This window comes from Diadema setosum, chromosome 1 (genome assembly GCF_964275005.1).
Source record: "Diadema setosum chromosome 1, eeDiaSeto1, whole genome shotgun sequence".
In the NCBI taxonomy this organism is placed as follows: Eukaryota; Metazoa; Echinodermata; class Echinoidea; order Diadematoida; family Diadematidae; genus Diadema; species Diadema setosum.
In genome coordinates this window covers 22727381-22788328 of record NC_092685.1, presented here as the reverse complement: position 1 = coordinate 22788328, position 60948 = coordinate 22727381, and the positions used below count along the sequence as shown (strand labels likewise).

The window sequence follows — 60948 nt, the reverse complement described above, 5'->3', positions numbered from 1 at the left end:
CTGAATCTAATTTTGAATCTAAAATCGTTACCTGTAAAACACTAATCAGTATGATTTGATCAATACTGCAAACTATTTACACTCTTAAAAAGGAAGGATGCAATATTGTCATAAGAGACAACTAATCACGACTATGAGTCCTACGAAAGTCCAATCAAGCGCACAATACACACACATGGTGGTGAACACGCATAACCTGCTCTAAGAACTTAACCAGGCAACTGAATAACGCTTTCTTAAAATAAAGTGGAGAAAAAGACCAAGTTAGTATAGCATGCTGTCAAGTAACAAGACATATTTATAACTACTTTACGGTCTCTCTCTCTGTTAGAGCAAATCTGATCGTGCGACATGTTTGCTTTAAAGGAAACGATTTGGTAACGTTACACGCCACGATCGCCGTTCGGTGATCAGGGGGGGGGGGGGGCATTTCATGAAGGAACTTGTCGGATAAAATATCTGACAAGTCAATTATATCCGACAAGTTCAGAGAGACCAGCCAATCAGACTCAAGAATTTCTCAAAACTTGTCGGATATAATTGACTTGTCGGACATTTTATCCGACAAGTTCCTTCATGAAATGCCCCCCTGATGTCGTGCTACAGCCAGCTGATGCCTGCCGTCTGTCAGCCCCTTGCAATTTATATCATATCCGCACGAACTTGGATACAAAAATGATAAAATCTGAGTAATCTAAAAGCTACTGTCGAGTGTTTGATAAGCACCATCGTTTACTCTGTCGGTTGTCGCGGCAAGGGCAGAAGAAACTTGACGACTTCGACCTCAGACGCTTGCCCGCCGCTGTGGCGGCTCGCGGCGTCCGTGGACCTGGCCAACCACGCCCCTTCCTGGTTCTTTAGAGTGTCGCCGGACGGGTCGGCCCAGGATTCCCAACTCTGCTGCGCCCATCTCTTCTCCATCAGGTTGCCGGTTCTGTCGCAGACCTTCATGCATTTGGTCAGCAGCTTTCTGGCCTGCCGGCTGTTCCCCTGCAGGATGTGGTAGTAGGCTCTCAGATGCAACAGCCTCGGCAGGAAGACCGGGAACCACTGGACCTCCACTTTGAGGCGATCCAGGACCTGAACGCAAGACAAGAGTATCGCTGCCAGTGATCACTTGCAGGGGAATGATAGCCACATAAATATGCGAATTAAGTGAATGCATCAATATTAGTAGAATACCTCATAGAAAGTACAGCAGTATGTGACGTCACAGCAGGACAATGGTATGATGTAAATATTAAGAAACTTCCTCAAAATTTTATTTGTTATTAAAAATACACACGCCCTCGACATGTTGCAGACACGTGTTAAGGGTAACATAATCCCCCTGCTTTCTGAAAGAGGTAAGTCAAGAGCTCTTTCGTTATACTAGAAAAATGAAAATATGTTGAATTCACTTCACATTTCTCCATATTACTGTTCTTTATTTTAATAATTCATAACTTTTGAACGGATTGTCCGATTTTCTTCAAAGTTCACTGAAGTGTCTTGATTTTGCTGCGTTCACTCAATCCACAAATATCTATAATTGGGTATCATACCCCTTTGAACCCATGTCCTCATCAAACACAGGTTGACCCCGAATCATATTCGACGATATTTCCCCGGGATACTTCCCCAGAATTATGAACAAATGAATGAATAGAAAAGTGAATTGATAAATAAATAAAATAATAAATACAGTGGTACATCTACTTTAGTTTATCAATGAGCCTGAGGAAATGGCGACATCGGGGTTGAGACATAGCACGCTATGTTGCGATGCCAGTTTTTATGTCAAATGAGTGGAAATAGGGAGAGTTTAGATTGCTAAAAACTAGAAATAATTAAGGCACACTGAAATTGAAGCAAGTTAATTGCCACTGCTATCATTGGATTCCCTTTTTAGCGCACCCAACATAGTAACTTAGGTGCAACACATAATGCCAGTGAAAATTATTGTACAGACTGATAATTACATCATGTGCAAACATAGCCGTACTGAGGAGTACGTAGATTATAGCCTCATGTGACTCCAGTAATTGTCATCAGCACTGACCAACCATGCAAACTGACAATCATTCTCACTTCTTTCGCCTGTGACCGCGACCGCTCCCTCGTGTTCTGGTAGGCGTTCTTGAGACAGTTGAAGTAGTTGACCAGGTGACACTCCGCCAGCTTGGTCAGACCCTGGATGGAGTAGAAGCACGACTTGTTGACCGGCATGACCACTTCCAGCGAAGACAGCCACTCGCAGGACGACTCAAAGCGACCGAGACGCGCGTACCTGGATGATTATAACAGACAGGTGTTTAGGGGTAGAAGACACATGTGCACTTTTTAACTGACATGTGACAAAATATGTAGGCATGTTTTATCTGTGAGACCAAATGTTTGTATTTTCTTTCCTATTCTTTGTATCGCTGAGATTCCCCCTCCCCCCCCCCTCCAAAAAAAAATAAAAAAAATAAAAATCTTACCATGACGGGCAGGCCTTGTGCAAACACCCTGCAGATGTTCTCGACATGTAAGCCTGTATACTGTACGCTATGATTATGGTAAAACAAAACCTTGATCGAACGTCCTGACTTTGTAAATCATTGTATCATGTGCTGTATGTATCATCTACCTTTTCTTTGTGTTCAAGTTCCATCTTTTCAATATTCCAGACAAATTCTCAGCGAATCATGAGAAGAGGCTACACAGAGAAATGGTGGGACTCACCACAAGGCCAGTGCTGCCATGACATGGAATCTCGGCATGTTGTTGATCGAGAAGGCTGGCTCTCCGGCCGCTTGGCGGCAGAACTGGATCAAGGTATCGTGGCGTTCCAACGAGATACCTGCACGCACATGAGTTCAAAGTTGGTTTATACTTTGTGATTGTTAAAAGTGGTCTCAACATAATTTAACAGTCTTTACTTCATGGGTTTGGTTTGATGTATTTTTGTCTATGAACAAATGAGAACTGCAAACCATGTTCAGATAAGATTCGATAGATAAATTTATGCAATGATAGAACAAAGGCAGATAACAAGAAACGTGCGGAAATTCATATTTGACATTGTTCTGTGGGATACGAGTATTGATATTGGTCACAAAATTACTAATGTATGTTAAATGAGTTGATGATGTCAGCATCACTACAAAACTAGTTTATTGGTTCACTGGTTTACATTCAACTCTTTGCAAGATTTCCCTTATTAGAATAAACTTCAAAAGAAGACATGAAATCCTTTCGCATCAAAGTTCCTTTCGCATCAAAGCATTTCACAGCTGGAATGATTAGGCAACATTTTTTGAGGTGTAAGTGTCTTATGTTATCATGACAGATAGTGTCAGCGGTGATCGCGAAAACAGAAAAAAAAAATTGATTGTTTTTTTTTTTAATTCTATTTTGAAAGGACATTTCCTCTTTCCACTGAACTTTTGATTACTATATCTTAATCAGGGAGTGTACTTTCTCTTTATAGCGGTTATGACACACAAAGCATATACCTCTTGTAAAAGTTTACTAGATTACAGTCGTCCCTCATTGCGTGACTGTAGTCTTAAAGGGATCATATAGTTTTGGTTGAGACTTAACATTAGGTTTATATCACTTTTTGGTGAGACAGTGAGAAACCTCTTATGAAATATGAAAGAGCATGTAATTCCAAGAGGGATTCAATGTTTCTTTGATGCAAATTGGTTTTGAAATGGCCGAGATATCCAAAACAGAGCGATCCTAATAAAGTGTGGGACCCACATTTTCTTCCGATCATTTTGTTTTACTTTGTTTTTGGATGTTTCAGCTAATCCAAACCCGATTTTTATAAAACAAGCTTTGAATTCCTCTTGCTCTGTACTATTTCATAAGTGTTTTCTTGGTATCTCGCAAAAAAAGTTAAAGCCCAATTTTCATCTCTACCAATACTGTACCATCCCTTTAACCACTTTTGTAACTTTACTTGTAAGCATTAAGCTAGCCTTAACAACAAACAACTTTACAACGCAAATGCACTCAATGATATCTTCCTTTCCTCATCAAATGCATCTTGATTAAACAAAGTGAGCTAAGTGTTATCGTTGCCTTCCCCTCCATCATCACGATTCGTCGTCGGCATCCATTCGACTTACCGGTTTCCATGACGAGGTCGATGCAGCCGTTGATGTAAAGCCCCTTGCCCATCACGTCTTCCTCCTCCGTGGCTGCGTATTCCAATTTCTGAAGCTTTTCGATGGCTGATGCAAATCTGGAGAAACAAGAATCCAAGGAGGGGGAAGGTAGGCTTATATGTGGATGTGATGGTAGGTTTTTGTCAGCGAAAACTTGAGTTATAGCAGGTTTGAGTTTTATTTTGTGTTTGTTTGTTCTTGTAAGTGGACTGATACTTGTGTTTTCATTGAGTGACATGTTCCATTGTGAATAGAAAAAAAAAAAACAAACAAACAAACCAGGCCCTAAATGCTGGTTTTTGATAGGGGCTAAAGCCTGTTTTGACATGTAATTTGTATGTCATGATATATGTCATGCTCTAGGGCCAGCAGTAAAACGGTAGGTCGAGGCATAGGTAACGTTTAGTGTACTGAGAAGTAAGTTACAACAGTTAGAAGTTACCGAAGCAACGACTGCAACATCAATGAATATCCACAGCCGAGTTGATACTTGCTGCCCAGATGCCGCCGTGGCAGCAGTTTCAGCAGGTTGAGTTTCTTGCATTCCTATTTAATGCGAAGCAACCATGCCGTGCGTTTCTATTAGTGGCCATACTACTGATGAGAATTTCACGGTATGTTGGATGAGCAGTAACGTGCATCTGCTTTACCTGCCAGCAACCATGAGCGCTCTGACGAGCATGGGGAGTACTTGGATTGCCATTTCATTGTCGTGAAGTTTTTCGGCGATCTTCAGCGCGCTGTAACCTATAAAAACAACAAAACAAAACAAAACAAAGAAACAAATAATGTACAAGCAGACACAAACTAAAAATGCGCCATGCACTCGCGCTGCGCAGTGGAAAATGTACCTGTAAAATTAGACTGTACCCGTTAGATTTTATTACAATAAAAATGCTGATTACGATGACGCTGACGCTGCATGGTAATGATTATTATAGTTTTAGCAGTAGGATTTGTGGCAGTACTATAGTCAATTGTCCTTCTACCGCTAATGCTGTTTCTACCATCACTACTATTACCACTCTCACCACCAGGGTCCCGTTGTATAACAAGTTGACATAATAGCAACTCTTGCTGCAATGAGCGTCATGGTAACGACAAGAATCTCACTTTCTAATTGGGTGTTGCTGCGGAAAGTTTCCAATTAAACAATAATCGAAATCCTACATTTTTTTAAATGAAATGGGACCCTGGTCACTGTACTCAAAGTGCTTTTCTGCATAATCAGAATCATATTCACATCTGCAATGTTTTTCACTGGCCTAACACTGGGGCACTGGTATTAACGAAAGTGCAGAGTGCAGGTATTTGGGGAACTGATGATTTTTACTTGACTTTTGACCCTTTTATAAGTTTATGCATTGAGTAATTTTCAAGGTATTGAGAAAAAGTATAATTTCAGTATCAAATGGGAAAATAGCATTATCTAAACCTGGCCTTTGACCTTTGACCTCACAGTTCCAAAGAGAATCACTGTTAGGTTGAACATGCATAAATATGTAATTTTCATGATGATACCTTGAGTTACTTTTGAGATATGGAGGAAAAAGTGCAATTCAGCACTTTCACTTGACTTTTGACCTTTTGACCTTTGACCTTTTGGCAAGAAACTTCCCACAGAATATATATTGGGTAATACATGCATAGGCCTACATCAAGTTAAAAAAAAACCCCAAACCTTCAGGCATTGCATAAATATAAGGAAAGTAGTGAAATTTTGAGGACTTGATCTTGACCTTTGACCCCCTGACCTTTGACCCATGACCCCAACTTCCCTAGATAATCACTGCCCATCGGTACAAGCATATATACCAAGTTCCATGAAGATACCTTGAACCATTTGCGAGATATGGAGAAAAACATGAAATTTCAATTTTTTTTTTCACAAAATAACCTGTGACCTTTGACCTTTGACCCTGTGACCCTAAAATCCACACAAAGTATCATCCCCCAAGGATATACCCTCATACCAAGTTTGATGTAAAACCACCACACGGTTCTTGAGATATCGACAAAAACAAAACGGGACGGACGGACGTACGGACGGACGTACGGACGGACGGACGGACGACCCGAAAACATAATGCCTCCGGCCACTTCGTTGCGGAGGCATAAAAAAAAAGAAGGAGAATAAAGAGCACGAAGAAGTGGGGAAGAAAGGTGATCCTTAAAAAGAAAAAAAAAAGAGCAAGAAGAAGAAAAGTGAGATGTTTCCCCTTTGCGCATTCTGCCCGCTGCAAACTTTCTTAGTCCATTACACACTAGCCTGAGATGTTTTCTCCACTCTCCCTTGTCATTCATGAAAGAGACTGTCTGCTAGAGAGGAGGAACCTCCGAAACAACATGACCGACGCATTACCTGTGTCTATGGCACCTTGGACGTTTCCATTGGCAAGTCTCGTCTTCGTGCTGACGTTGTAGAGATGACTGATGACGCCGAGCTCTCGGGCGCCCACCTCCGTCGGCGTGGAGACACATCTGTATGTAGGTATCGTTCGATTTGATATGATTCCTTTAATTCTCTGTACAACATTGCTTTAAAATATTATTGTTATGTATTTCGTTATTCAGTAATCATGTTCACACTATAAATTCATAGCTTCATCTGATCAATTAAGGTCACCCAAAACTTGAGGTGAACTAAAGACTTATACCGTATTTTTCTGTAAGTCAAGACTTGCTTTACTCAGACATTGTATCTAGCATCCTACTTTAAGAAACGATATGAGAATCGTATTGTTTCCACTGCCTTGGTCGACATAATTTATCCACAAGACGTGTGCTACTATGCGATGCTCTGCTGAAATTGTGAAACCAAGGGTACTTGAACTATAACAAACTGGAAATAAAGCACGAGTTAGAGCTGATTAATTTATAGATATTTCAGTTTTCTGCGATGCCCCTCCCCATTTCCAATCATTTCAAAATATGTCTCAACCACGTGGTCATTAAAAAATTAATCTTTCTTAACAAAGTTTGAAATATTGAATAGGTAAATATCCGTCATAATTAAGAGTTAATACGAAACCAGGATTAACACGATCATGTTGTCCTAAAACTAAAACTACGGAAGAACGCTTACCTCTCCATGGCCATCTTTTCATAGCGACGCCCAAGTTTCCGCCACTTGTACGCCTGGCACGTTTCCATCATGTTGCTGTAGGATCGTATGACCTGTCACGGTACAGTTTTCAAATAATCATATTTGTATGTCATGTACTATGATACATGAAACAACTCTTAGAAATCTCAAATTTAAAACGTCAAGTTTTCATGTGTTTGCTGCTTTTGTGAAAATTGACTGCTCTGTACTACAGAAAAACTTGCAAACTGTCATTTTCCAGAGAGTTCCTCTTTGTGATACTGATGGCGAAGTCCCTTTACAATGCAAAGCGAGCTTGAATCATGGAAAGTGGAATATGGTTTTTATCTATCCGGGGAAGTTCTTTCAGTGTAAACACGACTCTCCCCGATACCCCAGCATTGCCAAGTACCATTTCATACGCGTGGGTCAAAAGGGACAGATATTATAGGCTAGACATTTTATCCAGATATAAAAGAACTGGGCTCGATTTGAACCCCGTTTTCTTTTATAGAGCCTTATCCACTTGCACCACTAAGCAAACTAGCTGTTTCACCGACAAAATCACTCCAAGGATCAAATGTGAACATGCATACCGGGGTGCATGGCAATGCTAGACGTCATCGTAAAGATGATGTAGTCCCAAGGCATTCTTGGGGAGCAGTGAAACCACGACAGTAGAGGCTCTCCCGTATGTTGTTAATGTTCCAGTCGTTAAAATTTTCTAGCAAAATGAAAGAGCTCTTGACTCGCCTCTTTCAGAAAGTAGGGGGGGGGGGGAAATATTACGTCAGTAACAAGTCGAGTAAATGCGTAATTTTCATTAAAAAAAGCACACCGAATTTGTGGAATTCTCTTAATATTTTCTTCATATCGTTGTACATTACGTGACATCACAAATTTGTATTCTTCTCTTGCCGATATGGAAGCACTGGAACTATAAGAATTCATAACTTTTGAACGGATTGTCTCATTTTTCTCAAACTTTCTTAACTGTGTTCCACCAAGAAGATTGAAGCTCATTGGTTCTACTAATATTGCTTCATTTACTCAATTCACACACATATATGGGTGAACTTGTCCTTTGAATTGCGAGGTCTCTGCATGCTCACCTCACAAATGTCGTCGTTGGCTGCCTCGGCTCGGTTCACCTGCTGCACGGCGGCCAGCAGCGCCCTCATGTAGTCGCGGTTGTTTTCGTGGAAGTGCCAGATGTGCGAGAGGCAGCGCGCCTGCTCGTTGTACCGAGTCAAGTCGTCACAACTTCCGGAACGAAAAACAAACCCGAGATAAAAAACTTGAGTATGCGCCCCTTGAAAAAAAAAAAAAAGCAGCTTAAATAGGTAGTCCAAGGAAATGCTGAGAGATATAGATATCGCGCATTTTGATTATACTAGATTTATGGCAGATTGTGGTTTTCTTTTCTTGTTTCCTAAGCTGGACAAAGCTGCTGTAAGACCTCAATTTGCATCATGTCTTTATTCTCTCATTGAGTACATAATTATCGATAGTATGTGTACTGTTAAATGGCCTCCTGCTTTGCAGGTAATTCTTAGATGTGATATTGACAAATAACATGCAAATCATCTGATGACACAAGTGCTTTCGCCAAAGAAATTGAAGAATGATAACCGCTTTTAGTCAGGTTTGGTATCGATTGCCGAGAAAATTCGCAAAACAAACGATCACCGGTGTCATGATTATTTTGGTTTGTTGGTTGGTGAAAAAAAAACAACAACCCAACAAACACATGCTACTTTGCGAAGCCGAACAGGAGGATGATATTTGCTGCCATTTGTAATGATCAAGTACAATAATGAGCTAAAATGGAAAGAACGCGTTGCCACTGTGCTCTCTGGATATGTTGGCTGAAGTTTCTTTAGTGTTGTACAACTCTTGCGTTTTCGTATACATACCTGGCAGTACCGCGGCATCGTCGAGGGAAAGCTACATGGAAGAACTGACAGAAGGCCTCCGCCATGAGTTTGACCACGGTGCTGCTCCGCGAGGCCGGCTGGACCTTGCCGAGGATGACCAGAGCACGGTGGAAGTGTGGCATCGACTCGTCCACACGCCCCATGCGGAACATAGCCTGGATGGCAAAGCGTTGGGTAGGACTGTCATTCTGTTCGTCTGTATCCGTCCCCCTCCCCCTTTCTCTTTCTCCCCGTCTCTCACACTTTACAATCTTTCCTCTCCATCATTACACATGAATACTGGCATTAAGGTATAAAATTTGTCTTTTTCATTTGAAATCGTCCATGCAATGTATCATGATATCTATTGAACATTGAGTAACGAATATTCATTGAAAGTCAATATCATCGAACGGATATCAAACCATGACATCTGCTAAAACCGCGCTTCATTTCTTTTCTTTAACTCGAGGCCTTCTGAGGCTCCTTCAAAGTTTTTCGAGGTCCAGATACATGTGTAGACCAAATGCAAATTTTTCTCATCTTTATTTTGGGAAGACATAGCGGCCCAGTGGTTGAGAAGCACTGTGAGAGAATACGGATAAATAAGTCTATGACTGTGTCTTTGTTTGCTTTTTCTTGGATGAAATTATGAAGAAAATCGACTATAGCGGACCAACCTTTGTTTAACGTTGTGTGTGTTTTATGTGTTTTACAAGATGATTTTCGTTTGTTGTTTTGTTTTGGTTTGGTCGCATACCACTGAACTGAAACGTATTCTGAAATTCGAGGCAGTATCAAATTTAATCATCATCTTAAGAATGAAGCAGAGAATCATGGAGCTATAGGTCCTGTAAGGCAAACAAATAGGCAAGTGAAATGCAAATAAGGCACTTTTGTGATGAATAAAACATCCAAACATCACTAATAATACCACTTCTACCATGGTTGTCACTAACGTTGCCACCACCACCACAACCATCACCACCATTACCACCACCACTACCACGATTGCCACACCACCATTACTACCGTTACCACCACCACCACAACCATCACCACCATTACCACCACCACTACCACGATTGCCACACCACCATTACTACCGTTACAACCACCACTATTATCTACACCTATTACCATCAACAATACCATCACCACCACCATCACCACCATCACCACAATTACCACAATCACCATCACCACCATTACTACCATAACCATCTCCACCACCAACAGAAAAAGGACCACCAGCAACGGCAACGAGAAACTTTGCCTCACCTGCCCTATCATCCTCTCAATGAGGGCTCGCTCGTGGTTCCTGATAGTGATGTCTTTGGGCTCCTTGGGGTCCTCCGAGAGGGGTTTGTTGCCCTCATCCAGCTCCCGAATGAAGCTCAGGGCCTCGTTCAGGTAAGACAACGCCTGCAAGGGTGACCAATGAGGTGAGCGTGTTATCTCTCGATGAAAAATCGGTTATCGTCTGGTTTTACTTGGCCTCGCTTTTTCTTTTCATTTTTAATGTACACGATGTATATCAAATTTGAAATTTCTTCACCCTCTCATATTGATAAGCTCATGATAGTAGGAAAGTCTACTTAAATTTTCAATTCGTGCCTTGTAATTTAGTACATATGTAAGTGTTGCAGACAGTTGGAATGTAAATGTTAACGCACATCGAGAACTTAGCGCGTCTTCAGTTTCATTTGCTGAGTTTAAAATCGTTTTTATATTGAGAGCAATGTTTTAGCTATTGTTGTCTTTGTTGTTGTTGTTGTTGTTGCTGCTGCTGTTGCTGCTGTGAACTAGAACATCGCAGCACAACGTACCTGCATGTTATTGCCCGTAGCCACGGCTGCCGCGCCGGCTTCAAGCATAAAGTAGATCGTCTTCGCCGTGTTTCCCGCCGCTCTCCAGTGGCGCACGATTTGAGACAGGACGGAGTTGAGGATGTCGGCACAGACGCACTCCCTGAGATCCAAGCTCTCGCGTTCGGTGGATGCTTCGTGCTGGCTCGCCTCCACCTCCTTGTCGTTCTGATCAGACTTCCCATCGATGCTATGATAGAAAACATGCAGTTTGAGAAGAGAAAAGAAAGCATACTTTTGGCAGTTGAATAACTGACTTAAAGTATGTCACTCTAGCCATTTTTAAAATGTATGCGTAATGGGCAATATTGACAATTGCCTAATCCTTGTGTTTCGCTTTTATTTTGAGCAAGTTGATTATGAAAGCGATACCATGTACGTTTGCCCGTGTTTAACACTGTGTACATCTCAATTACTATGTTTTCCGATCTCGTAACGTAAGTCTTCATCCTCAGACACAATACACTACAAAAACATCGGTCACGTGAGCTGAAAGAACACGAGAGAGGGTTAGAGAGGGAGATAGGAAGAGAGAAGAGGGAAAGGGGGTTGGGAGGAGGGTGGAAGAAGGGGCCTTGTTCGCTCCAGGAAGAACTCCAGTAATACCTCACGGTCTATTCAGGGATACCAATTAGAATAAAACCGAGGGCATGAAATACATCTACATGAAGCTGCTTTGTACACGAAAAGGCATGGTTAACTTTCACACTACCATTATTGATTACAGGGCCTGACATCCTTGGGTCCATTACAGGACAGGATATTATTCAACCCATCACACATGCCAATATGCATACGCACACTGAACACGCACGTAAACAAGTTTATATACTTGACACCATCAACACCAACTACAAAACCAAAAGAGAGGAATCTGAATTAAAAAAACAAAAACAAAAGTCAGCTAACCTGATGATGCTAAGAGTACTGTCAACCGAGCCCTTGCGAAGACTGATGGTGTTGCGGCGCCCCATCCGGCATTCCACGGGCGCGACATCACTCTTCATATCTTCACCGTCGGACGCGTCTTCCTCGGGAGTCCCCTTTTTCTCCCCTCCCTCCTCCGCCACCTCCTCTTCGTCCACCTCCTTCTCCCCGTTCTCCTCGCTCAAGAGCAGCGGTCGCACGATGGACTGATTGCGTGACCGGAAGCCCTGGAGCACGCCACTTGCTCGATTGCCCGACTTTGAAGGCTCGTTTTCTGCAGGGAGGTATGGGATCACAACCGCAAATAATATTTCTCAGCTATCTCAGCGTTATTTTGGAATTATTTCTCTTACATCTGTAAATAGCTCCTGAGTACTACAAGATAGTCACAACAATTAACTTTACAAGTTATAATTTACAATAACGAAAACCGATAAACAGATATATTATGCTTGGTTTGTGCTTTCTTTTTTTAACTTGAGCTAGCTATAAATTCGACAGATTATGCGATGAAAATGGCAAAAATTGATTTGCACGAGAAAAGTGTTTTTTCCATATTTATGAGGGAAGTCTGACACTCTGAGTACGTTGGTAATGTGTCAACATGAGAAAACTTTCCGCGGTAATCAAGTTACCAGTACTGGTCTTTGTAGTTCCTGCGTTTGTGGTGCCGCCGGTCGATCCCGAATCTCCTGCGACGTTGAGGGCGGTCTGCGACGTCGAATTATCTTCCTCGCCGGTCTTCTTCTCTCCGGTCTCGCTGCCTTCGTCTCCGTCCGTCGCCAGCTCCTGATCGACGTGTCCGGGCAGGAAGTCTCCCCCGCCGCAGGAATCGCACCTGTGCGCGAAGGACTCGAGGTAGAGGGCGGAGAGCCGGTGCAGCTTTTTGCGCTGGTCCATCAGCAGCATCTCGTAGAGGGTTTCCTGCAGCAAGGCGCTGACGAACCGCAGGTTTCTAGACACGAATGGACACATATTTTCCTGTTAGTTTGTTTATTGACAGTTATTGTAGGAGTTTGAGTAGATGAAGAATATGTAAACACCACTCTCATCTTCAAGTTGACCTAACTCTACCGCATACTACATGACTTTGCCACAATTCAGCGGTCGTGCGACCCAGCAACCAGGAGTGTGACGTCATCAGCTTCGCCAGTTTTCAGTTGTGTGACTGGGTCGCAGTGTAGTGTACTTTCAGCCAATCACGTAACAGTTATATGCTGACGTCAGTATAGTCGTAAGTCTAGTTATATACGAAGTAGTCTGATCGCACAGTGTGCAGCGTCGAGTCGCGCGACTAGTCGTGCGACCGGTCGGACTGCGTAGTGCGCGGATTTTACTTAATGGAGATTTACACATACACACCTGATAGTAAAGGTTCATCAAAGTCAGAAAAAAGAGGCATGCAACTCATGATAATCTAAAGTTCATTTTATTCCGTGAAATTTTGTTTGCTTTATTTTTGTATTTTCTACATACTGTAAATGACAGTGAAATAACATACAAACTGAGGCGAATAAACATAGTTGCAAATGAGAAGGCGGGCCCATCATGTCTCCCATTGGTTTGTACCAAAATTACACTTTGTGCATATATGTATGTATGTATATATATATATATATATATATATATATATATATATATATATATATATATATATTATGCTTGGCAGTGTCTTAGAAAGCACACGTATAACCTGTTCTATCTCAAAAAGGCTATCTCATTGCTATGTGATGGTAATTAGAGACTGATTTGATGCAAAGGATGTCACTTCAACTATCACACTGATGAAAAGAAGTATTTCTTTTGAAGTTTTGAGCCCACGTTCATGGGAGACTTGGAAGGCGATGCCATTATCTCCTCGCTAATATTAGGTCATATGATTATTTGCGTTGAAAATGCATACGATGCCCCCGACAAGCCTTAGAAAGCATCGGCCAATTGTGATGAGAATGGTGCTTCATAATAAAGACATGCGTTTCATTCAGTCATCTTTCTCATTTCTAAGGTGCACACGTAATATAATACAACAAGCGATAGTGCAAAAACACCTTGTACATGTTCCGAATTTCAACATCTTCTTGATGATCAGTACATTGTACTGATTTTACCATAGCCCTATTTAGCTTGTGCCATGTTATACACATTGCATTGATTAGTATGTGCATGGAGCTTATACACCGCACATTGTATTGTAGCTCCATACTGTGGTCTGTGGTTATTACCTGCAGTTTGTGATGACAGACTGGACATTCAGCTCGGTGTCTAGACCATCGCAATAACACTCGGCCCTAGTTGTGATGCGGTAGCCGTGCCCATGTCTGGCCGATGCCAAAGAGAAAAAAAAAATAAACAGACCAATAAACAGAAGAAGAGCAAAGACATTCAGATGCAAATCAATTCTCTCTGCATAGCATGCCAACAGAAAGACGATTTCAGAGGTAGAAGAAAGTGCACGTCTACCTTAGTCCGTTCTTTGGTTATACATTCTGTCAATAGTTACCACTTCTGGATTGACAACTTACGAAGCAACAGCGTGTGTGCTCCTGATCTTGGAGTGAAAGTTGCCCTGGAAGGAGGAGGCACACTCGAAGATTCCCGCCAGCATCAGCTCGTGGACCGCGCGCCGGAGTAAGGCTTTCCGCCACACCGTGTTGTTGGGCAAAATGGCCTCCAGCATGCGGCGGGTGAACGTCATGCCCAGTACGGAGGCGCACTTGACGATGAGCTGCTGGGTGGGCTTCATGCGGTCGATGCGAGACACGATGATGCCTAGCAACACAATTGCAAATCGCAAAGAGTCAAATATTGCCATCAGAACAGGTAGAAAGTTTAGAGAAAATACAGAAAAAATGTGTTTAACAATTCTTGGGAGAAGTTATGTCGATTATGAAAATAATCTTATACACGTGTGAATAAGAACAGTTAGAAACTACGGTAGATTAAAAAAAAAATGTATTGAGTTTGCCGAATATTTATCAAATGAATCACATTGTAAAGATTGGTTACCAAAATTTCTTTTTAAGTTATATGTGCCCAATTTTACACAGTTTAAATGCAAAACGGGTCCATTCACAGAGAGGGAAAAAAGTGATATTCCATATTGATCTTCGCAGTAATTTAATGATTATACAGAATTGTTTCATTATCGTTTTATTCTCCATTTCTGTGAAAGTTCGTTTTATTATTTTTTTATATCCCCTTAGAACATTTTGTCTTGTATTTACTTATTTTGATGTATTACATTCTCACAGCAATTTCCTACATACGTATCACTTTATGAGCAATGGTTCATTTCTGTGTATTTCTACTTTGTAAACATGATAAGTTCAGCCTTTGGGCTGCAAATCATGCGTTGTTCTTCTTATAGGAAATAAACCATAACTTGAACTTGAGCTTGAACAATGCAATTTCATTCAAGATTTCGATTTTCATTCCGTTGAAAAGAATAGCATCTCATGAGAGTGATGAATATACCGCAATACATTGTACTGCATCACTATCACGTTCAATACGTTTCCTAATTCCTAGAGACATGTATGCTTGTATAATATAATGACTTCACAGTGGAGTACCTTTCATAGAATTGGGTATTTCCATGTCCTGTAGCTGCACTCCAGGAGCCACGATGCACACGACGCTGGCCCCTCGCTCGCCCTGCTCGTCGTCATCGATGCCTTGCGCCAGCTGCTGCAGTCGTCTCAACGTCTCGGCCGGTACGCTTATCGTCGGTCCAGACTGCTCATTTTTTTTTTTTTTTTTTTTTTTCAAATCAAGATCATCAATCATGGAGAAAATTAAATTAGAACGCAAGTGAAATATGAGTGGTCGAATCAAAACCACAAAACTAAAGTAATTATGACGATCACAATGACGATAATCATTATCATAGCAATGATTATGATGATGACGATGATGATGATGATGACGATGACGATGATGACGATGATGTAAAAAAGTACTGTTACGAAATACTAAAACCGCTCCTCCCATTGAAGCAATAATGTGGTGTTGAGGTGGTGATAAGTGGTATCACAACGATATTAATCTAAAGTTTTGATTCAAACACTCGTTTGTCAAATTTTAAAGTTCAGCCGATCACCAGGGGATGATTATGAATTGAAAAAAATCACAATTGCCATTAAATTTGGGCTTCTACGTCACAGACTGCTAGGTCTAGTTTATTTAGTAAATGACTTTTACACCTCATGTAGATCGTAGATCGGGATGACATTTTTTCTCTCCTTTACATCAACATTTCTGACTTCTGGTAAACAAAACAACAATGGCGCGTGAATTGCGTCACTGATGACGTAGGGGCACCTCACCTCATCGACGCTCGCCCTCCGACTTCTCGGTAGCCGTCCGGAGTAGCCGCTGCTGCTGCTCTCCCGTCGCTTCTGCAAGGCCGTTTGGTCGGGCGTGATCTGGCCGGTCAGCCGGGTGGCCTCCGGACTGCGGTGCGGAACTAGCTGGAGTTTGTCGCTGGAGAACATCTCCCGGATTAGCTGCTCGCACCAGGAAGCGATACCGTGGCTCTTCTCTTGGAGGATTCTAAAATAGCAAAATTGTACCCCCCCCCCCGAAAAAGAAAATACGGAGAAAGAAAAAAATCGGACATTGCCCAATACATATGATCTTAATACTTGTTAGTTGTGGGAACAAAATGGGTGGCAAGATCGTATCCCAAATCATTTACCACAGAAATATTGAATATGATAGATATGAAATGACAACGTCGCTAAACGAAATCATTTGGGTCACGTGTAAAACTACGCAGGGAAGAGATGGATTTTGTACTATCTTACACATGCAACGTCAAAGTTACATATCTATCATGAGGCTAACCATGTGACAACACTGAAACACATCAAAACGATACCAGTGGAATTCTCTAGAAATTATAGTCATCACACAGCTTTTATGATCCAAGGAACAGAGAACGCTTATTTTGAGCCAAGTGAATGAAACTGACATGACATGACATGAAACATTCAAACCGAACCGCAGACCTTCAATTGGAGAGTGTGAAGTCAATCATCCCTACCCTTCAGAATAATGCACATAAAACAGCTACAAGAAAGTAAGAAAACAAAATTAAATTCTTCCTAGACGAGCTTCACACCTCACGAGTTCCTGCGGCACCTGAACCACGTCCATCATCTGGCAGGCCAGAGCCGCCATGCAATCCTTGGCCAGCGGTCCCAGCTTGATGTGGTAGCAGTTACGGTTGCTAAGGACACCCATCGCCGTCTGGCACGGCTGGATGTCGGAGAAGGGCCGCATAGTGAGGAGAAGCACCGCCGACGAGTTCGCGGCTAGATGGGCCAGGAAGTGCCACGAGTCGTTGTCGATAAAGTGTGCGTCGTCTATTGCGAAGATCACGCACTGCTCCGACGTCGACTATGGGATGATACACATAGGAAAATAAAAGTAATGCGTTTACAAACGTTTCCCCAGATGTATGGAGCGTGCTACATCATCAGTCTATATATTTCGTCATTGCTGGACTTCATGGGGACCTTGATTCACAGGGAGCCCGCCGAGATAGACTGATAGACAGACAAATAATAGATATAGTAATAGAAGGGAGATTCAATGTTATTTCACAGGTGATTTTCAGGGTTATGTTCTGAGGTATTATAGACTGAGTCTCTCTCGAACTGACGCATCAAAGTATTGTAAGAGTCTGTTCGCAAAAACCGATAAGTCCATTTTTGAAAATTTTTAAGTACGGTCTCTGTCATAAAGTACAAAATAATACCTTTTAAATGATATATTGGTCACTACATAAAAAGGTACATTTTTGAAGTTATGATCAAAAGAAGCAAAATTTTTCTTATTATTCTCTTTATTTTTCTTGATCTTTAATCGCAAATATCCCCATTTGACAAATATGGACTTATCGGTTTTTGCGAACAAACTCTTCAAATATAGAGTGTATTCAAATCCCGAAGTCTGATTGGTTAAAGATCTCTAAGCTTTGCATAGAATGTTAGAAATTCAAGCTACATTTCAATTGTGACAAAGGAGTATATACGACCCCCCATTTGTGAGGAAATATGATAGGAATAAAAAGGAATAGTCACTGACATTGATCAACAGTGGGAAATATGTACTAGTTCTCTGGGCTGACAAGGGAAATGCATTGTACTGAGAATGTTGATTACAGAATTAAAAAAAGAACACACAAATGAAATTACCAAGAATATCAATGATTTGAAAGAAGTTAGCAGATATTATGAGACATCTATAATACTGGGCACACATGCGCAATTGCTGAATAGACAGATAGCAGTATACCTGATTTACAATCTTCACCAGCAGATTATGAAGTGCATTGGTTTGCTGCTCGCTGTTCATATGGAGACATCTCGGACTGATGGGAAACTGAAATTTTGTTCGAAGAAAGAAAAGATCAAATGACAAATCTAAAACGTACTAATATGAGGCCTAAATGGAAGATTTTATTACCAACAGAATTGTGTATGTTGGACTGAGTCAAAGCAGTGGATAAACTCTACCAGTACCAACCCATCCCACGTAGCAAGAATTAAAATGATACATTATGTTAATTACCAGCTTCATGTGCAAATTATCCCTCATTTAAGATGAAAGATATACACACTAACTTCCAATAAAATGGAAAGCATCTCAAAACATATAAAATGTGCGGATGCAGCAAGTGCCTATAAATCTGCAAAATTATCTTGATGCTTGAGGAAAATCGGAGAATACGTTTAAAATTTATCAATTTTGGTGTAGTCATCGTGCGCTACTCCTTGGATGAAAACTCCCGACAGCAATCTGTAATGTCAAGGCAGTAGATAGTTATGAATGGAATATAAAGGGACTTTCAAGAAAATTCAGTTTTCAAGGATATCGAAAAGGCATTTGATTTACCTCCAACAAAGGACATGGAAATTATTTTTTTATTTTGCCATTTTAACAAACCTTAATGGTACATGTAGGTTTAGGGAATATACACATTTCGTTTAAGAAAGAAGATTTGTAGCATTTGTGAAATCCATTGATTTGATGTTGGCCCAGTTTAAGACTTTTTATATCCGAGGACTATAACATCTACAAACCTTGAGCACGAGTAGGTCATTGAGGAGGCATAGATCCTCTCGCAGCTTCTCGTCCTTGACATGCTCGATGAGGGCGTGCTCCCTCTCCACGTGGCTTGCGCAGTCCTCCATCTCCAGTAGCATGGCAATGAGGAGTTTGACCACGTAGTACGGCGTGCCAGAGTCGTTCAGCGTAAGGGCTAGGGGGATTACCCTGAGAGAAAGAAGGCAGGGGGACGAAAGAGCGATTGGCGTCAACACCGTTGTCCAACGTAGGGGCATTGATATGTGAAAGACTGGATTGCTATGAGTTGATGATAGCAATGTCAACGATGGTGATGATGGTTATGTTTCCATGATCATAAGAAATGACAATGACAATTCAAATGATGATGTTTTTGACAATGAGGATATAATGATAATGACAACAATCATTACAACGCCATGACGATTGCTATTTGAAATACATTGTACCAACATAACTTTTATTACTACCACTAGGGTTATAATCAGAAGCGAGCTTTAAATCTGCGACGCGAACGCTATGACGACGCAATATCTAAAATAGGGTAGAACAATGGAAACAGCTGTCTTGCGCATGTGCAGAACATCGTTTTAGCCTAATAGCGTCATCTCTAGCGTTCGCGTTGCAGATCTAAATCTTAGTAGTATTACATACTAATGTATCTTCATGAAGATGATTACTGGCCCGTAACACGAAAAATGTCCATCCTCTTGTAGGGTCGGGAAATGAAAGAACGGTCTTGCATATTAACCAGTAACGACTAGTTCCGGTGACTTTGCACAATGATAAGACTCAGGTATACAAAGTAATATGAAATAAATTCGCCCTTTTTCCCCTCCATCCGCTCGACGTGAATTGAAGTTCCTCTCCTATCTATCAAGGACTACTGATTGAAAACAAAGATAAAGGTTGGAATACTGCCCATCCAATTATGTTTCTCCGACGTTATGGATTATCATTGGCGTTGAAGTGACAGGCTAATTATATTACGTCATGAACGACTTGGCAACGTTGGCGGCACGAATGCGTGCTGTTCGACGCGTGAGGTTGACGGTGTCTTACGTGTAGTCGTCCTTCAAGGCAGCCGTGATGGCCGCATCCAGCATGCGACTCTTCCCAATACCGGGGTCTCCCTGGAAGACGATGATGCGGCGATGCTCGCCTCGTTCCCGGTGCTGGCTGATGAGATCCAGCTCACGGAGGAATATTTCCATCTCCTTGGCGCGTCCTGCGCAGAGCGTGGTTAGAAAATAGAAAACATCGGAATTGATATGCCACTCTTCACAACCCCACATTTTCTATCCTCACACCATTTTATACAGTTACCCCTTTCTGTGGCAGGGATTTTGAACAGCGTGTACAACGCTATGGTGTTTTCTGCGCAAACTTGCACTCAAAAACACACAGAGGATTAAAGGGGACCTCCGGATGATTTTCATACTTTAACACCTGAACAACTATAAATTAGTGAAACCGAGTACAGAGTTTCTGAATTCATAGTGATTGGGATGAGAAATGAGAATGTTTCCAAAATTTATAACAAATTGCAGTGAACAAGGATGATGACATGGCAGCCTCACCATAAGAATGCATGAGTTGGGGCGCAAGGAAGCAGAACAAAAGAAGAAAGCATGCATAGATTCTTCACAGGTGTACTTGTTAAGCAGGGGGTATTGTAATGGAATTACACTGCTACATTTCTGAAGTATGTGAGGCTCTGATGTCATCAACACTGTTCAGTGTAATTTGTTTAAGATTTTCATTTTATTGGTTTCTCTGCTCAAGGGCAACAATAAATTACACGAATCTATATATGGAGCTGTTGATTTATGTACCACATGATGTTGAATTGTGAAAATCGTCCGGAATGCCCCTTTAAAGGAGACTAACAAGCCTTCTTTCAGCTTTCTCAATGGCGTATGGGAGAGAGCAGCCTCTGTGTATGACCTAACGATGCACACTGCAATATGTAATCTGCGTGGCTGCACATGTAACTTTCCATACAAAGATGCACATGCTCGACACTCACGCTTTTACGTACACATTTACCTGTATACATTAATTTGTGGGAAACTGTATTGTGTTCTCCTATTGTGTTTTATATCCCACAAGCCTGACCAAACTTTTTCCTGTTTGTTCCAAAAGTTACCTCAAATATTCAAAAGAGAATGTACAATATTTACCAAGTAGAGGGTACTCGTATTCCGGAACAGTAAGGGCATTGAATCCAGATGACAACCTGCGACTAAATGATCACATAACAAAGCAGACACATATATATCATGAAAACGTACTTCAACATTAGCTATGATACCAAACTTTGCCGGTAAATGTTAAAATAACTTTCTCTACGTTGACTGCCATTGTCGTTAGGAAATTGATTTAAATATTATGGTGAACATTCGTTTACAACGTCAGGGGCAACTAGAATTTCTATATTTGCATTAGCAATTGGCATGCGGTTGGTATAAAGTTTCACTTGTCTAGGTAAAGATGCTGAGAAAGCATATTACCATCGATCAGTTTTACTGAATGCCTCATTTGAGCAACTTGGCCAAAACGACGACGTATGCAGAAAATACCACTTTCTATTTACGCTGACTTCTGTGACTTCTGTATTATCAGTTTTATTGTGTTTATCATTAGTTACATAAGCAAAAATTAAATATATCTATATTCTTATTGAAACTTCACGTGTCAAAATTTCATTTTGAAAGCAAGAGATTATTAAGCAGAGGGGTGAAGGTTGAGGCAAGAATTTTCTTCAGTTTTTGTCTCTCTGTACAAATGAAATTTGTAAGATCGCAACCGCTGACCTATAATATTTAACAAACATGTAGGAGAAAGGATGGGATTCGAACCTGTCATCTGAAGACGACAGGTTCAAATCCCAATGGTTAAAGAAAACTAACACCTCAAGATTTCTTTAATTGTATAATTTAAGGACACACTCAACCGAAAGAACTACAAGCATTGCTTTTTGTCGGTTCCGTCATATTCTATTCACTTCTATTCGTTGTAGATTCAAAGATTCGTTTCCGTCATTTTTTTGAATGAATATAACGTTGTGTCATTTACCTATTCTATAGCATAATTTCATCTACTTTCTTTTGTAAGAAGTTTTTATGTTTGGAACTGTTTGATGATTTAAGTTTTGTCCAGTGATATGTGCTGCATTTTTTTTTTTTGGAGATATGAGATCATAAATTCAATTCAATTCAATTCAATTCAACCAAATTTGCAAATAGGATGAGGCAGTGACATGATGATATGATGTCTAAACCAATACGGAATTGGTTTGCTCATTTTCATTCTAAATATTTGATTGGGTTAGCAACTACAAACATCTTCTCATTTAAAGGGGCTGTACAGTACTGGTTGAGGTGGGGATTCATGTTTTTTACATTCCGAAGTGAGATAATGAGAAACCTCTTATGAAATATGAAAGACCATGTAATTTCAAGAAGGATTCAACATTTATTTGATGAAAATTGATTTTCAAATGGCTGAGATATCCAAAAAAGTCATGATAACAAAAGACTACAGGCCACAACTTTATTAGGATCTCTTTGTTTCACCTTGTTTTTGGATATCTCTGCCACTTTCAAACCCGATTTTCATCAAATAAACTTTTGATACCCCTTAGAATTGCATGCTCTTTGACATCTCATAGAGTGGTTTCTGAATATCTCGCAAAACGTTAAAAGCTAAATCCTCACCTCGGACCAGAACTGTACACACCCTTTAAAGTCACGACTGCTAAGTCATGTCAATCTTACAATGATATGATACGAGTAATCCTTCGTGATTTTATTCAAAGGAAACAGAAATTTAATTAAGATGATATGAGCCGAGGTCAACGGGAGACTTGTGATGAAAAATCGAATTCGATGAAAAAACAAGTGTTCTTACTCTTCTCTTTCGATGTACTCGTGTAGGACCCCGGCATCGCTCACTCCCTTCATCTCCCGAAGCGGAAGTTCGTTGAAGAAGGCGCGAGGTTGCTTCGAGTGGTGAAACGTTTCCGAGTCGCAAGACACCTTGTTCGGGTAGTGCATCATCAGTCGGGCCGCCATGTTCACTTTCCGTCCAATCACTGACGGATCAATAAAGAGCACAGAAGGAACCCTTGAATTTCAGGTCACTAAACAAAATCAATCGCAGTGTCTTACCCTCACTGCTTGCACGTGATTTTGGCGTTTGTTGCCTCCAAATAAATGAGTCCATGGCAGTGTATTTGCCTCACCAACAAGTCTCCCCCTTTCTTTTTAAAGGACAAGTTCACCTTCATAGACATGTGGGCTGAGATAATGCAGCAACATTGATAGAACACATCAGTGAGAGTCTGAGGAAAATCGGACAATCCGTTCAAAAGTTATGAATTTTTGAAGTTCCTGCTCAGTCACGGCTGGATGAGAAGACTAGTATAGCTTGTGATGTCACATGTGTACAATGATATAAAAAAATAATAAAGAAAATTCAACATATTTTCACTTTTCTCGCATAACAAAGGAATACTCGACTTCTCTCTTTCAGAAGACAGGGGGAATAATATAGGTTTTCTCGGCCAATTTCGCACTTTTGTCAGTCCATTTGATAAAAGGTTCATTCAATTTAGCGAAAATCCTCGTCACTGCACATTCTGTCATTCAAAAATGCAACTTGTTCGTTCAATTTAGCATTTCGATCAATGAAATTCGCAAATGTGCCTTTCGAATTCGTAAAACGGGCATTCAAATTGGCACGTGCTCTTCAGTCATTCAAATTCGCCAGCACTGGCGGCAAATGGTATTTCAGCCATTCAATTTCGCGTATGGGCAGTCAAATTCCAGATATGTTCATTCAAATTGGCGTAATGTTATTTCTGTTTTGAAAAGGTGAGATTGAGAACCTTGATTTATACGTATTTAAATGTGAATTTTTGTTTCATCCACACACTGTTAAGTAAAGGTATCTTTGATCCTTAATAACTCAAGTTTATTGTTCTGTAACGCCCCTCTTCTTCTATACATGTTATACATGCACCAGTACCATAGATTCACTTCACTTTCTTATGTCCAGTCATGGCAGCACAAGTTAGATACAGGCGTGTCTCTCAAGAAGACTGGGAAAGAATCATAGAAGCATTTAAGGGTAATAACCCTGACAAATTGATCTCTAGAGCTGATCCAAGAACTTTATTTCTAATGATGATTAACGCAATATAGCACCCACCCCATGAAAATAATGAACCATGCAGATGAAGGAAATAATCACGATGTAAATTGAAACCTCCTTCTCCCAATCAATGTCAAAACAAACTTAAGATTAATGTATCTGTGGATGAAATAATGCTATCGAACAGTATAAACACATACACATATTCTGAAAGTATTATTGCAAAGATGATATCAGAATAAAGAATGAATACGAAAATATGAAATGTCAAGATGCTTGCAAACAATACCTACGATGAATGAAAATGAAGAAAGGAATCAAAGCATAAACGTGTCTGCTAAATTGACTGCAGTAAATGCGAAATTGGATGCCCAAGAATGAATTCGAATGAACGAGCGCAGCGTATACGTGATCACGTGACTATATCATGCTAAATTGAATGAACGATTTGCGAAATGGTGCTTGTCTTACGTATTTGAACTGAAAAAGTGCTGATTCGAATGATGTTAAAGGTAATTTGAATGCTCCAAAATGAATTTGAATGAAAAGATTATAGAATTGAAATACCGAACATGCCATCTAGGCTAAATTGTGCTAAATTGAATGCAGCAATTAGGAATTGGACTGAAAAAAGTGCGAAAATGGCCGGGAAAACCTATATTACCATTAACATACGTCAGTAACAAGTCGAAGAAATGTGCACTTTATTCAAGAAGTAAAGTTTTGTGAAATTCTCTCTTTATTTTCCTTATATTGTTGTACGCATGTGACATCATACAGTGTAGCAGTCTTCTCATCCAGCAGTGACTGCACAGATACTGTAAAAATTCATAACTTTTGAACGGATTGTCCGATTTTCCCCAAACTTTCACTGATGTGTTCTACTAATATTGTTGCATTCACTCAAACCACATGTACATGAAGGTGGACTTGTCCTTTAATCAAAGGGGTGCCAAATTACACCCATGTGAGCTTTGCCCCCCCCCCCCCAAAAAAAAAAAAAAAAATGAATTCCAAAGGACATTCACACACAAGCACAAACACAGTCACATAAAGAATCGCAAAGTGGATGCTAATAAAAACCTTTAGACGAAAAAGATAGAGAAAATAAAAACAGACAAGAATAGATTGGGCATGTACACATTTACGTAGTGATGTGTTACACAGAAATGACATAAGAAGAAGACATGTCACACCAAACTACCTGATTATCATTCCACATATCAACATTTACTGCCAACGTACTTCTTATAAAGCACGACTCAGATATATTGGAAAAGATTGAAAATAGCACACCTGTGTATTCATGACGGTGAACATGTCCCACAACACCACAGAAAGATGATCCAGTGGTAACACCGATTGAAGCTTGGCTGCAAGTCACACACATTACCAAAAATAGAAATGATAATGATAAATACATAATAATAATAATAATAATAATAATAATAATAATAATAATAATAATAATAATAATAATAATAATAATAATAAAAGTAGTAGTAGTAATAATAATAATAATAATAATAATAATAATAATAATAATAATAATGAATAGATAAATCGATAATAAATAAAAAAAATCATTTCTTGTTTTGCATTCATGAATTGACGTACGTCATCAAATAATCACCTTGCTAGTTTGTGTTTATTTTTGAAACATTATAAGACAAACAGAGCTAGGAAATACTGGATTTGAAAATATACAAGAGGTTAGCAGACTTCATATTTATTGACAGAATAGATTTGTGCCTATTTTTGGTCCAAAGGTTTAACATGTTTTGAGTCGGAATACCATTGATTATTAAAAACACATCTTACAAAACCGTTCAATACTTTTGATGTGGCGTGCTTGAAGTTGATCCTGAGCCAGGTAGGCCTATATATCTTGTATATCTTCCGCTCCCTTCCCGCCCTCCCTCCTATCTGATATCACCGCTCCGTGTAACAGAAATATCGCTGACGGTTCGGGGTGGGTACAGTCAGTTTAGAGTTGTTCGAGTCTACCGAGAGATTAAAGGGATCGTATAGTTTTGGTTGAGACCTAACTTCATATTTCTAACATTTTGTGTGTGTGTGTGTGTGTGTGTGTGTGTGTGTGTGTGTGTGTGATGAGAAACCTCATCTGAATTCTGAAAGAACATGTAATTCTAAGTGGAAATCAACGTTTATTTGATGAAATTGGTTTTGAAATGATTGAAATATCCAAAACAGAGCGGTCCTAATAAAAGGTGGGACCCACCTTTTATTATAATCCCTTTGCTTTACTTTGTTTTTGGATGTCTAAGCCATTCCAAACCGATTTTCATCAAATTAAGTTTGAATTCTTCTTAGAATGGTATGCTTTGTACTATTTCATAAGTGCTTTTTTGGTATCTCACAAAAAGCCCAATCCGCATCTCCACCAATACTATACAATCCCTTTAACATATCACAATGTCGCCTAAGTTTATAACGAAACGGTGTAGCTTATGTCACTGCCTACTGGATTTGACAAAATGGAAGTCCCACTCCTCTCTACACGAAGGCTCATCTCCTCTAGCTATTTCCGGATGCTTTATTGAGTCTGACAGGTAACGACCTAATTGCCACAGCTGACAGTGCATCTCGAGTTCAAAGCGTACCTTGGCATCTAGTACATAACGATGATCATTGGTAGTCACCTGTAAAGCCGAATGCCCACTGTGCGACCTGAGCCTGCGAGCTGGTGCAAGCTGCATGGGGCGCCAAGTGTCGCATGGCCTATTTCGTTACGAAATCAGTCATTTCGTAACGAAATAGGTCATGCGACACTTGGCGCCCCATACAGCTAGCACCAGCTCGCAGGCTCAGGTCACACAGTGCATATGGGCATTCGGCTTAAGATTCATTGTTATCACCGCAACGGTTACTCTAATCATGGAGGTACAGCTAGTCTTTTGTACCTCTATGCTCTAATTGATACAAACACACGCACACAGATACAACTTATGGATTGCGTTTTGTTTGCTTGTTTGTGTGTGTGCGTGTGTGTGTATGTGTATGTGTGTGGGTGTCTGCAGGTATCAAGTAGGTAGGCCTACTGTGGTATGTAGGATACCTACACATACACACAAACAAACACACACATTCACGCACACACACACACACACACACACACACGCACGCAATCCATGAGATACGGAAGAAAACAATGCATAAAGCTGACCTTTTCGTTTCGTTTGACTTACATTACATTTTTCGTGGCTTTCAGGAGTTCAATCATGCGATACGAGCACTTCAGTGCGCGCGCGCAGTCGTCTTCGTGCTTGTAACCCGGCAGGCCAAAGATTGCCAGGAACGTACATCCCTTGAGAATGAATATGAAATGATAAAATACGATGATAATCAAATGATGATGAGAGCAATATTGTGGAACTACTAATAGTGATAATAACAATGATAGAATAATAACTTAATCTTGTTTATGCAAAGTAGCCTCTTTGGTGAGAACACCACTTTTGTAGGGAGCCCTGCCAATAAGGCCCTTATCATACACCTAGGAATCGGGTATCGACTTATCCAAGTGGCTTAAGAAGGATCATAAGCGTCTTTGATTAATGATGTGCTCGTAGGGAGATGATCAAACGTACGCTACATGTACTTAACAGTCACATTCAATAGCAAGAACTCAACACAGAGGTACTCTTACGTTTTCATATTACATGAAAAGCATTACAAAGATGCTTTTCCCTCCTATATCATTCCGAAATGATGATGGCCACCATACTGCACACTGCAAACAGGTAGTACAAGGGATATGGATTAAATGCCTGACTTTGTCAACACGTAGGTTTTGGTTTTGGCAGATCGTAGCATTAAATAAAGATGCTGAAAATATTTGACATAAATCATGCAATTGTAAGATGAGCATTTCAGATTCTCGTTTAATTAGATAGGCTTCAATGAGAAGGTTTCGAGATGTGTTCAAATTCTATGCCCAAACTAAGAAAGAACACATTCTTCCTTGGCAACCAGAAAGCGTCTCTGGCCTTTTCCCCCGCCATAGCAACATCTACTGAATGGAAATTGGGTCAGGTTCTGATATCTTAAGGCATTATTGTCCAAAGCCAAATGACAGATGAAGGGATCGCAAATCCTTCGAATCACTTCATTGAAGCATTATAATAAAAGAATACCTCACGAAACTATATTTTGTTTGCTTGTTTTGATTGATTGATTGATTGTTTGTTTGTTTTTGTTTTTGTTTCTGGTATGGGAAAGGTATGGGGGCGGGGGGAGGAGTCCTACCTTGTCAAACATGAAGACCTTGTTCAGGCAACCTGTATATGTAGATAGGGATTTGATTAAGTGAAATCGTGTTCTATAAGTCTTGCAATCATCTCTCAGGAGTGTGAATTTCATGAGAAAAAAAAATCGTGCACACTTACAGTGGATGAAATGGACAGGCAGGTAAGCTTATGTTAAAAAAGCCCAAACTAAAGAGAGACTTATTAGTTTTTTTAGAGATATGACTCAGGAAAGCAACAATAAAGAATAAAAGCTGAGGTTTGGATATTGACAGTTCACCATCTACCTGACATTCTTTTTTTTTTCTTTTTTTTTCTTTTTTTTTTAGGCCTACTAACAAAGTTGTATGTATACGCCTGTAATGCAAAAGGATCATACACATATATCTCACAGAACAACACGTTCGCATACAGTTCTTACAAGCACTTTGGACCCCCCCCCCCCCAATAAAAAACACAAAACAAAACAACAACAAAAAACAACAATAAAAACAAAAACAAAAACAGCCATAAGGATGGTATGATAATCAAGCCAGCTTTGAGACATATATTTTGTGGATAATGATTTACCTCCCTTTTCTTTCAGACTGCTCGAGTGCAAATTTTAGATCTACCCCTGATGAGGGGCGCATTTCCTTTCAATGTCATCCTGTAGCAGAGATGTTGATTTAGGCACGGGCGTATTCAAGGAAATTACCTTCAAAGGCAAGCATGCTCTCATGGATGATATTGAAAGTTTCCTGGAGGCTGTCACTCTCATCAATGTCCGCTCCGCTCGCAAAGACCAGGTTAATGAAGACCACGGACACCTGTCTCATCTCGGACAGGTATTCCAGAGGCATGTTGTCGTCGATCTAGAAGGATTAAAGGTACGAAAATTTCAGGAAACTTTTTTTTTTTCTTCTTCTTCTTTCGGTAAGCCAGCTCGCCGTTTACTTGAAAGACATACATGTACTGCAAATCTAAGCCATTAAAACCACGCTCTAATGCGCAACGCACTTTCTACTAATTGCCTGTAGCCATAATAAATTATGTTCAATCCGCAAAAATCGCTCGAATCCTTTTCGGGAAAGGAAGACAGACAGACAGACAGACAGACAGAAGACTGTGTTGCACAAGGAGATACACACATACAGATACACACATACACACACCCATTCAGACGCACACAAACAATTCATTCACTAACTCGATTCCTTTTTGTAATCATCTTTAAATTCCAGCAATTGGCGCAGCACACTTTCTCATTTCCTAAAGCCATTTACATCCGTTCGTAACACGTCGAGCTCGTTTTCTTCTCTTTGTTCTAAGACTTCCGAGTTTCATAACGTTTGAAATAACGATAAAAGAAGGCAAGATTTCAACGCATATCCTCCTCCTTGTGATAAGTGAATAACGCCTGATAATGAGATGAGGGAAAACATTGTAAAGTGCATTAATGTAGCGACTTACAGCTCGACAATGTCATATCTTGTACCTCATAATTGTCTTCCCCCTTCGCACAATAATCTGGCCCGTGGTATCACACCTGTTACTGCCAATGGCATTCGTGCTTGAACGTCAGCATAATTCTCCTGATCGTCAGCTGACATTTTCTGCTCTCCTTTGTTCTTTGATCTGGCTGTGCTGAGCGCACTTTTGACATACCCAACCCTGCCCCCCTCCCACCTTAAAATTAAGTACTTGCTTGCCCGAGCGATGTTGCAATACCTTTTGAAGAACAGGTTTAATGATGTACTTCCGCAGACGTGCCTTCTCGTCGTCGGTCGGGGAGACAAAGACCGCGGCTCGTTCTGTAAAAACGGTGCACGATGAACACTGTAAATCAGCACACTATTTGCATGGAGGTAAGCAAGTGACGTTGCCTTCGCTAATGAAATAATTCGCAGCACAATACAGGGAAAAGGGAGCTATTTTGAGAATGGCTGACATTATCATTACGGGAAAGGAATTGCAGGTCTTTTATCGACTATGATTTTGCGGGTGTGAACACAGGAAAAGGAGTTTAAATGACGTAATTGGCTGTGAGTAATCAGAGAGAGAGGAAAATAACAACTGATGATCCTATTAATGACGATAAAGATGAATATAATGGTGATCAAAATGAACGCAATGTAAATATTTTACATAATTTCTATGATCATTGTGATACACATATATTGCTACTCTTGTACCGTCTTCTAATGTGAGAGACCATAATAGCATACATCTGCTTCGCAAAAAGCAATATTATACAAAATCAGTTTGGACGCTTTTGAATTGATGGCTTGCTACAAAAAAAAAAAAAAATAGAAATTGCAGGAAGCAATTATGTGTCAATCAATGCGAAGAGCAATTTATGGTATATGAAACAACCCCAAAAAAAAAAAGAAAAAAAAAAGGTTGAAAGCTTGAAAATGGTGCAGATTTCGCTCTGATCTAATTCTTTTAAACGAATGAGAAGGTTGACCTCATCATAACCAGAGACTCTAATAGACAATCATGTGCGGCATGCATTGGAGATGGAATTTGGGGACTGTCATTCTAAAAGGGTTTGAAGGAAGGAATCCATTTCTCACGTCTCCCTCTCGCATCCTGTTCCACAGCTGTCTCGGTGATTGACGAGCTTCGGTACAGCGGGTCGGTCATTGTGCTCTTCTTGCCGGCGAGCCGGGCCGACGTGGCCTGACTCTGAAGGAGGTATGCCCCGGTAGACAGCCTCCGCCAACCAGTGAATCTCTCTTCGGCTGTAAGAGGAATATTATTATTAGTGTCTTCATAAGTTGGTTTTTACCATATTGCCGCTGCACCTTTAAATATTAATCCTTATTTCAAGTATGCGACTTTATCTTATTTTATTTTTTACTTCTTCCTTGTGTCACAGTTGCAACTATCTCTCTATAAGTGTATGTCTCTATCTGTCTCCTTAAATAAAGAATGCATATACTTCTTTCTGAAGGACACCACTCTAAAATACTGTACCACATTTATTTTTGTGGAAACAAATTTCAATACACTGGGGGAAAAAAAGGCAATTAGTAGGGGTGTTAGCACACACATTTGCAAATAATGGGATGGGGTGCATGGTTGGCTCATGTGGGCAGCAATTCAAAAGGATAGGTGACGGATTTAAAACAGCAAACTCAATGTTTGAAACAGAGTGTGGAGCGGAACAACATCAACATTCCTTCAAATCAAGCAATAGCTTACTCAAGACGCTCTTGGTCGTTGCGGCCCGCTGTCTCTGACTCCCCGGCAAGCTCGACGAAGCCTTGGATCCTTTACCTGGTGATTTCGGTTTGCGACGATGATATGCGGTCACCTAAGGCGCATCCGCATTTCAAAGAAATCATAGAGCATATTTAGGACCAGGTGAAATTCTCTCACCTCCACAACCTCAAAATATCGTAGACATTATTGTGTGAACAAGTGGCAGAAGGCAATGATAGAGTTAAAGCACAGTCCTATTTGTGATTCCAAACAGAAGAACCAGATTTTAGGCGAACGAGCATTTGCATATCATTCCTCTATAATTAATTAAAATAATCTACCTCAGAATTGTTGACAACATTACCAAGTTAACGAAAATCTGTGCGTGAGAAATCCTTGCCGATGCTTTTAGTCATTTTGGAACGTCAATAACATGAATGATCTTGCTTTCATCATTGTGTAGTGTTCTCCTCCTAGCCCATACATAACTTCGACGACATGAATGAAGAAATCAGACCTTTTAAGGTAACGTACCGATCTGTATGATTTCTGTCTTCGTGTATAATGACTTTTTTTTTTTCTTCAAACGTACACCACTAACTTTATCATCGACACCAACACTGCATATATATTCAGTTACATTCTCCACAACGGGCGACATATTTGTATCAGAAGGCAATGTCTGAAAATATAAAGGATAGACGAAAATCGGCAATGATGGCTGAATCCGGGATTTACCTCGGACTGTCGGAAAGACTGAGCAGATAAGGAACGGGACGTCATCAGCCGAAAAGCGGTTTGAAGTAATTCCCGACCGCCGGATTAAAGGCGCTTATCGTGCTAAGCGGTGACGGTGGAATCTGACTTCAACCATTCATGTGACGCTTACTTAACATGTTGAGTCCGCGGCGCACTTACCGCCAAGTGTTTGTCATCTGCCTTGAAAGTATGCTCGATGAGTTCGTGATCGGGGCAGTAGGCCCATACCTTGGGCGACAGGATGACGTCGCCGGACAGGGCGAACTTCTCCGCGATGTTCACCTCGAGCACCGCGGGGCCGCTCAGCACGAAATGCGAGCAGCTCTCGTTGCCCACAGTGGTCACACGCACGGGCCCGATCGACAAGGCTTCACAGAAGAGAGGGAAATAATGGGGGGGGGGGGGGTCGAGAGGGGATTATGGTTGGTAAGGAATATCATATAGTAGTAAATAACAAAGTAAATACTAGTAGATGGAGAAGACACTCGCTTGTTCAAATCTACTGAACTAATGAGATCAAACTTATCCAACACTAACTGGTGATCAACAACTTATGTTTCGTACATGCAGTTTTGTAAATCTTGCTTGATATTTCATCAGTAGAAAATAAAGGTCATTGAAATTGATTCGCTTGTTGTCAACAATGTCCTTTCCTTCAGTCAAGGGCACTACTGAAAAAAAAAAAAATGTATCATCTCTCCTCCCGCCCCACCCATTCCAAATCCTACTTTTTGTTTGAGCATGTCACCGAATATGCTGCATGAGAAAATCAACATCAAAATCAACTCTGCTTTAAGTAAACTTTAAACCGTTAGACATTTTCAGCTGTAGAGACAACCATAGACACGACCTTTACTATCTTTTTTTTTTCTCACTGAGAGAAAATGCTGTGCAAGAGCCAATAGATTTCTTTTTTATTATTTTTTGTTCGGAATGAACAACGATATGAATTCGCAATTATCATAATCGTTTATCATTTTTTGGGGCGCTGCTTTGGCATTGATGTTGTTGAGTTTTGTCTTTGTTCCTTTCCTAGGGTGGGGGTGGGGGTGGGGAAGGAGTTCTTTTGAGATTTACCTATTTTAACTCTGAGCTTGACTCCGACCTCCGTGTCCCAGTTGTCGCACCGCTCCTGGATACGGAGCCCGCATTTGATCACCCGGGTGAGGATGTGATCCATGTTCGCCCTCGTCACCTTCCACAGTGCTAAAAAGGCATCGCCTGCCGGGGTACAATCGGACCAGTTTACTCAGCGTATGCAAATCAACTGCACACCTTTATTACGATGGTTGCTTCTTGATAGCCAGATAACTCGTCCGACGATTCTCCCACACACGGCCATAACCAATTATGCATACAAACTGGATTCAATCATTGCATTATAATTTGACCGTAGTTCACTGACAGTTTCAGTCAGGCGCGTATTTAATACAAATCTTTCCGCACTTCATTCCAACCCTTTGTCCTGCATTGTGAGAAATTTGATAAGTTCAAATTTCTTATATTCTCTTTCTTTATACCCTCTTTGCCAAATTACCATTACAAGACTTTAAATGTTGAATTCACTTCATTACTATCTATTATTCTTTTATTTTCATCTTCACGTATTTCGAATTTTCGAAGCTGTGCACAGGGTATTTCAAGCTCTTCTAGAATGATTGAAAATGCAAATTTGTCAGGTCTGAGCTCATATCAAATCTATGCCTATGAATTGTTCAGAGTGATCAATGTGAAAGATGACTGTTTAGTATAACAGGCCTTCTGATAAAGAACACATTAATAAATCTGGGCACAGTGCAGGGCGGCAAGTACCGACATTGGCAAAACGGAACAGATGGCAGAGGATGTTACATAAAGTGGAAAAAAGTATTTTATTCGATTTGTCAACAATTTGGAACATTTTGTGCTCTTCGTCCGTCTTCGTCCTGTGGAAATCCATTTCCACTTCTATGGTTGCAAATATTACGTAATGATCGGTGTGCACACGCTCTGGGGAAGAGAGGGGGACAGTTATGATGTTTTCTTGTCACCAAGTAACCTGAATACCGCCGCTTTCCCCCTTCTTTTTTCTAAATGAGCGAAATAGCCTCACAAGATATTACTTACTTAATTGCGGGATATGAGCCGTCTTCCGATAAAGCTTGGCAAGCGCATTGCCCATTGTTACAAGAGTTTTCACAGTTGTACGAATTCAGGGCAGTTACATGTGAAATGATAAGGTTCGCTCCATGAATACAAAATTCGTGGAATGAAAAAAAGAAAGAAAAGAACCTTTCCAAAAGAACAGAAGAAAAGAAACCGAAGTGACTTACTCATCAGTCGGGTGTTGATGGGAACAATCATGCACTTTATGTTTCAATATAATCATACGAACATTTTGGAGTCATGTTTTACGTACAACGTGAAATGAATTTGCTCCATGAATGAAGTCCAAGGAAGAATCTTTCCAAAAGAAAAAAAAAAAAGGAAAGAAACTTAACTGACTGACGCATCAGTCGTTTGTTTGTTTGTTTATTCTCCGTTTCACATTAAAAATACACAGAATAATACATAAATCATACATGAATCAAAGAGAGATTACAAAATGGATTGCCCATTTCAGATTCATTATTATAATTGATGACTCTGTTCTTCCATGGGTCGGATGTCAGTGGGAACAATCATTCACTTTATGTTTTAAGAATCATACAAAACTTCACTTGAATATTATTTAACGTACAATGTATATGATGTAACAAAAATTCGCTCCGCGAACACAAACATCTAGTAAGAATCCTTCCAAAAGGAAAAAGGATAGAAACTTACTATACGTGATTTACGCAACAGTTGGATATCGATGGGAACAATCATTCACTTTATGTTTCAATATAATCATATATAACAACTTTTTTTTTTTTCAAAAAATATTGTTCTAAGTGTATGTGATATGAATCTGCTGATAATAATACAGCTAGAATTAACACAAACTCCAATTCTCGGACTTCATATTGGTTTACAACGTTTGCTTATCTTGTCCGTACCGGCAAATTTCAGGACATCGCCTTCCGTCCCGAGAATGTTCTCGACAATCTCGCCCAGGTAGTCGTTGAGTGCGCGGGAAAGACGATCCGTGCCACAGCCCGACCGGGAGCTCATGCTGTAGCGCTCACATAGAGCTGTAAAGCCTGCAAGATTTTGGAAGAAATGAACCATAAAGAGTATCGAGAAATCGGTAAAAAGTCTATGCACCATTGAGGAGAGACTGACACGAGTACATGCAGATAACCTACTAGTCGATTTGTTTAACCCTTGCGGTCCCATTGTCTCAAATGCCAACGTTATCATACATGGCAATCATTACCAATGGCAACAGTGTTGCGGTTGGTTATATCATATCATCGGTCATGACTTCATGGTTTATCGTGTATTGAACAAATGTATCAGTCTCAATATGTTTGTTGCTCCATGGTCTCAACGATTCATGCAGGGCCCATTCTAGTGATGTAGGCCTATAAACAGTGTAGAATCACATCCGTCTCGGCTGCTTAATTAAGTCCCTATATTATGTGCCACATACGATCATAAGTATATGCATGGTTGATGCATTTTGTTCTTTACTTATATACTGGGTTATCAATATTTGTCAGGTCTATTGATACTTTCTGGCATACCAAATTGCCTGGATATTTCATTAAAAAAAAAAAAAATCTGCCCTGCACACTCTGAAACATTTCACAAAACACAGAATTTCATTCATTTCATTCATTAATTGTTCATACGTGATGGTACAATTAAATCAACGAATCACTTGAGAAAAGATACATATCAATTTATCATTCACCATGGCTCGCATGAAGAAAGAATATGTAAAATCCTCTTGACAACACATAAAGAAATATAAAGAAAACTAGAAATGTCGCTACAGCGACTGGTTATACCCCCGCCAAACAACATTTCATAAGCTTTGGTCAAAACAACATTTCATAAGCTTTGGACAAAAAACTGAGGAAGTAGTTAAATCCGCAAGATCTTTCCTTGATCTTCTGCCATTAATATGCCGTTACCATGGCAACGTACTTTCGGGTACTGTCGAAAATGCGTCTTGCACATCTACAACCAAAGGCACACATTTGTACCAAGTTTCATGGAAATTGGGCAAAAACTGAGGAAGTAGTTTGCAACACAAAATTTTCCATCATTTTGGCTCATAATATGTGAGCTGTTACCATGGCAACATACTTTTTGTCACTGTCAAGAAATGTGTCATGCTGACCTATATCCTAAGACAAACATTCAATATGAATTCCATGAGAATTGGAAGAACACTGATGAAGCAGTTTTGCCATGAAGCATTTTGCCCTTTCTTTTACCAATAACATGCCGTTACCATGGCAACGCACTTTTTGCCACTGCGGAAATATGTGTCTTGCACATTAACATATTCAGATGAACATCTGTCCTTAATTTCATAAAAATTAATCAAAAACTGTGGGAGGAGTTCGCGACGCAAGATTTGTACCCATTTTTGCCCATAATATGCCGTTACCATGGCAACGTACTTTTGGGTACTGTCAAAAAATACGTCTTGCACATCTACAACCCAAGGCACACATCTGTGCCAAGTTTTATGGGAATCGGTTGAAAACTGAGGAAGTAGTTCGCGACGCAAGATTTGCAACGGACCGACCGCCCGACCGACCGCCCGACCGACCGCCCGACCGACCGCCCGACCGCCCGACCGCCCGCCCGACCGCCCGACCGCCCGACCGCCCGACCGCCCGACCGCCCGACCGCCCGACCGTCCGCTGATTCCTATATACCCCCTTCAAACTTCGTTTGGCGGGGGTATAATGAAATTACTATACTGGATGGTCCCCAGCAAGCAAAATTTTATGTTTGGGCCTCTTTGAATACCCAAAAACAAAACAAAAAGTTATACTAAACTAGCGATATTACTAAACTATCACAAAACAAACTATTTTTACAGTAGAAAAAAATAAATAGAAGGTCGACTGGCCTTCTGGAAATAATACATCTGTGTATGACTGAAATGACATTCTGAAAATGATTCTTTAAATTTCAGTCTGTTCAATTAATCAATGTAGTATAGCACTTTTTCGTTCTCGTTCTTTCGGTCATTGAACATTTTTATGCCTGAAACATCGCCGGACATTCATGCTTTCAAAAAGAAAGCTGATGACATTGCATGGAAAATTCGGTTACACAGACAGGACAGAAATTTTTAGCTTTTGTGCAGAGTGATGAGAGATCACTATGACTTAATCATTAAAAAAAAAAAAGAAATCAGAAAGTGATAAAGATAAAAACGAGTAACTTTAAAAAGTGTATTGCATGATGAGAGAAAGCCAGTATCTGAAGATCATTTTCAGGCATGTATATAATATAACTTATAAGACTCTTCCGCGTGTCTGTGTGGGAAAATGTTGCTATTCATGAACTTGTTTTGTGTCTTAATTTCTGTCGTATAAGACTAAGTATTTCATGACTGCATCTGCATCAAAATATTTCTGACATATTCTCCTAATCTCTCTATCAGATCCTACGGTGTGATCTGATCGTCTGCAAGAGAATTTCTCGATGTTCTTTTCACTGCTTTCCTCAAAGACAATGTGGGCGTGTTGTGGCTGGGATGTAGACAGAGATCCTGACACAATATCGATTTGGAATAATTTCTCTTCAAGGCTACAGACTAAAAGAATTAAAAAAAAAAAAGAAGAAGAAATAGCTAGAAAGTTACGGAAAAAAAAAACAACTTATGGCAAATCTTTTGAATGAGCTGATGCAGGCAACATGTGCATCGCCCTATGCCTAACACAGCAGCTATTTTAAGCCGTACCATGCTATATTTAGTAGGGTATGATCATCAAAATATTTAAGGAGCACCAGTCTGGTGTCATCCACCCGGATTGCCACAGGCTGTGACTAACGGCTCGCGCCAATGAATTTTCCACGTTGCCTTTTGATATCATGGATTACATTTTATTAATAGCTACGCTGCTGTGGAACAAGGTTTTCAGGCCTAATGCAATGTGACATGTGAACTGTTACAGAGAACATGGACTTTGCTCCATTTCGTTGTCCCGTCTCCGCCGTTTCATGCATACACTCATGTATAGCCTGACAACCTTCGATCATGGACATTCGATATGGCTCATTAGGGATGCTCAGGCCATATCGGTCTTTAGATCCCAAAATCAAGGCCAAACTCACTATCAGTATTTGAAAAAAGAAATCATCGCGAAATAACCCCCGAAAATCAACTACAAACTCAATTTCGAAGAAGTTCATCCACTAACTAGTTATAATATTACACCTCTTCGAATAAGAATTATGGCACGTGAAACCTTGTCCACGTTTGATAGTTGCTTTCATAGTTATCAAATAATTTCAAAATATAAAACTAGGTCATATACAATGAAGGGAATAATTGAAAAAAATGTCAATACATGCAGCTACGATGTAAGCATGCTGTTGACTGTAATGAAAATTGTAGCACACTTTTTGCCAACTTAGGAGTCTGAAGAATTTTTGGCCCCTATTGAGTACATAACCACAGTTGCATTCAATATATACTGTACTGATAATCTATACAATCAATCTCATAATTATTACATATTATGCTATATGGCAATTAGATTTCAATGCGTATAAAACATCTTGAGCACACAAGATACAATAACACTCAATCTCACAAAGTCAGGCTTACATCAGGCAAAGTAATGAGGGATCAAGATGAGAAAAGCTGTTCCGTGCTGAAAAACTTTACGGGTGAAAGTGAACATAATCAAATGTCAATGCACCAGAACTTGAAGTTCATCATTGCGTAAAGATTCAGAGTAGAAATATTTGCTCTCATTTCTCTCTTTGTGAACTCGATCCGCCGTAATAAACCAATATGTTATATGAATTCATAAATCCTTTTTTCAGCAAAGGCTGTTCTTGACAAGAAAACTTCCCCGAATGATGATTAAGGATTCCAAATGCATACGTATGCATTGAAATACATTGAAAAAGTATGCATAATGGCTTGTAACAGTAGGTTCTCAAATATGCAAAATATCCAAAAACTTGAATGTAAGCTACCAGCCTACTGACATTTGACGTCCAGACCTCTGTCAGAGATCAATAGCAAAGCATGCTGTAGTTACCGAGGCAGGATTTTGTTTGTGTTTATTTGTTTGTTTGTCTTTTATTTGTTTGTTTGGGTGTTTATTATCAATCTGTACAGATGTTCATCACATCTTGCCAATATAATGAATACTTACGCCCTGTAACATCACACTGAGATCCTATATGTTGCTCTATTCTTGCCCTACCAAATTTTAGAAGCACATCTTGACATGGTCATATTCCGAAACATTGTGATTGTCGACACTTTCATCATACTATCTTCAAATTTTCTCGATGAACAGAATATAACATGGGGTCTTCCTAATGTAGCTGTACGGAGACCGTGTGCCTGATCAAGGAGGTACACCATCATACCTCATTGGGCTTAGGCGTTTTATATTGTGCTTAATAAGGATTAGGACTCGCGTCTCGTCGTCTGTGCCCTTATCACCTGCTGTGAGTTCAAATGGCTCATTCCTACCACACTGATTAGGAATGACTGGGCAAAAGCGACTTGAGACATTTTCGTGTCCTTATAGGTGCTATCGTCACTGTATATCCACAAATAGGCTCATGGGTCAGATGAATTCTCTCTGTGTAATTGAGGTTCACAAGTAGTGAAAGGTTTTCGTTATTAATTTTCTGTTAATGTTCTTGTGTGTGAGTGTGTGTGTGTGTGTGTGTGTGTGTATCTGTGTGTATGTGTGTACACGTCGATGCGGATGCATTAACCACTTTGACAGTGCATTTTGATATCGATTCGCATTGAGTTGGTCTCCACCTTATAAGACATAAAAATTCCCCAAAGTCCTCGCCATTTACTTCGGTGAGCAATGTTTCATTATTTCAATTCAATTCAATTCAAATTCGATTTCATTTCCAACAGAACATTTTTCTCGATACAAGTTCAAGGAAACAAGGTGAGTTTAGTTATGTTCTCATTTAACCTTCTCGGTGTTAGGTGTTCCTGCAATAGCGTATCGGACAGAGCATTCTGCTACTGTTTTGGTAACGCGTTGTGAAAACATTCACTACTGAAAGAGAAATATTACACGTCAATGTTACAATATGATTTGCCTCACATGAAAACAGATCAGTGAAAAAAAAAACAACAACTTGAAAACAATTAAGATTTTCTTGTTACGGGAGAACCTCCTGGGGTAGCGAGGCTTTTTCGTTTCCGAACTTGGATGAAACTAACTGAACTTCAGTAAATGATAATGCAGACTCTGCCGATGCAATATGTGATGCAGGCATCTAGACATTAATTTTATTGTGCCATTAATCGAAGAATGGCGATACATGTACATACCTGTACTACAGTTTCAGGAAGTTACCTTTGTAAACTTACATACTATGACCAACAATTCGTCCAATGTAGCCTACGTGACAGAAAGACAAAGGCCTACGTTTGACATACTATTCATGGGAGAAGGAAAGATCTTATATTGATGTTCACTGGCGTTTTATTTTTTTTTTTTTATTTTTTTTTTTTTGGGGGGGGGGGAGGGGCAAATTTTTACGAAAAAGTTGATAGGAAAGTTGTTGTGGTTGTATGTAGGCTGTAGGAGTGGAAAATGTGCGATTAACACAAGAAGCAGCCTATTTTTCTCTTCTGCTCACTCTGCAACACATTCTTTCATAAAGCGAATATACTATACACTTTTAATAGTCACAATACCGAATAGTTCGCAGAGCAACAGCAACATCTACAACGCTCGCAGTTTATTGACTGTTGCAGGATTTACAAACAACTACCTGTATACAATTATACTAAGTTGCAATTGTTCTGCATCACTAAATGAGGCTAACAAGTGATTAAGATGTCGTTAGCCAGTTCCCATAAACACAACAAAACTACTCCAGATGCTATTACAAAATTAATTTCATCTTGTTTTTCTTTCATTTCCGGTCAGCAATAAGAGACTGCCGCTATAAGTGAGTTCTAAATTGCGCATCTCACAGAAAAATTAAGAAGAAGAAGAAGAAGAATAAGAAGAAGAAGAGGAGGAGGAAGAATAAGAAGGAGAAGAAAAGAAGACGAAAAAAAAAAAATAAAAGAGTTCACATGCCTACCATTTAGGCCAGGACACACCAACCAAAAAGATGAGGGATTATACACGTATACTAGTATACTGGTATAGTAGTGTTTGTGAATTGCGCATCAAGCGCAAACAGGGACAGGGTATGAAAATAATTATTGTTTCAACTATTCTTCACTTTACCTGTCATCGTCGATGTCTGAGAAAAAAAATCAAATGGCTGCAGTTAAGATTGTCAACTGTGAAATATGACGATATTATCATTGTATTATGTTCAATTATTCATTATCTCCCTTAAGATTATTCTTGTGTTTTGTTTGTGTGTTTCATTTCCATTTGAGCAGATGGCTGGACAGCCGTATTCAGCTGCAATAGCTGGTCTTCCATGGGGTCCAGATGAATGTAAGGCAGGACCACTTGTAGTGCGTAATATCACAACGGTCATAGATTATCAAGCATGATAGCGTGACTGCATTATCATTAAAAAAAAATGCTTAATTAGTTATTATCTTCTTTTCTTTAAAGTGATAATCGTACACCGCGGATGAAATGACGTGCATCCTTTTGATTTGTCTTGTTTTCCAACGTCAAAGTCTCCTTACTTTATTCACAAGTTCATGTAACCAGTGTCACACTCAGCCGCGAAAAACTTGCCAAAATCGTTAGATGATACTGACACGAGAAGAACACGGAAGAAAGAAAATGAAATGACAAAACATGGTTTTGATGAATTTGATGAATTTTTGATGAAGCCAAATTTATATTCATCTATAATTTGTATTTTCCCCCTTTTTACAGGTTCCATCAAGTTTAACACAAAAAAAGAAACAAACTAAAACAACCAACCAACTAACTAACTAAGTACGTAACTGTAACTAATTAACTAACAAAAACAAAGATCGAAGCCCGTTTTATCCATAATGTGCACTAAAAGCTTACCCGAGATGTCGGCGAACATCAAGACTCCTTCAAACTTTTGGCTATGTGGCAGGCGCGTCGTGTTGGATCTGGTAAGGACCAGATCGGGAACGTGGGTCGCGAGCTTGTTAATGACCATGGCCTTGTGTGCCAGTCGGGCTTTAGGCGGATCATCCTTTTGTTTTTTGACCTGCGGTTTTGCTGGAAATGGAGGGGTGGGGGGATGAAGTATGGAGAGAACAGTAAAGACAATGATTACTTATATATTTCTTGATAAGTCAAATTACCGCTGCATGCGAAGATATGCTTCACGTTGGCTGCCACGGGAGAAATTTGCTAGTACATTGTGTTTTTTTTTTTTTTTTTTTTGCCAATGATAGAAAGATGCCAAGCAACACTTAACAAAAAGTAGAACATATGCAGAGTAAATCGGTGAACATAATGACGTAAATCGGATATACAGTAAGAAAGCCACAAATCTTATACGTCAGAACAAACACACTCTAATTGGTTTGCAGTGTCATTTAACGCCTTGTTAAAAGGGCATCCCTGTTTCTTTAATGGAATTAACAGTAAGAAGACATATCTCCTGTCCTCGTATGTATACAGAGTCAAATAAAACTCACTGATCCATTGTCTTTCATTCAGAAGCCTTTACACTAATTAGAAATATACAGTAATGAAAAATAATGTGCATTACCTATAGCAGGGAGGTGGCACTTCCTTGCCTATAGTCAGTTGGCATGTGGAAAAGTCGAAGAAGGTCAGTCGCATAAAGTAGCGTCAAGAGAGACTCAAACTACATTCTTCATTTCGACTGTTAAAAGGATATCAAGAAAATATCAGCGATATCACTTCTATGCGAACTTTATTCAAAGGATGTCTTTCTGCACGCTGCATACTCGCCTCACAGGCCGCGGGATTCAATGATTAGATAGATGTTGTGAGATTATCATGAGACGTTCAGTGACATATCCATCTTTTCTGTATCATCAGCACTGTTTGTCCATCGGGCTATTTCAGTCAGTTGGTGAAATACTGTATACTGAATAATTCCGTTTTGATGGGAAACGGCAATAAAAGATAACAACAATTTTAATAGTTACTAACAGCAGTTCCTATGTGATACGCGGCAATACGTTTCTACGAAAACCCATGTGTCATCAGTGTCAAGAAATGTTTTTGTTTCGTGTTTTAGTAAGTCAAAACTAATGATGGTTTTGATTACTCCAGTACGCTATAATTTTCATGTACAAGCACTTGCATGCGCTCACTTTGTGGCCGCATTAACAGTACTGAGTATACATGACTATTGAGTATTCATAAATCATACAGCCATATGCCTTGATTGTGTTTTCCTCTTGCGCAACCCCGTCTTCCTTATTTCCTCCAATAATGTCTGAGTTCTTGGAATTTCGCACTGGACAGTCACGTTGACAGTATAATCTGTGGGCCCCTGCGTCCCAGGCAGGATGGTACATAGAACTCGTTGCGAGCTATTCAACGTCTTTAAAAAAAAAAAAAAATGTCTCATCACTACAGCTCTGATATGAACTGATCGCTAACAAAATAAATGTATGCTACATAGCTTTCTTTTGTACCTTTATCACTTGTAATCTGTATATTATTGTACTGTCGAAGAAATCACTTTAAATGCTACCGTGAAGAAACAACTCTCTCTATTTACATATTATACATTGTCAGATAAAACAATTCCATTCATACAATATAATTGTATATGCCCGTGAACGTTTTGAAATTTTTAACAATAAAATATTGTAAATGTGTTGCATGTGTGTTGTCACGTCAACGTGCGCGCACTGGGATTCTCTCGATTAGTTTCTGATTCATTTATTTTTTCTTTTACAAATCGCTGAAACAAAGCAATACTGCAGTTTTAACACGATTACTAGCAAAATGCAGCAAGTCATAGTAAAAATAATAGAGCAAATTACAAGACCGAAAGTTAATATCTGCTTTTCAGTCGTAGAAAAATAAAAGTCAGTGTGTGCAAAAAATGCTAAATCTGTTAATGTTTCAAATTGTTGTCTTCTAAAAAATAGGATCTCCTGCGAGAGTGGACCGAAGAAACGAGCAGAAAACTCACCGTGGTAACATGACGAGTCAGTATCATCCAGCCGTGACCTAAAGAGACAGCAACCCAACATAAATGTTGACGATATTCCGAAATGATCCAAACTTTGCCAGAGAAAATCGAATGAGCAACGCGTTTGTTCGCCGGTCTCACAATTAGTTCACAAAGTAAGCCACATTTGATTGTCGAAGGCATATCAAGAACACACAGATCCACACGAACACATGCACAACCTGCGTTACTGTAAGCCGATAGCGAAGGCAACGTGTCCGTTGTATGGATTTACTGTTATTCAAGTCATGCCCGGTCACTGTGTTGGGGGCTCCGGCTAATAGTGCTGCTAAAATGATCACTTCCGACGAGAAACTTACGCTGTCTATGACTAATGATTACCATCAGCGGAGAAAAACTTGAAATGGGTGCACAAGAAATCGCATCGGCTCTCAAATTAGCTTCGTTACGCTTGTCCCGACACACCCATCCTCAGGTCTTCATTCTGAAAATTCCCGAGAACTTAAGGAAAAGCAGATATATATATATATATATATATAGAGAGAGAGAGAGAGAGAGAGAGAGCGAGCAAGTTAGAGAAGTAGACAAAGAATGGGAAAGAAGGTGGAATGTACTTGAATGTAATTTTGCAGTCAGCTAAGTCAAATTATTTTTATTATTATTATTTATTTATTTATTATTATTATTATTATTTTTTTTTTTTTTTTTTGGGGGGGGGGGCTTCACTATTGAGCCTGACAGAAGGGGTGTGAGAGGGAGACAAAGAGAAAGGAAAATACCTATATTATACGGGATAGATGTTGGTGAATGACTGAATGAGCAACCAGTATGAATTGTTCATTACTCTCCGAATATTCCTTGAATACTCCTGAGTCATATCAGTTCTTATCTCTTTTTCTGATTATTTTGCTCTTGATTTTTTTTTCAAGCTTTTAAGAGCCACTCATTCTGGAAAGATAGAATAATTTCGTATCTTCAGCAGGTCAGTCAAAAGCAAAAGTCTGCTTTTCTCAATGCAATCCTTGCTTGCACTTATACGATCTTTATACTTCAACTCATATCTTATTTAAAGGGACATTCCAGACGATTTTCATAATTTCACATCATGTAGTACATAAATCGACAACTCCATGTATAGATTTGTAGAATATTTAGTTTGGTTCTTGAGCAGAGAAACAATACTTTGAAAAACCTTAAACAAATTACACTGAACAAGGATGATGACATAGGAGGTTCACATATTTCAGAAATGTAGCAGTGTAATTCCATTACAATACCGCTTGCTTGCGAGTTCACCTGTGTATAATCGATGCTTGCCTTCTTCTTTTGTTCTGCTTCCTTGAGCCCCAACTCATGCATTCTTATGGTGACTCTGCCATGTCATCATCCTTGTTCATTGCAATTTGTTCTAAATTTTGAAAATATTTTTATTCTTCATCCCAATTATCACAAATTCTGAAACTCTGTCCTCAGTATAACTATTTTATAATTGTTCAAATGAAAAAATCTGAAAATCATCCGGAGGTCTCCTTTAAAGATTTCTTGTAATTGTCGTTTGAGAAGGAAGAAACGCCTCTCGAATCCATGTACTTCCACGGAATAAGCTGTGTACCGCCCTCTATGTCTGGTATCACAATCGGCTTTATGTTGAGTACTGTATACTAATTCGGTATCCACTTCTCAGATTTCGAATGTAGACCTATATACGTATCGTGGCTGAATGTAGAGAATGGGTTGACTCATGCGTTGAAAAGGCTGTCATGGAGAAATTAATCACCATGAGGAAATACAAAACAAAGTCATCTCGAGATAATGGTATCACTCGATATTATGCTATAAAATGCCCCGATTCAATTCCACAAACCGGAGACCGTTGAGCAACCAATGAGAGACCAAACATTGGCAAGATACCTCGGGCCGTCTCAAAGACCGGGGACAAATCTTGAAATACTCCGTAGTTCCTGGAAAGGTCTTTGAGGGACCCGACAGTCAATTTTTAGCAGATTTGACAATGACCTATAAACGATCATGGCAATCATTGAGCGTTCTTTGAGAGAACAACATTGTTGAAAGACTGTTGAAAGATAACTGAAAGACTTACAAGACCTTTGAGAGTTCACTTTATAGAGATCAAGACCGCCCGAACACCACTAACAGACATTAGAAGAAGTGAGTTCTTGAAGGACCGCAGAGAGACATTCATTATGGCCCAGTTCAAATTTGAATTGATGGAGACTACGGACACCAGACGGTAAAACAATCGATGGATGATCCTGTGAGACCTAATTGGAAGATAGATAATCGTTCACTGAAAGCGGGGAATAATTTTCCTTCTCGAAATTGAGTAGCAATTTTAGTTGACGGAGAAACATTTTGAACAAATGGGTGTAGAAGTCAATGTAATGTTTGCTAAATTATAGATCAGCAGTTGCGATCTTACAAATTTCATTTGTAGAGGGAGACAAATAGAAGAAAATGTACACCTCAACCTTCACCACTCATCACTCGAAACAACTCGCTCTTCGTTGGTGATCGCGGCTTACCGCTGCCTGCACAATGTGAAATTGAAGTTAGCCATCTTATATTATAGGTTTTTCTATTTTGCGGCTCTTTCTGTCCAATTCCTTGCTGCTGCATTCAATTTAGCAAAAGTTAATTGTACTTCAATTGTATGATCTCTTCATTCAATTTCTTTTTTGAGCATTTGATGACATTGAACCTCATTCGAATCAATACTTTTTCCACCGAAATTCGTAAGACAAGCACCATTTAGCTATTCGTTCATTTAATTTAGAATGATTAGTCACGTGATCACTTTGAGCAAAGAAAATGGGTTTCCATCGGGATTCGAACCCAAGACCTCCGGATTACTAGACCGGTGCTCTACCGACTGAGCTATAGAAAGCCCTGGTTCGGTGTTCGTCCCATAACCCTTGATTCTCTTTGCTCGTGTGGTCAGAAGGGGTCTAGGGCAATTACCCCCTGGGCAATTACCCCGGACCCTTCCCCTGGCCCTAATCCTAATCCTAATCCTGAACCTAATATTAACCCTAACTCAAACTCCTAACCCTAAACCTAACCCTAACCCTAATATTTACTATACCCTTACATTAACCAGTCTTTAGCGGGGGGGGGGGGGGGTAATTGCCCGGCCGGATACAGTCAGAAGCTATAGTGTGTGTATGTGTGCCACACACAACGTCATGTACACATTAACCCGACATAAACCCAAAGGCTGTAAATCAATAGCTTCTGACCACACGAGCAAAGAGAATCATGGGTTATGGGACGAACACTAGGGCTTTCTATAACTCAGTCGGTCTAGTAATCCGGAGGTCTCGGGTTCGAATCCCAATGGAAACCCATTTTCTTTGCTCAAAGTTTTCAGTATTTATCATTATTTTGTTTCTGGCCAGTTTTCCCTTTGTTTGTTTCAATATGCTGCGTCTGTTCATTCGAATTCATTTTGGGGGCATCCAAGTTAACATGATCAATGTTTATACTGGCACAGTCAATTTAGCAGGCATGTTTATGCTTTGGTTATTTCTTCATTTTCTTCCATAGTCATAATAGTCATTGTTTTGTAAGCATCATAACATTTCAGATTTTCGTATTCATTCTGGTATATCATTTTGGCGACAGTTCTTTTAATATGCTTATTGTGTCTCCCAGTCAGAAGATATAGTTATGTGGCCACAACTGATTTGGTCGTTGAGCGCTTTATTCCGAGTGTGTCGGCCAGTTCTAGGCAGTCATGTTTATGATCCTCAAATGCTGTGTATAGTTATGAAATAGTATGATACGCAGTCTACCTTTATTACCGCGTTTTAGGTTTAGTGTAGGACCTACGATTATGATGATAGGCCCTACTAACGACCAGTAACGTTATAGGACACCGTCCAGGCCTCAGCTCTAGGATCTAAGTCAGGTAGCGTAGAGCCTAGTAGAGGCCTAGAATTCTAGCTAGTAGCGGGTCTAACGTTACTGTAGATTATCTAGGCCTAGGCTCCTACTGTATTATAAATCAAATGTTAAAACTAGTGTAGGCCTAGACGCTACAACATGTCATTAGGGGTCTAACGTTACTACGTCTAACCGTTAGAACCGTGGCGTTAGCGTTACACCGTGGGGAGCGTAACAAAGACAAGGTTAGGCCGGTGTTGATATAGTAACAGTAACACTGTTAGATCTACACTTGTCTATGAAAGAAAAAAAAAAGTATTTTGCCCAAAGTAAGATGATAAGGTCTTACCTTCAACTGATGCCATGTTTATAGGAGGCTATGGTCTAAGCAGAAACTCCAAAACTCGCATAAGAACATAGCGATCGGAGGGCTGTTATGTTGGACATCGGTAACACGCACATAGAGCTGTGGCCTAGCGTAAACTGCGTAGCATGCATAGCCTAGCTATATAGCTATATAGCGCCTAGCGTGCGCGCGTCCCACATGACTCCCGTGCTTGCGCGCATGTATGCACTACATGTATTACATGATGAGAAATTTCGCAATGTTGCCGGCGCCCCATCCCAGTAGTTATGGCACTGGGCCTACCTTGCTCGTTGTTCATGTTGCGCTGTGTGGGTTTGTTGAAGCGCATCATGCATGCACTTGCGCGCAGCTCGTATGTTTTCCGCAGATTGGCTGCGCGCGTTGAATTCAATGAAGGCATGAACTCGGCATCAACTGTAGACAGAAGTAAGAAAATGAAATAAAACTAGAAAAGCACTCCGACTCGGAGAGCGCAGACCTCCGCCAAGCAGTTACTTTCCACTAATGATCTTGCTCTTCCAAAGAGATAAGTGATTTTCACCCACTGAAAAATTGCCCGATTTCCCAATATAGAAGCCTTTGTTACGTCATAAACCCTCAGATGCGCGGCGAGCCTCTCCAACCCACCGAATAAATTAGACCACGCACTTTAGTGCGCGCATGCAAACCTCAAATACGCGCAGCCTGAGCTCCCAAGTTTATTGACCCTACCTGCCATAATATTATCAAAATCTTTCATAAATTCCCCCAACATTCTTGGATCACTACCAAAAGTTAATCGTTTGTTACTCGTGTCATTCTCAACCTTTCCTGAGTTTCATCCCAATCCGTTAACTACTTTCTGAGTTATTTTGCACACGGACAAACGAACGAACGAACGAATAAACCAACGGTAACGAAAACAACCTTCTCCCTTGGCGAAGGTAATAAACTTGAGACATGCATGCCCTCTGCAAAATATATTATGATTTTCTTCTTTTTTTTTGTCACTTCAATTTCTATTTATCGGGGATTAACTATACTGGAACAGTGTACATTCTAAAAAGTAAAAAAAAAACAAAAACCTACTTTTTTTCTTCTTCTTCTGATTAACTCTGCCTCCAAGACTGAAGATTCTTGCAGACTGTGCTATTTACATTATAATACAATTTATTTATTTTTTTTATTTTTTCTTTCCTAGTAGGGCCTACGTCTTGAACGATAGTGACAATGCGTGCGTGCGCGATCAGCTAACCGATCGATATGAAAGTTTGTATATAAGTTGAAAGTATTTTACTCAGCAACCTATACTCTGGGTATCGGAGTCCAATGTAAAAACATATAACACATTATCAACTCAATGATACAGTTGCAAATAACTTTAAAAATATACAAAACAATTAGTATAACAAAGTAATGGCCCCGTCACACTACATGTATAGCGTATAAATCAGCGATTACCTATAGCAGATAACTTTTTTAGGGGCAAAATTTGGAAAAGTCCAGATACGCTCGAATCCGGTCGAATTCTCGAGCAAAATGTGGTTTTCGAACGTTCGCCTAACGAATGATGAGTATATACTGACCGTGTTTCCGAGCGAATGCGTACAGGCATTCAGTGGATGCTGAGCGGACAAAACGAATGACCAGCGAATGCTCAACATTATGCAAAGCGATACTGCGGCAATCACGCGACGGATCTCGGCTGTGACACACTTCACCAAATCCTTTTGAGCAGAACTTAAACGCGACTGTTTTTTTTTTTTTTTTTTTTTTGCGACAGCCATCTTTTTTTTTTTTTTTTTTTGGTCTTTATGAGCGGACAATCAAGATAATGTCTGCTTTTCTTGCAGTTTGATGGGTGTGTAATGTAATGGTGTGTTATAATTTTAGCTATGCGCTGTGGCATAGTGGATATTAAGACTCCCGACTCACGATCGGAAGACCCGAGTTCGAATCCCGCCCAGTGCTTACGTCCTTGGACAAGATGTTTTTACTCACTATGTCCCTCTCGACCCAGGAGTATAAATGGGTACCTGGCAATGCTAGGGTAATAATAATAGCAGGGCCCTCTGGTACAAAGAGCAGTGGCAACACTGAAGAGGCTATACCCTGGGTAAATAAGACCTTCTTCTTCTTCTTCTTCTTCTTCTTCTTCTTCTTCTTCTTCTTCTCTATTATTATTATTATTATTATTATTATTATTATTATTATTATTATCATTATTATTATTATTATGATATTTAACTCGATTTGGCATATTCGTCAAGATTATGCGTTGATTTTGGCTCATACATAATCATTATCTGGGATTTGTGGATATTCATGAAGAGTGATTGGGCGAATCAATCAAAGATCATCGAAATATATACTGAAGAAAAAAATAAGGGTCTCCTCACGACAGTCCTCTCTCCATCTCATTTCTTTCAGCATGCTTGTTCGCGTTCTTTATTTATAAATAAAATGTGGGCCCTATTATACTGATCAATTACAGGAAATAATATTCACCAACAGTACCAATAACAATGGAAAAATCACAGTAACATTGTCGATAGGTTTATGTTGTATTGTACAAAATGTGCATCGGAGATTCAATGTTATTGTGCTTAGAGTCCATCTATCAAAATTCACCTTTGAGATACAATGGTTTAAGTTTTATCAAGAGCATCGATACATAATACAAGGTAAAGTCCTTTAACCACGGTTAAAGCATTAAATTCACTAGGTGATGTTAATAATCCTATGATAACGGGAGTTGAACTTTCACAATTCCCAGAATTGCCAGTATTGCCAGAATACGTATACGCGTGTGCTATAACATGTTTTTTCTACTACGTTTAATTAACGTGTGTTGCTGTGCAGATTTGCTGGGCGAATTTGGACGAACGGCGGACGAATAAGAAACGAACTCAGAGGGAGCAAAACTTTCGAACAGCGGATGCTAAACGAACACACAGCGGATTGTCATTCCGTTTGTCATCCGCTCAAGATTTTGGACATGAAAATCAAAATTTTTCTCCGGCGGATCTCTGCGAATCTCTACGAACAACTAGCGGACAGCGAACGTCAAACGGGTCACAAACGACGGAACCACGGATGTGAGCGTATCTCCGAATTGTCGGATCCGTTGGGCATTCGTTGGCTCGGTCCGCTCTAGTGTGAGGGGGCTTAAATAAGAATGAAATACAATAGATGATATGGAATCTCAATATTTTTAATGAAAACGTACGCGCGTATAGCTAGAACACAACACACACATGAAGAAACATTTTTTTTTTTTCACATGAAGACCCAAGTTAATACTCTTGTGCATGCAGAGAGTCAGTTCTGAGTTACAACATTTTGTGAGTGGATACGAGCAAATAGATTGCCTCTGAATATCCAAAATACTACCTTATTCAAATAACGGAATTTTAGTGTGGGGAAACACGCACCAATCATTATTGGATAGGGTTCTATACTGTTACAAAAGAAGGCTCTACGTATATATTGTTAGTAATACCGTTCCATATTCTCATACAGATCCTTTGTTCTTTGATAATAAGATTCTGAAAATTTGAAAGATCTGTTTTTATCTCAGTTAGGGCAATTTATGTACAGTTATAATAATAACTGCCTCACAGCTGGCCGTCTATTCTTAACTCCACATGTTTATGTGTAACCGGACATACCATAGATACCCTACTATAGATAGTCAATTGAATTTCATTTACCCCTGTCAAGAATCGTTCCAGCTCAGCAGACTGTTATTTATGCAGGTCCAAGATTCTGGAGCCCCCTTTTTATGGACATAAAGAATGCACATTCATTGAATTCCTTTAAGAGAGAGATTGAAGTTGTTTCTTTTGAAGTTTTATGATGCAACCGAATGAATTTAATTTTGTAATGTATTTTGTAAGCACGACATTATCTTCTCTTCCTTTCCTATACAGGCTGCGTTCGCTTTATAGAGGCATCTCATTATCACATCCTGTTTTAATCATTTTTTTTTTTTTTTTTTTTTTACTGCGTATTAAAGTGCCCTCACGGAGTTGATGTATAGTCAATTCCGCTGGCAAGCAGCTCCCACTGTATCACTTTCGAAGTCGCTTTGTTATACGTAACACTGCCCTGTTGTGGCTAATTGTCTCTGTGGGCTCTGGCCCTTAAACTGATATAGGTTGTGTGTTGTTGTTGTTTTTTTCTTTCTGTCTCCCTCTTCTCCCTATTTTGTTCCCTTTTTTCACACTTTTGCTTCCTCTTTTTTATTCCCGATTTCCCCAGTTTCCCCGCACTCTTTGTAGTTGTAAGCTTTTTGACTCCCTCTTCCCCCTTCTCCCAGAGTACTCACATAATACAAGCATGTAGTCTTTTGAGTGCATGGGTACCTCCACTTCTTTTTTTTTTTTTTTTGGCAGCGTGTATAAATACGATTGTATGTCTCTATTTTTTTTTTTTAACTGATCACGTAGACATAAACATGTTGTTATCCCTGCATGGCTGGCTATGTATAATCATTCTCAACGACAAGCATTTCAGATTTTTTTTCCCATATTTCTTTGTACATTCTGATGAAAAAAAAAAAGAAGTGAAAATGAAGTTTGAATTTGAATTTGAGATTTGAATCAGTACCGGCGCTTACGGAGCAGAACAGTTACTGAAATGACTTGATGTGCATATAATATACGTATAGGCCTACACATTTCTATGTCGGGAATATTTTAGATATCATACTCATAACATTTTTCATCAAATTATTTAAGGATGAATTAAAGACCTAGCTGGGGAGGGGTTTCGAAAAGGATATCTAGGCCTACCCATCCTCCCCGCCCCACCCACCCACCCACCCACACACACACACACACACACATACGCGTGCACATACATACACACGGAGGAACTTTTGCAGTATTAGAATTTCATTGAAATTAATAACCTGATGTACACTTGATGGATTTTTATCGAAAGTTGTCTATTTCTGAACTTTACTCAGTCTGATATTGAAAGGCTCGCGCGATGACTACAATGGGTCGGGGTACTTAATTCAGTTCATTTTTCCCCATATACCTACGTGACTCTATTAAAAAATACAATCCGACACGAAGTCTATATGTTCTTCATCAGATGTATTTATACTCTAAACACCAATGAGTAAAACGTGCATGGGGTGATCGTGCTTTCTCCGTTATGGAACCAAAACTGTGGAATCAATATCTATTCAGTTAAGGCAACTCATCTACAGAAAAATTCAAATCCAAACTTAAAACGTATCTATTCCTCCCACATTGAGCACTTTACGTGCTATTGCTGTCTATTATGGTCGGAATAATTGTATTCTTTATCCGGTATTTGTTTTTGCTTGCAATTTTCTTCTCTGTTGTCATGTTTGAGCATGTATATAAATATATATATATATATATATATATATATATATATATATATATATATCTTTTCATTCTTGAAGCGCCATGAATACTGAAAGGTGGACTTAGCTGTGCGCTATACAAGTAGCCATTATTATTATTATTATTATTATTATTATTATTATTATTATTATCATTACTATTGTCATTATTTCTTATCATGGGTGACATATTCGGGAGATGTTATATAAAAAAGAATTGGCCTATTCCATATTATTCATTAACCCCCCCCCCCCCTCCCACGAGGGGGAATGCATATTCACACCACCGCGGCCTGTTTATCTGATGATGCATTCATTCTCTCAGTTGAATATCGTGCAATGTGTTTCTTGTTATGGATTCGGCGCTTGTATTAGTATGTAACTAATGTGCTATTTACTTGCTATTGCATCACCGATAACGGTCCAGTTTGCAAAACGAATGTGCAGTTGACTACCACCGTATTGTAATCTTGTACATCTATTTTTCAATCAGACTCAACAAAATATACTTCATGCAGACAAAATAGAAATACATCACGTAAAAAAAAAAATGGTATGATTATGATGACACCGTCATGGTAATTTTCACATCATGACTCGCTTATATTGTGATACGATTCGCTTATATTGTGATACGACTCGCTTATATTGTGATACGATAACTCAAAAGTTAACTAACTTTGAACATGATCATACTTCAGTTTGAAGTCATTCTGACTTTATCTTTATCAACCGAAAGAGCTAAATAGTTCTTTGCACACTCCCTGAATTGGAATCTTTCTGTGTTGTCAGCTGCATTAATGGAACCGGGAGCTATGATGCAACTTTGTTTACAATCGTCACTCTCAAGAATATCTCAACAATGCATTGGCATCTTACAGCAACGGCTTGATATAGGGATACGTATGTCATGTACAGGGCCTAATCATCATCCAGATTGTTTGATCAGTTCAATGCAAAAATGCGTTTTCTCGACACGTAAATCATAAATACGGTATAAATATTCTTCATTTTTTATAACAATTTTTTTTATAATTTTTTTTTATATTTTTTTTTTTACATTTAATGTAAACAACATACATTACGACATTGAAACACAAAATACATAAAGTATCCAGCATTAAACCAGAAATCTGACTCTTCATTTAATTTGAATATTGCACTTCTCCAAACACAATTAACCATCACCGCAACTCATCATGATTAATCAAAGAAAGCAAAATTTTGGAACAAATTGCGAAATAGATTACCACATTGGGCATTACACGAGGCTGCCACAGCACAATGTTTCTACATTTAACTATAACATCTTGAATAATAACCTTGGCGAGTCGGATTTAAAATAAAATAGAATTAATCCATCAAAACGCTTGTAATCATGTTGGCTCTCTGAGGAGGATAATCAACACAGAAATCGACTGCCTCTATTGAATTGATCAATATTGTTTGGCTCTTGCCTCTCCAATTTCCTGAAAGCACGAAGCAGAATATGAGCTGGCAGTCATTTTTTTTTTCAGGATAATCACATCCTCGCTTTCACTCTTTACTACCCCTTTGCTTTCCTTCTCCCATTCTCAACTGCACGGTGTCGTGTCCTTCCGTGTGATAACTTTGTGGGCGAACGATGGTCAGTACTAGATTTTATAAAGTAGAGATGAATAACTTAATCCAGATTCAGACTGACTTCAATCAAATTTCTATAGGATACTGAGTTTTCTGACTCGTACACGAACCGTCCCACCACTTCCCCAAATCTTCAGGGAACTTCGGTGGTGAGTAGGTCCCACTTCTCATTTCCTTCTCGTCTTTCAAGAGCCGGGATACTATATTGCTGCAAACCTGTTCTGGTTCCATCAGCCATTCTTCCAGCGTAAGTTGGACGGACCCAAACTTTTTCCATTCGAAAAATGTGTTATATAGACCCTCGTCCTTGTCCAACTTGCTCAAATATTCGGCCAATTCCTTTACGGATTTGAAATCGTGCACGTGTATGAAGGAATTAGGTGGAAGCACCTTCTCGTAGTCTTCGCGCGGTGGACCGTACACGACAGGAACAATGTTATTTAGGAAGGCATTTCGCCAGAGTTTTTCCGTAATGTAATCACGGCATTCGCTATTTTCAAAAGCTAAGTAGAACTTGTGCTTCTTGAGCTTCCGATTGCAGCGCTCATCTCTGGGACACGGTGTATCCCCACAAGATCCGTATGTACTAACGGGAATGTGTTTTTTCAGTTCCTCTACAAAACCTTTTCTGTCCCAAGTGACTATGTTGCAATTTGACGCCATCCATGCGACGGTCTTTGTCTTATTTTGCACCCAGTTCGCCATGTCTGTGAATCGCAGTTCAGGGATGCCTGGATTGTACCTTCCGTAAGAGCCGTAAAGATGAGACTCGTCCGGCCTGTAGGACATAATATAGTCATAACTGTTATTGCGATATTCCATAGGTGGTATCACGTGTTGTAGTGTGTTCTTTGGCGATTCCTGTGAGTAGAAGATCCATTTTTGTCCTCGCGGTCGCTGTCTGGTCATTTCTGCCCAGTCCCAGACCGTACGATGAAAAAGTATGACGGCATCACTGCTCTTAAGGCTCTTCATGTCGGTATTCACAACTAATCTGAGATCACAGGGGACACCAGGGCACTTGAAGTCACCTGTGCGAAAAGAGAAACTCCGTGGTTGGTCGGCCCACAAATGAATCTGCCTATAACACGACCCTTTTTTGAACGGAGTGCTATTTGTCCTTTGACTTGGAATAATGACAGACTGGGTCACCTTCACCTTAACCCGTTCATCTGGTGACTTATGTACATCAGTCTCTTGTTTTGTTGAGTGGGGGTGTTTCTCGCGTCGTTTAAATGCACGCGTCTGAAATTTCAAGAAAGTTTCCGTCTCTGGAAAACAGAGCTTCCCTTTACACGGGGCGAGAGTAGGCTTTGAAAGCGGTTGTGTGACATTGCAACGTTTGTCGTGGTCGTGAAAACTGACATCAGAATGACGAATTAGGAAGATGTTCTTTGCCTCTCTGACGTGGGCTGCAACGTCGAGCTGCAGATGAGTGGCTTGAAACACGCAAATGAAATGCAGAATGCAGAGAGTCATGCAGCACATGATGCCGACGATGATCGGGAAACTGCTTCGGATTTTGATGAGGTATCGTTTATTCAGACATGGAATGCGAAACATAGGCAGATCCATTCTGGTTGTATCTGCAAATACAATGAAATAGTCAACCCAGTATAACATGACCATAACCTCTTGATTCTGGATAAAAACAGTAAAAAAAAAAGAAAGAAAAATCTGGTCACACCTGCTTAATTAGATAAGTCTGCCGCTGACTCAAATACTCAAATAAATATTCACGTTTCATTCCTTTTTGTTTTCCCTATAATATTTTCTTCTCTCCCGTTCTTATTATTTCCTTTTTCTTCATAATAGCACGTGTCAACGTAATAACGTGGAATCCTATTATCTGATATACCATACCATCTGTCACGCTGCAGCGCGACGAGCGTAATTTCCTGAAAGATAATTCAAAACTCATTGTTCCTTTGGAAATTGGACGAAAAATATTACTTCACATATAACGTTTAGAAAAATTGCACTCGCAAGTGCCCCTTTTCTGGATGTATAGTTGTATGAATGTCCATCGTTTGCGTTCACAAGGAGAATAACGGAGACATTTCGCGAAATCTAATGGTTGCTCAAATAATTGGAAAGTATAGCCAGTTATATCAACTAGGCCTACATCATTTTGCCAAGATGACTTGGTCCACAACGTGACTTCCTTATGATTAAGACGTCAAAGACGACTAACCTTCGGAATTACGAACCTTATTTCGTTATCGCATTAACGGACATTCGGAATAACGAACCTTGTTTAAATTTCGGGGTGACGAACATTGGAATAACGGGCTTCATTTCGTTTTAGAATTAATGAACTTTTGGAATAACGAATCGTCGGACTGATTAATTGTAACGTACGAAAGGTAGATGAACACTTACATTATTGACCATACTTGTCATGATTATCACTGTTTTTTTGTTCTGTTTTTTTTTGTCTAGATGTACTGAACCCAATACTCAGTCACAGAGGCCTTGCGTGTGTAATATCCTAGACGATTCCACTCTATGTCTGAAACCTGCTTGAAATACTGAAAGCGATTTTTTTAAAAAGCAAAATGACTAGGCATTACTATTTAATCCCAAATGTTGACTAAAGAACGTTCTTACCTTTACGACATCTAGGAGACATATCACCTGGAGAAGTTTCTATGTGCAAAACAAGATAGTTAAGTTCGAAGCCTATTTAAGCATTTTCATTCTACAATAGAACAATCTCCGCTTTGCGCTTTGCGTATGGGTTTATGTAAAAGGTAATCTAATTAGTGGAAACAGCTAGCAGGAAAATCGTTACTTCAATGTTCATAATCAAAAAGCCACCACAAATATCGTGCAGGAAAAGGGAATATGACAGGTCTTATCAAAGTAGGTTAGTATTGGCTGCATTCACACCGATTTGAGAAACAAAACAATGCGAATATGTGACATGCTGCAGAAAGATCGCGCCAAATTTTCGTTCAGGTACATCATTAACCAGACCAGCAGTGTTGTTAAAGGGATGGTACAGTTTCAGCTGAGATGCATTTTGACGATGATTTTTTTTTTTTATATAGATAATGAGAAACATCGTATAAAATATGAAAGAACATTTTTAAAGAGGAATTCAAAGTTTATTTGGTGAACATTGGTTTTGAAACGGCTGAGATATCCAAAACAAGGTGATCCTAATAATAGACGGGACCCATCTTTTATTAGGATGGCTTTAGCTTACTTTGTTTTTGGATATCTCAGCCATTTCAAAACCAATTTTCATCAAATAAACTTTGAATTCTTCTTAGAGTTGTATGCTTTTCAACATTTCATAAAGTGGTTTCTAAGTATCTCGAAAAAAGTTAAAAGCTGAATCCTCACCTCAACCAATACTATACAACCCCTTTAACACAGGAAGTTTACCTATTGCATGCATGTAAGGTTCTTTATCAACATAAATTGTTTGTTCAATTAAAGTTTGGCAGTCGGACAACCTGGCAATTCTGAGGCACTCGATCAAGGATGTCACGCACATTCTGGCGCTAAAAGCTTAATTTTCTGTGACCTTAAACTTGCACATAATGTGCACGTTTCGTCAACGAAACCTGTTTTTCTTTTCTTCTTTTTTTTTAACTTTAAAAGACGAAGTATTGATTAATGCACACGAACACTAAAATTCAATTGCCAAACTTATGCAAGGACAGACGATGCATGCACAAAATGTGTAGAATATACAATATTCTGTAGTTATGTTTTGACTGTTTTGGAAGTAACTGCGACCAGTGTCAATATCAGTTTAATTTGACGCATGCAGCAACGAGTATATTGTATTGGGTGGAATGTAGAAGCAGATTTATATTTCGTTTTTACCTTTGACTTCAAACACTACACGATGACTGAAAATTTCACCCAGTAAGGTGCTATTATGAAGTACCTGTCAGATTTGGATATTCATACAAAACTTACCGGAAGTTGTTAAGCTGCTGTGCTAAAAGTGGAATGGATGTCTATAGAAGCGCGCAGGACTTTCGAATGGAAAGTCTCTGAAGATAATGCAGCAGAGACTATATAGACTGGCAATCAGTGTCCCAAGAATCCAGTACCAATATTGTGTTTTTTAATACAAAATTGTTAATGGACTGATCCCAACCATACCAAAGTACTTACAACCTTTGATAACAAAACGATTTTTTTTTTCAAACTAGATATGCAATTAATTGTCCTCTTAATATTAATCTTCCCAGAATTGAATATTATATAAAAAAAAAAAAATCTTTCATTATCATTGATTTAAAATTTGGAACAATTTACCTGATTTCATTCGAAATGCTGCATCTGTTAACTTATTCAAACTGCATTGCAATATACGTACTTAGCTTGATTGATAGAATTTTCTTTGTTACCGTCATCATGTTAGGGGTAATATTACTCCTTTTCTGAAAGAAGTAAGTCAAGTGCTCTTTCATTATGCTATACAAGTGAAAATATGTTGAATTTTGTTACTGTGGCACGGCGACCCATCGACCCCATCTGAATTACCCATTATGAAGATAGATTGTATAATTTGCTTTCCACTTTAGTGTAGACCATTTTACAGTTTAGCTTTGCGACAGCCGTTCCATCCTGAACCCTATCAGGATAACCCCCTGCAATCAACGTTTCACGCAGGCTTAATTAAGCATCGGCTGTCATCCGTCATCCCCCGAGTATTTTCTTTTCGCTTAATTGTGTTTATGGCAATACTTGTAATATACGGATGAAATAAAAAAGGGCTTAGTAAAACAGGTATAGTGATATATCAAGTGGAAAACTATCGCAATGTAATGGGAATAAAGGTGGTTACAGGTGGCTATGTGTTTATGACAAGTACTTTTAATTTACGAATGAATAAAGGGCTTGGGAAAACTGGCATAATGATATATCAAGTGGAAAACTATCGCAATGTAATGAAAATGAAGGTGGCTGTATTGGATTGAAGAAAATTTAAGGTATTAATAAGCTGTTATCTGAAAGACAATTTCCATCATTTATTTGATAATGTTGTTATTGTGCTACACACAACATGTTGTCCTCAAAACATCTCGCTCAAATTTCAAAGATCCAGTATAATGGCAAAACTAAGATGCTCAGTCTGCAGAAAAGCAAT

The 60948-nt window shown here is 39.5% G+C and overlaps 2 protein-coding genes across 2 annotated transcripts; both read right to left on the bottom strand.

Moving 5' to 3' along the window:
* Window positions 1-577: 577 nt before the first annotated feature.
* On the bottom strand, window positions 578-48877 carry LOC140228446 (adenylate cyclase type 10-like). The gene is made up of 35 exons (XM_072308665.1): window positions 48830-48877; window positions 42492-42671; window positions 35421-35564; window positions 33478-33621; window positions 32560-32768; window positions 31642-31753; window positions 31011-31178; window positions 30163-30245; window positions 29150-29306; window positions 28454-28485; window positions 27394-27512; window positions 25481-25557; window positions 22940-23123; window positions 21211-21272; window positions 20090-20255; window positions 19024-19216; window positions 18236-18322; window positions 17058-17335; window positions 16261-16486; window positions 15508-15670; window positions 14458-14704; window positions 14158-14253; window positions 12571-12890; window positions 11918-12209; window positions 10970-11198; window positions 10422-10565; window positions 9141-9316; window positions 8337-8487; window positions 7225-7316; window positions 6502-6620; window positions 4790-4886; window positions 4101-4216; window positions 2707-2824; window positions 2071-2269; window positions 578-1080 (listed from the first exon to the last, which is right to left on the bottom strand). The coding sequence occupies exons 1-35, from the start codon at window positions 48843-48845 to the stop codon at window positions 733-735; spliced, it is 5544 nt and encodes a 1847-aa protein (XP_072164766.1). The 5' UTR covers window positions 48846-48877; the 3' UTR covers window positions 578-732.
* Window positions 48878-55898: 7021 nt separating this feature from the next.
* LOC140246583 (glycoprotein 3-alpha-L-fucosyltransferase A-like) lies at window positions 55899-57407 on the bottom strand. Its single transcript, XM_072325961.1, has one exon. The coding sequence runs from the start codon at window positions 57405-57407 to the stop codon at window positions 55899-55901; it is 1509 nt and encodes a 502-aa protein (XP_072182062.1).
* Window positions 57408-60948: the final 3541 nt, after the last annotated feature.

Coding starts and splice junctions, on each gene's coding strand:
- LOC140246583 (XM_072325961.1), bottom strand. CDS start 57,407: ATGGATCTGCCTATGTTTCGCATTCCATGTCTGAATAAACGATACCTC.
- LOC140228446 (XM_072308665.1), bottom strand. Junction 33,622..35,420: donor CGATGTCCTGAAATTTGCCG/GTACGGACAAGA, acceptor GTACCCCGGCAG/GCGATGCCTTTTTAGCACTG. Junction 14,254..14,457: donor AGCACACACGCTGTTGCTTC/GTAAGTTGTCAA, acceptor GGCATCGGCCAG/ACATGGGCACGGCTACCGCA.